This window comes from Puma concolor, chromosome D2 (genome assembly GCF_028749965.1).
Source record: "Puma concolor isolate L17-30 chromosome D2, mPumCon1.1.hap2, whole genome shotgun sequence".
Taxonomy (NCBI): domain Eukaryota; kingdom Metazoa; phylum Chordata; class Mammalia; order Carnivora; family Felidae; genus Puma; species Puma concolor.
The window spans coordinates 24,883,896-24,955,984 of NC_141677.1; the positions used below are offsets into that span (position 1 = coordinate 24,883,896).

Genomic DNA, 72,089 nt, shown 5'->3' on the forward strand with positions numbered 1-72,089 from the left:
TCGCATGGAAAGAGTACAGGCTTTTGGAGTCAAAACAATGCAATTCCTTATTATCTCTGATACTTATCAGTGGTGTGACCTTCAACAACTTTCATTTCATCTAGAGTAGCATTTCCCCTTGTGCTACCCATGTCTGTCTTGAATGCTTATTTAGTAGTGGATTGTGTCTCAGACTTTAGTGGACATAAGAGTCACCGGGAGATAGGTGCAGATTCTCAAGACCCACGCCCACAGAGTCCAAGTCAATGGGTCTAAGTCCTAGGCATCTGCGTTTTAGCAAGCTTCCCAGACTTCAAGGGCCCTACTTTGAGAAACCCACTGGATATGCTCATAAACACTTAGTAGCATGAGACATGTTGTAAATATTCCAAAGTTGGATGCCATATGATCATTATTCATTCAGGAGACATTCATAGAACATCTACTGTGTACCAGGCAAGATAACAGGCCCTGTAGATATGTCCCTTTTAATTCCTCTTGCTATGAATTTAACTTGTCCTATATGTATGCCTTGTCCATCCCACTAGATGTAAGTTTCTGAAGGACAGAGTAAAGCAGCATAATGTGGTATAAAAGAACATAAATATTAGAAGACATGAATTCTAATCCTGATTCTATTATTTACTAGCTATATGAGTTCAGGCAAGTCATTTTATATCTCAGAACTTTATTTTCTTCTTCAGAAATTGGAAAGGCTATGAAAATAGTGGCTAAAAATAAAAGTCTGGAGTTTGGAGTCCCGGCTCTAATACCCTCTAGGTGTGTGATCTCAGGAAAGTTACTTAACTTTTTTGAGCCTCAGTTTCCCCTTAAGTAGATAAGGAATTCAACATTCATTCCTTCAACAAATAGTTACTGAGCACTTTGTATATGACCAACACCATGGTAGGTACTGAGAATACACTGGAGAGTAATTCAGACGGGGTCCCTGACTCATGTAGCTTATGAGTCAATAGAGGATACAAATATTAAATAGGTAACTATACAAAAAATTCCACTGTGATAAATTCTGTTGTGATAAATTTTACTAGCAGGAGCTAACCCAGCAGGATCAGGGAGGACCTCCCGGGAGAGGGGACACATAAGCAGAGTCCTGAAGGATAAGTAGACATTAGCCTGAGAAGAAGGACCTGAGATGGAAAAACTGGACTCTCAGAGAAGTAAAGGGATGTCAATGCGCTTAAACTGAGTGTACAAGGTTCCCCCTCCCTCACAGGTGTTGGAAAGATAAAATGAGATTATAAAGTGCTCAGCACAAACATAATGATCAGGGAGATAACAAACCTTTTGGTTTGTAGATAATGTATGAAAAGTACTGTGTAAAGGAGAGGTTCTCAAAACTAGTATTCATCAGAATTACCTGTAGGACTTGTTAAACCACAGATTGCTTGCTCCCACTTGGGAATTTCTGATTCAGAATGTTTGGTGTGAGGCACATGATTTGCATTTTGCATTTCTTATTTATTTATTTATTTAAATGTTGATTTATTTTTGAGAGAGACAGAACATGAACAGGGGAGGGGCAGAGAGAGGGAAACACAGAATCCAAGGCAGGCTCCAGGCTCTGAGCTGTCAGCACAGAGCCTGAAGCGGGGCTCAAACTCACAAACCGTTAGATCATGACCTGACCTGAAGCCAGACACCCAACAGACTGAGCCACCCAGGAGCCCCTACATTTTGCATTTCTAACTAGTTACCTCAGGCAGCTCAGGCTGCCATTGGACATGCAAGGACACCCCCTGAGAACAACTGGTGTAAACTAGAAGGTCCCAAATGCCTTCCATCAAAGTTGAATCTCCCACAATGCTCAGCTCTACATCCTGTATAGTACAACCTCTCCACAATTATCTGATACTATTCTGGGCACTTTTAGGGTGAAAAAAAGGACCTTGAAAATCCCCATCCTTTTATTTTTACAGGGAAGGAACTCAAGGACCAGAAGCCAGGAAGCTGCCTGAGAAATGGGAGGAGCCTGAACCCAAGAGATTTTTTTTTTTCTCAAGAGCTACTTTTGGCACATTTTGTTGTGGGGCGCTCACAAGGCAACCCCTGAGAGAGGCTCACCTGTATTTCCCTCGCATCAGCTAGATGACCAAGATGACTCCGCTTTCGCTTACATGTACATTTATTTCACCCTTACAAATGTTTTACTAAGCGACTCGATTTTGGGGATAAACATATTAAGAGGGTCACCAGATAAATTCAATGCAATATAACCTTTTCCAGAGAGAACGCACCCCAGCACAACCGCCTCTATCACCCTTTAGGTGGAGATGAGTCCACATTCGTTCCCCTTCCCTGTAGGCTCCTCTCTTGTAAGTGAAATAGCAGCACTGATTTTATCTGTGTAGGGTTGTAGGTCTGGGTCAGAGAGTGTGCTCATCACCTCGTTTCAACCTCATCACCATATTCAGAGGTAGGTCCTCATTATCTCCATCTCACAGATGAGAAATCCAAGGCACAGAAAAGTCTAACTTGGTGCAGGTCTTAGAAGTCAGGCTTTGAGTCCTAGAATTAGGACTTGAATCATGTCTGACTCCAGAGCGTGGGTTCTTAAATACACTGATGTGATGATTCGTTTGCCCAAAGTAAATAAAGAAACAAAATCTAAGATACTTACTGAGATGTTTACAATGCAAATAAAATCGGCGTGGAAAGCACTAAGTAAGCGCCCAGAACAGAGACACCCTTAGGAGTCAAGAAGATGCATTGAAATAACTCTACAGATGAACAGAATCTCTTTGCGACAAGAAAACTCAGCAGTAACTCTTATCCTGGTTTCACATTTCAAGAATTTGCCTAGGAATACACCAAAACAGGCTTAAAAAAAAAAAAAAAAAAAGCTGAGTCATCAGGGTCTTTCAGAAGGAAAGAAACCTCTTTACGTTGGGAAATTTTGGCTCCTGCGGGGAGGGGCGAAGACTGAGTGCCTGGGGACTAAGGGAGGGAGGAGGCGTGTCCACCAGAGATTAGGTGCGGGGGCGGGGGGGCTTCTCGCCTTATTTCTTCACAACCTTTATACTTTACTAGATTTAGTTCTGCCGGTTAACTTAGCACCAGGACGCTCGGCTGGTACCGCTAGAGTAGATTATTATTTTGGGACACTCTCGGCCCCGTTTTTTAGGACGAAGAGGTCCTAAAACGAATACCTGGACCTTCCTGCGGGCAGATCCGCGAACATACCCAGCCATGCCTCATCTTCACCCACAGTCTCCCGCTCCCCAGTAACTGTAAAGTGCAAAAAAGCTTGCCAGGGCCTGCAGAAAGCGCAGCGCCTCGGAGCCTGGCACGCTTTTCCCCTTCCCTCCCCCGGGGAGCGATCCCAGCAGCTCCCCGCGTGATGTCAGTGGGATCCTGAGCCCCATCCGCTCCACGGCTGGGGGGCGGGCAGACCGTGCTCCCGCACGCCGGGCAGAGCGCTCCAGGCCTGCCACCCACCCCCCCCCCGCCCCGGGGTCCCCGGCAGCCGCGCGCGCCGCCCCCGCCGGCCCGCGCCACGCTCCGCCCTGGACGCCGCTGGTCCCGGCGCGGGGGTGCGCGGGGGGTGGGAGCGGGCCCCGGCTCAGCCTGATTTACGGCTCTGCTGAAAACCGCTTCGCTCCCGCAGCAGCAGCACCGGCCGCGGCGGCAGCAGCAGCGGCTGCAGCTGCAGCAACAAGTCGGGTAAGTGGCCGCAGCTGGGCTGCGCCTGCGGCCCGGCCCGCGGGGCGCGGCGGAGGGGGCCGGCGGAACCGTCCCGGGCTGGGGAGGGGGCCTGTCGCCTCCACGCGGCCGGGAGTTGGGCGCGCGGCCCCCACTTGCGGAAACTCGTGCGCGCATGTATCCACTCTGGCGCCTGGGGCCGGCCCGCGGCGGAGCGGGGGCGGGGGGAGCCGGGACCCTCCGTGCAGCGCCTTTGCCAGCTGCCCGGCTCAGGCAGAGGAAATTGGGGCTTTTCGGCCAACCCTGTGGACTGGGGTTCCCGCTGGGCCCTTGAAAGCAGGAGTACTCCCAGAGCGCGTGATAACCCGGTTCCCCATTCAGGGATGCCACCCCTTTCCCATTGCCACCTGGAATCCAGACTTCCCTTTCCTGGGCCTTTTGGTCCAGGCTGTGCATCCTGTGTCCACAAAACTGGTCGTTAAACAGCCAGGTGTAGCACAGAAAGAGGTTCCTCTCTCTAGGGGGCCAGAGGCTTATTAACCTGGAGGCTTTGCCTAGCTGGCTGGGGACCATTTGCGCCTCTGCTTTTGAGGAGGTTGAGGGCCCAATAACAACACTTTACAGTGTTGACCCTTAGCTGAGCTTCCTCTCTTGGGGGCCCAATGCTTGTTACATTTAAGCAGAAACCACTCCTGAAGGGAATTATGTGTGCCCTGTTTGCAGAGTAGGGTTGCTACCAGTCATCTGTTGCTAGGGCTAAGATAATAAATTCCTTCAACGAAACAAGAACTCACTAAAGAGTTACGCTGATACCTGCATGGTTCAAACATTGGTCATCTCTAGAGGTTATCCTATGAAAACAGGATCACAGAGAAAAATCCATTGAGCGCATGGTATTTTTATAAAGGCTTGGCCACGGCCATGGCCCCACTTGGATCAAAACATAGCTGATATCTTGAGTTCCCAAATGTCAGTAAATCTGGAATATGGGGGACAATGATAACATTTTGGTTTATGTCATCACAACAATAACTAAAGGCGAAATCTCAGGTTGAAAAATTTCCAGCTCATTGTGTGCTTAATGCCACTACGTCTAGCTTGAGTGATATTTTTCCTATGCTTGAAGAAAGATCGCTGAACTTGTATTCTCAGGACAAATGTTGACAACTCATGTGAGTTTTCCTCACGTTTGGAATTCATGCTTATCAGGATTGTATCCATAAAATAGGGCACAGGTTTGCAGTTAGCGGTACTAAATTCAGGAGGGCAGGAAACTTGAATTCCACTTCTGGATCTGTCATTTACCATCTGGCTTTGAATTAATTACTTTACCTCTTTGCTTCAGTTTTCATATCTGCTAAAAGAGAATGCTACCCACCTTTTTTTTTCCTTTTTTTTTTTTTTTAATCCTGGGTGGAGTTGGCAAACTTTTTTTGTAAAGGTCAAGTAGTAATTTTGGCTTTACCAAAATAGTCTCTGTCTCAATGCCTCACTCACCTTTGTCTTTAGTGCAAAAGCAGCATTAGACAATACAGAAATGAGTGAATGTGGCTGGATTTGGCCCACGGATCACAGGTTTTTATTTTAATATAAGATACTATATGCAAAAGTAATTTGAAGCCAAAAGTTCCTGCCCTCATGGACATGGGTGGCAACAGGCATTTCAGTAGGCATTTTTTTAACAGACATGTAAACTACCTGTTTCATTTGGCCCTGCCCAGGACTTGAAGAGTAATGCAACAGAAGGCTTTTGAGGAAAGCAGATACCCCTGGCAGGAGTCCTTTGAGAATGTTGCTGTGTGCCTGCCATTCCGCTGTCCGAGGTGTGGAGACCATACCAGATTTAGAAGCCTGTCTTCGCTGAGGGCCCATCTGGAATTCAGTCACAGCTACCAGGAAAGAACCCTCTTGACAAAATGCAGCCTCTTTCCATCCCTCAAAGACACAGACCTAGTCACTTCCGCAGAACCCCTGAAACAGGGAAAATTGCAGAGCACTGGCAACGTGGTGAAGCAGAAACCGAGCTATGTTAACTTGTATAGCATTTCACACGAACACTCCAAGGACAGGAAGCCATTCGAGGTGGTGGCAGAGCGGCCAGTGTCCTACGTGCAGACCTACACCACGGTGGACCTGCATGCGGACTCACTGGAGGGGCCACGGGCCAGTCCCGGCCTGCCCACCTCGGACACCAAGGCTGCTTTCGAGGCTCACGTCAGAGAAAAATTCAACCGGATGGTCGAGGCCGTGGACAGGACCATCGAGAAGAGAATCGATAAACTCACCAAAGAGTTGGCCCAGAAAACTGCCGAACTGCTGGAAGTTCGGGCAGCCTTTGTGCAGCTGACGCAGAAAAAGCAGGAGGTGCAGAGGCGGGAGCGGGCCCTGAACCGACAGGTGGATGTGGCCGTGGAGATGATTGCAGCGCTTAGGCAGCGCCTGACCGAGTCTGAGGAGGAGCTGCTCAGGAAGGAAGAGTAAGTGGTGCTGTGCCATCACTCTAGGCACCTCCCCCCAGCTTACAAGCACATCTAAGGCGAGGTTTGGTTTTTATTACTTGCAGGTACCTTGGCTGCATTTCTCACTGATACAGTTGAACTTGGGAGGCACAAGGCCTTTTGATAGTATATACCCTCTCTGTGTGGAGTCTGCAGCCCAGCAGCAGGAAAGTCAAAATACTTTTAGTTCTTTCTTGCCTTAGAAGCTACAGAACATTTTTAGCGAGAGCAGTAGCACTCTATCCATGGTGGGATCCAGCACCAGCTGGGGAGTGGGGGGAGTTGAACGTGAAGGCAGAGAGGGGCCCTAGGGGAGCCAGTCCTCCTTGATAGGCTCCATGCAGTCGAGTCAGGAACAAGAGATGCTGTCTTACTCAAGTGTAAAAATATGCTGTAAATACCAGTGGTTCTGGCTTCTTTGCCATTTTGGATTATCTGCTAGTGTTAATTAACTGAGAATCCATTTAATTATAGTTTTTATTTGGAAGAAGCAGATATTAGGAAACCCAGAGGAAACTTCCTGATACTACTGACTTCCATGACTTAAGTTTGAGAATTTTCTTTTTGTAAAATGGTACGTGATACTAGAGTAGGTCAGGCCTGCTTGCAAAGAGTTGACAAGCTATTACTTTAAAAAACATCATACTTGGGAAAGCATTTCCTTATTAATTATGGCATTCACTCAAACTAGAAAAGCATACATAACAGTGCAGTGTATTTCCCAAATGCGGAGTGTTGGATTTAAATTTAAATGGAGGTTCAGAATTCGTAGAATCAAAGGGCATACAAATTGGCACTCTAAGACAACCTAGAAGGAAGATTTCAAGTAATTTAGATTATATTATAGAGGTGGACTTAATTTCATACTCTCTTTGCCCACTGGCACTCTTCTATCATGCATTGCCTCTTAAAGTGTAGTAATTAAAGCTTCCTTCATTTGGCAAGAGGATAAGAAACCGTGTGTATTAAAGAGATCATCACCCGGTATCACTAAATGCCTACATTTGACCTACAGGGAAAGCCTGCTCTGATCAACTAGAAATTTTTTTAATTACAGAGTGAGGACAGATTTGAGTTAGCCACTGATTTATTTGCTTTTAGGGAAATGATCTGTAACAAAAAGTTTCTCTCTTGGCGTGGGGAGTTTCCTGGTGGGAAGTTAGTGCCAATACCCATTATGGCCACCAGGGTGATTAATACTGCGTCACTGGAAAAATGGCAGATGGGTTCCCCTATGTGCAAAGAAAAGCTTAGAATTACATTTGTGGTATTTCTGTTTGACTGACGAGCAGTGAATTTAAAAGGAAAACAAACTAACTGCACATATTTATTGTCATGTTTTATTTATTAATTACACAAGTCAACATGAATGTGGGATTTGGGCCGATGGATGGCAGGGAGTATCAGATAGTTAGATCTAGGTTGTTGGCAAGGTTCTAACTTTTATTTTGGGTTGTGGGTTCAAGAGTGCTTTCTTATTAAAAATATGTGGTTAACTGACTTGGTGTAAAGTGGGCCATGCATGGATCAGTTGTAGTAATGTTAATCCAGTGTGGTCACCTGAGGACCAATTGAAAAAGTAATCCATACTTGTAAAAAAAGATTTAACAGGGTGGAAATGCTTGTACTAAAAGTCTCCCTCTTCTCCAAGAGTACCCTGCTCCTTCCTCCAGAGACAGCCACTGTTTAGCTCCGTGAATGTCCTTCCAGACCTTTCCTGTGTACATACAGCCCTTTGTACTTTATATGCAGAGAGAATTATTTTCCCAAATGGAATCATGGCACATACTGTTCTACCACTTATGTGTGGAGTTTGCTTTTAACATAGTATGTTGTAGGCATCTTTCATGCACTAAATACAGGATTATGTCATTCCTTTTGGCTATTGCATGGTATTCTGTGGTGTGGCTGCTTCATGGCTGATTTCATCAGTTTGCTATTAATGAATACACGGTTTTGTTCCATTTCCCTGGTATTGAAAATAATGCCTCCCTTAACATCCTTGTACATACATCTCTGTTCACATTTTTGTGAATATATTTGGAGATAAATTATGAATTGGTTTTTAGTAGGTCATTTTGGACTATCAGGAAAAAAAATAACATTAAAAAAAACTTTAAATGAAAATACAGTGCAACTGCCTTACACTCTTAAACATAAAATTAACAAAGTCTTCATTTTTTTTAAGCTTTTATTTGGTCTGTCGTATCAGTTTCTGTATTCAGGCCTCAAATAATCACTCTTTCTGTACATAAAATAGCACTGAAAGGGTCTTGTTTCCAGAAAGGACACTGGAGCTCTTGGTCTGAGAGGGTGACTGTGGCCAGCCCCCTCGGAGTCTATAGTGTTCAGCCTCCCTGATGCCCACCCCTGCCCCCAAAATGGGGATGCAAGCCAGCTGCGCAGCTGCCATACCGCTGAAACTGCGTTAATTTGACTGGATTTGCCTGGCTAGGATGTGTGCCTTCCCTCCTCACCATCCCTCACAGAGCTGTGCCTTCCACCGGAGACGTGACCTTTTAGATATGAGAAGACCCTATTTGGCCATGAACTAACCAGGAACTGCACTGCCCTGCTAACCCCCTCCGAATGAGCTCTCAAGGCTCATTTGTGAGAGGAAGTAGGCGGTTACCGTCCGATTCAAAATCGCCTTAAACTCTGGGGACCCTTCGAGACACAGATGGTGTTTTAAAAAAATGCAAACATCTACATGAGGCTCTCTTGCTAATGGATTTCACATGAGGCTCCTCTGCTTACGGATTTGTTTTCTCAACTTTAAGATCCTCTTTTTTTTTGAACTGAAATAAAAGACTCCAGGGCTGCTTCTGCCCTGCAGCTGTCTGCAGGCTGAACCCCTTGGACTGTGGAAGTCCTGTGTATACTCGATGACAGCGGAGATTGTTTGAATAGGCAGCATCTTACACTCTGGTGCTGGTGAGTCTCATTACACATCTGTAGAGAGGTATCTGTATGTTTCTGGAGTGCACATCCAAAAAGGTGTGCCATGTCTTCACAAAGTCTCTGCCACTTTAAAAAGTCCTATTGAAAACAGGTACTTCCTTATTCAGGAGTATTCAGAGCTATAGGGTAGCACTGCCCGTAATCAGGTAAATCAATCCCAGCCAACCTTGCTGTAAGGTATCCCTTAACAAGAAAGGATAAACTTGGATACTAGCTGATTCGTGGCCGAGTTGGTCACCCAAAGTTTGGAGGACATCAGTGGAATAACAGTAATCCCAAGTTTTCTTGTACCTCCTTCTGCAGATAAGGCTGGAAAGTCCTAATTGAGTACCCGTGATGTGCCCAGCACTGTGCTAGGTATCTATAGGAATATGAAATTCATGCTCTTTTCCCCTGAGGGGCTAACACTCTTCATGGGAAGAGTAAAACGTATCTGTGAACATGTCCGTGTTCAGACCCAAGGTAGTTTGAACAAATGCTTAAATACAAGCCATGGTTTCAAGTTGATAAACCATTAGAGATAAACCATTTTATGTGGCAAGGCCACACTGGGGAATGAGGAGGAAGGCGAGTATTTGCATCGGTGGCCGGGGTGACCAGGGGGGATCGACATTGAAGGGAATATCAGGGAGAAGGGAGACTATTGGAGATGGCCCCTGAGGAGATCATGTGATTTTGGAACTAGAAGGTACTCCTCGTCTCCTTCAAGATAATGCTCTCATTTTATAGAGGCAGAATATAAGGACCAGCACCGTGGAATGACTCAACCAAAAATTTAGTGGTGGAGCTGAAATTGAAACCAATATTCCCTGTGTCTCTGCTGAGTGCTTTTTTCCACTAATTCACTGTCTCAGCCAGACTTTTGAAAATGTGGTATTTGCCCAAAGCGTCAAGACTTATGTAATAATGAAGCTGGCCCATTTTGGAATGAGCTTGCTTCTTTGCTGTTTTGAGAGAGCCGCAATGGTGACATCATGTATTTTTCTGAGGAGATTAAAGGAAATGTCAGCTGGCATCAAAGGTGGTGGGAAATAGGGAAATGCTAGCGTCATAAGTGTGGTTATGATATTAAACTTCTGGAGCACCAGCCCGGGGCTTTTAACTTGCCACAAGGGCTTTTAACTTGACTCTCTGGATGTCCGAGGCCAGTCCAAATGGAACATGTGCCCCTGCCAGCCCTTGATTATGGTGAGGGGCCTCTTTGTAATTCTACCTAATTTCCATCCTACCCCCTTGCAAGTTACGATAGATATAATCTTTCCCTTCTTCCTTCATTATTTGCCCTGTTCCCGGCTGGGAGTTGGCCAGAAGACAGACCTTCCACTAAGTGCCTGCTGAATGCCAGGTGCTGTTCTAGGTCATACGGTAGGAAACCAAATGAGTCCAGTTTCTGCTTTCATGGCAGGAAGAGACCAGGAGGTAAAATTACACATTTTGATATGATCAAAGAGGCATACAGGGGTAGCCTGCGCCAGGTAATGTGCATTTAGGTTTCTATCCAAATAGGTTTCTATCCCAAAGCTGGCTATGGGATGCTGGCCTCTTAAAAGTAAGTTTGGGGGTGCCTGGGTGGCTCAGTCGGTTAAGCGTCCGACTTTGGCTCAGGTCATGATCTCACAGTTCGTGGGTTTGAGCCCGTGTCAGGCTCTGTGCTGACAGCTCAGAGCTTGGAGCCTGCTTTGGATTCTGTGTCTCCCTCTCTCTCTGCTCCTCCCCCACTCACGCTCTGTCTCTCTCTCTCTCAAAAATAAATAAACATTAAAAAAAAATGTAAAGGTAAGTTTGACTTGGTAACTTGCTTTGCACAGCTAAACCCTCTTGCCACTTAATTACAACATTCCTATTTTTGATCAGCTAAAGCAGTGAGTAGACAACTTGGTCTCCAGATGGATCCATTGCTAGGAAACAGGCCAGGAAAAATCATGTTACACGTAGGGTTCAGTGGGACAGGAAGGGGTCTGTTTGCTCCACATTTTAATGTGTTTAGATAAATGAGGTCCTCTCTTTCCAGGCTGTTTCCCATGAAGATTTACAAACTAATATAGGAAAAGCTAGATGTCAAACATGCCCTTTTATGGATGGTAAAATTTGGAGACCAAGGAAAATACTCAGTTTTTCTGTGTGTCTCACGTTAGTGCATCTTTTTTCTCTCTCTGGACTGAGGGGCTTAGAATGTAGTGTTGACCTACTTATTACCAATAAGAGTAATTTGACTTACTTAGATAGATCTTAATGAGAACTATATACCTTTTGGTTTAGTCAAAGAAGCCGAAAGAGAAAGATGAGGCAAAGGGTCACCAAAAGTAGGGATGACGTGACTTCAGACGGGCTGTGGGTGCAGATTCCACCCTGTGGGGGGCTCCATGGGGTACATCGGAGCCAACCCTGAGCTCCCAAGGTTGCAGCCAGGCTCCCAGCATTGGAAAGGGGTTGACTCCAGCTTCAGGATTTGCCTCGTGGCTGACATTACGGTCTGTCTGAAGTGCTCTGTGATCAATAGCTGGACTATTTTTAGCTAGAGGTATTTTTACCATTTCACATACCTCCAAAGAGGTTCATAAATCAGTAATGTAAAATGAAATTTAAATAACTTGGTAGGGCTTTGCCTTTGGGAGGAGAATATGATTTTAAAGTGTTGTTTAAGAATAGAAGAGAGGCATCAATTTTAGATCCCACCCTCAGCCTTGTGGGAGGTGCCTGTATTGTGGATTACTTTTTGGTTTTATGCCCCAGTACTTGTTTGGAAAAAGATAAAAAGAAACCTCAGGATCTTCTTGTCAGTTACAGAGTTTCAACTAGAGATGTAGTTTTACATTTTGTGCATTCAGCAGGAATTTTTTGCACCCGTATTGTGTGCTGGGCTCATGTTCGATACTGGGGTAGCACAGCGGAAGGGCAGGCAAGGTCCCTGACCTTACAGATCTCACAGTGGAATGGGACAAATGGCATGACTAACCCTCTCTGTAGTGTGCAGTGTGATAGGGGGCAGCGTTCTGCAGGAGAACACAGCAGGTTACCTACCCCACACCTAGGCATGTGTGGGAAAGCTTCCTAACAGGAGAGCCCTGAGGTTAGAAGGCTCCTGGAGAGTGGGGACTAGGGAGACGCAGAGGAAGGGACCCCAGTGGAAGAACAGCATGTTCAGAAATAAGAATCTGGTTCACAGGCTGAATGGAGTTCCCTGGTGCTGGAGCAGAGAGGGAGGTGCTGTGCATTTATGAGGCCCAGGGGGAGCGTGAGGCTACAGGGTGGCCATGAAAGCTGGACACATAGGGAAATAACTATAAATTATAATACATGATGTGATCAGTGTGTTGCCTCTTATTAACAACGCATGGTTCAATGCCTATGTAAAATTGCAGTGAACACTGTGGTGCATTAATGCACATTTCCCTCTATCGCTACATCTGCTTCTGATGTTTATTTTTGAGAGAGAGACAGAGCATGAGTGGGGGAGGGGCAGAGAAAGGGAGAGACACAGCATCTGCAGCAGGCTCCAGGCTTTGGGCTGTCAGCACAGAGCCCAATGCAGGGCTCGAACTCACAGACTGCAAGATCATGACCTGAGCCAAGTTGGACGCTTAACCAACTGAACCACCCAGGTGCCCTTCTTTACACCTGCTTCTAGAGTGGGTTTGTCACATGATAGTATATCTTTGATTTTTTTGAATTATTTTGCTTTTAACCCACCTCAGAAGTAACTGAGGGGTTCAATCTGTAAAAAAAAAAATGAAATATTATCTGTGTCTCAGACCTTATGGCCACCCTCTAAATGAATGAGCACATGAGGGAACAAATAGTTTTTCTAAATAAAGCTTTGATAGCACTGAAAGGGCTTTTTCACTCATTGCCTCTTTGTTTCTGAGTCTCAGGATACTGACAGATTGCTTAGCTCTGTGAATCATTCTGCAGTAAGCTTCAGGCCAGTTTCTTATCCCGTGCTGATACTTTTTCCTTTAGTATCAAATAGTGATTTAAATAAGCGTATTTTCTGCTGAAGCCTAAAACCTTGTATCCTATCATATTTAACTTTTTTTGAGAGGGAGAGAGAGAGAGAGAGAGAGAGAGAGAGAGCACACAGACATGCATGTGTGAGCAGGAGAAGAGCAGGGGGAGAGAGAATCCAAACAGGCTCCCTGCTGCTAGCTCAGAGTCCAATGGGGAGCTCAATCCCATAAACCGTGAGATCATGACCTAAGACGAAACCAGAGTGGGACGCTCAACAAACTGAGACACCCAGGTGCCCTATATTTAACTTTTTAAAAAATATGTATATGAGAAGCCAGCAATGGGCCTGTAAGTGGCCTAGAGTCTGCTAGTTTCCCTGAAGCTGGTTTGTATCCACAGCTTGACTGGATTTCACTCAGGTTTGCCTTTATCTTCTCTCCCATCTGGCCTTCCAGCCTTCTCACTGTTCTAAGTCACAGGGTTTAAGAACCTAAAATAAAACCACACAAGTCTCTTCTTCTCCTTCTCTCTGATGGCATCGTATTATTCTTTTTCTTGGTTATTCTGCTCAGCTTTGTAATTACATATTTATTTCAGTATTTGTTTGCTTCTCCCAGGGCGCCTGGGTGGCTCAATCGGTTAAGCTTTGACTTCGGCTCAGGTCATGATCTCATGGTTCATGAGTTCAAGCCCCATGTTGGGCTCTGTGCTAATAGCTGAAGCTAATCTCCTTCAGATTTTGTGTCTCCCTTTCTCTCTGCCCCTCCCTTGCTCGTGCTCCCTCTTTCTCAAAAATAAATACATATAAAAAAAAAATTTATAATGTTTGCTTCTCCCACCATATCAAGGGTTAGTATACCACCAGCCTGACCCAGCCTGCTAGCTGTTTTTGAGGAGCTTGTGAGCTAAGAATTTTTAATTTGAAAAAAATTGAAAAGAAATAGAATAATTCATGACATATGGAAATTATATGAAATTCAAACTTCGGTGTCTAAAAATAAAGTTTTATTGTTATAGAGTCTTTATGTATTTTTTGTGCTAGGTGGAGTTGAGTAATTGTGACAGAGACCATATGGGCTGCAGAACGTAAAATATTTACTCCCTGGTCCTTTGCAGAAAAACGGGCTGACCCCTGGGTTAGGCAGTAAGCTTTGTGAAGACAGTCATGGGTTCATGAGTGCCTCCCCACTAAGCCCGGTACGTGTTAACATTCAATAAATGCTTGTTGAATTACTGAAGAGTGAAATAAATAAGTGTATGGTCTGTGACTACATCTTACTAGTGTTCTAGCCCTCGTTGCCCACCCTCACCCGAGTTCTGAGGCTCAGGATCACATGTACAAAGCCTGACAGCACTTCTCAAACTTTTTGACACAACTTCTCCTTATACTGCTAAAAAAAAATATCTGAGGACCTTCAAAAGTTTTTGTTTGTGTGAGTTTTATCTATCAATATTTCCTTTATTAGAACTTAAAACTTACAAATTTAAAAAGACTTATTATTTAAAAGTAGCAATAAAAAAACCCATTACTGGTTAACATAAATAACATATTTCTATGAAAAACAACGATTTTCCAAAAACAATTTGGCAAAGAGAGCAGCTTGGTTTTATGAGTTTTGCAAATATTTTTAATATCTGGCTTAAATAGAAGGCAGCTGGACCTTGTTCCGTATGCATTTAGTCTGTTGCAAATTTGTTGTTTGGTTGGAGTAGATAAAGGAAATCCATCCTCTTGTGTGTCTGTAGTAAGAAGAGGGAGGGGTACTTTAATAGCTTTTTCAGAGAACAGAGGATATTCTGCTTCGATACTGTGCCATAAGTCAACAATTGGTAATTTCTTCAAGAATACTTGAGATATGGAACCTGTACTCATATTAGTGCAGATTTTGTTCTCCCTTACATTGAAATCCATTGGTCTTCCTTGCACTTAGAATGGATATTTTACTGTTTGGGGTATAATTATTTAAAAAAATTTTTTTAATATTTTTATTTGTTTTTGAGACAGAGACAGAGTATGAGCAGGGAAGGGGCAGAGAGAGAGCGAGGCACAGAATCCGAAGCAGGCGCCAGGCTCTGAGCCTGACGCAGGGCTCGAACTCACAGAGGGCGAGATCATGACCTGAGCCGAAGTCAGACGCTTAACTGACTGAGCCACCCAGGCGCCCCTGGGGTATAATTATTAAAGAGACTACAAACGCAATATAGTTAAGCCTCTTCCTTTTTCATTCAGGAAATTCCCAAGATTCCTTGGGGAAATATGAGGTGTTTCTGGATATTGTTAATCCAGATTGAACAGGATGTGAAAGGGGAATCTGAACTTGTGCACACATGCTATACCATAATTAGCCACTGGGTTTTGTTGCTGTTTCTATCTAAAACAGACACCCAAACATATTCTTGGTATGAGGAACTTTTCCAGCCATTGTCTTGTATAACCTCTGATTTAAAATTAAATCATCAGACTTGTTTTAACTGTCTTTTCTTTTTCTTTTTCTTTTTTTTGTTGATGTGAAACATTCATAAACTGAAATTAAGTTAGTATTGGTGCCAGGTTGGTTGAAAAATACAAAGGGTGTTAACTTCTCAGCTTCAGGGCACAAGGTAATTGGGTGAGGGAGAGGTTAGAAAAAGATGCTTCTCTTTTACAACGTAACATAACACTCCAGGATCAGCTAGGAGCATTAATGTTAGTTTGCAGGAGTTTTAAATAGAACCAGTAGCAAAACATTACATGATTTAAAAAATACAGCTACAGTCAAACTATATTGCACTTAGATTTGTTTTCTTGCTTTTGGGATGTTAATCCTATGGGATTAAGCTGTCAAATATTGCTGTTTTACATTTTAAGCTTTATAGCCTGAGAGCCCCAAAATAGTAAATATGCATAGAAAAAAAAGACTAGAAAAAATATACAAGGATATTGATAGCAGTTACCTCTAGGTGTTGGGATTATGGGTCATTTTTTGTTTCTTCCTTGTCCTTTTAAAATATTCATTACAACAGATATATATTGAACATTATGTTTCATGTATTATATTGAATGATGGGCTTAGAACAGAGAACAAAAAAGCTGATTCGCCCCTTGCTGAGTTAGATCTTCTAATAGGTCAACTTTTATGTTTCCCATAATAAATGTAAAATATTTCTGTAATGAGATAGATATGGTAAATATTATAAACCAAAATGAATTGAAAAAGAATTCACTGGCTCATTCTCTGTGTTTTTCTTTTGGATGGTGGAGAGGGTTGTGGGTTTTGGTTGCTTTCCCTAAAAGTACAGTTTGGAGACTTGTGTCATGATTCAGGTATCCTAAATATCACCTATGAAGTATCTACAGTGGGCTTGACTCTGAACGAATGGGCACCTTAATGTTAGAAAGAGGAAGGAACAGACGTTTCCTGGGCTGTGTTTTCTAGCCATACTTTTGCGCTCCATCTCAGCCATTCCTAGGAGCCGTGATGGATACAGCATGTAGCATGCTGGATGTAGCACCTGAATGGACCTAACGTTATTTTGCTGCTAGTTAGGGTTACTTAAGAGGCAGATCAAAGCTGAATGAGCCATGGTAGAGCTTGAAAATTGGCTTGTGTCTGTGGTCTGAACAGCTTGGAAAGTGCACATCTTCCGTTCAGGCCTCATACAGAAACATCTGGAAATAAACTTGAAACTTGATGATGGAAGAAAACTCCTTTCCAAAAGGACTCATTTCTTTTATGTGAATATTTCTTTTTTTTTTTTTTTCTTTTTTTAATTTTTTTTTTTTCAACGTTTATTTATTTTTGGGACAGAGAGAGACAGAGCATGAACGGGGGAGGGGCAGAGAGAGAGGGAGACACAGAATCGGAAACAGGCTTCAGGCTCTGAGCCATCAGCCCAGAGCCCGATGCGGGGCTCGAACTCCCGGACCGCGAAATCGTGACCTGGCTGAAGTCGGACGCTTAACCGACTGCGCCACCCAGGCGCCCCGATGTGAATATTTCTTAGCTACTGAAAGATAATAGAATTATCGTGGGATTGGGGTTTATATTTGATCCTGGATGGGAAACAAGAAAAAAAGGGGCTACTATAATAAGCAATTCTTTGATGCATCATGTTAGAACCTGTCTCTTTTCTATTTTTATAAGTATATAATTTCCAAGGTTTTACAGAGACGTTTGACTCTGTAGGAAATGTCAGACAAGTTTCAGTATGACCAAATGTGACATATTTGTGAGAAAAAAAATCACAACTAATTGTAAAAGTGAGTCACTGACTAGTTGTACAGAATAAAGGAGCTGGAAACCACTACCAGCTCTTTTGTAAAGATCTTCTACAAAACTTCCTGGGCCAGACCTACCTGAAGTTCTACTCTCAAGAAATTATGGCACTGAAGTGGAAAGTATAGAGAAGACAATGAATTTCATCAACTGTCTAGAGCAGCTGCATGAGGTTAGATTATTTATTTATTTATTTATTTATTTATTTATTTATTTATTTATTTATTTATTTTGAGAGCAGAAAGAGAGGGAGAGAGAGAATCCCAAGCAGGGCTCCAACTAATGAACAGATCATGACCTGAGCAGAAATCAAGACTCAGACCCTGAACGGACTGAGCCACCCAGGCACCCTGAGGTTAGATCCTTTTTAGTGGGATTTCTTAATCTAAAATGAAAGAGGCTGGGAGGATGATGATCAGTCTTTAGAATCTTGGTTCTGCATAAGTTGAACATGGCCAGAAAAATGAGGGGGCACTCCTTGAAGGTCGAGAGAGATTCTGAAGACCTATGAAAGAAATACTATATCCAACAGGTAGTAAAATTATAGAAATTCATTGCCTCTCGTGGGCGTGGCAGGGCATACAAAGGGAAAGGCTGAAAGGATCTTCATAATTTCTCACTAAGTAAGGCAAATTGGATGGAGTTGTGATAATAAGCACCTGTTGGTCGTGTGTGTGTGTGTGTGTGTGTGTGTGTGTGTATTTGTAGAGTTGCTCATGAGAATGGCTACCAAATTGTTACATTGTTTCAGAATAATGGGGTTTCTTTTACATTTCTGATGTGTTTGAGTTTGTATAAAAAACTGATTTATTATAAATCAAAAATATGGTTTTCATACATGCATTGGAAATAAGAAAATACAAAGTAGTAATAAGGTTATTAAAATTTTTCTTTGGATGGAACTAGAGTATATTAAGCTAAGTGAAATTCATCAGAGAAAGACAAGTATCACATGACTTCACTTATTTGTGGAATTTAAGATACAAAACAGATGAACATAAGGGAAGGGAAGCAAAAATAATATAAAAACGGGGAGGGGGACAAAACATAAACTCTTAAATACAGAGAACAAACTGAGGGTTGCTGGAGAGATTGTGGGTGGCAGGAGGGGCTAAATGGGCAAGGGGCATTATTAAGGAGGACACTTGTCGGGATGAGCACTGGGTATTATATGTAGGGGATAAATCACTGGAATCTACTCCTGAAATCATGATTGCACTATATGCTAACTAACTTGAATGTAAATTAAAAAAATTTTTTTTCTGGATTTGTGAATCACAGTTATGTGGATAACGGAATGTTGTTTTAGGTATTTTCCTCAGCTTTTTAGGGAAGGGCACCCTGCACATTGATTGTCCTGTGTCCTCTAAAATAGCTTTCCCAGCGGTCCTTGCATCTGCCTGGGGATGGCATGTCTTGGACTGTTTCACTTTTAGCTGAAACACACAGTTGGACAAGGTGACTCATCTTATACACTGAAGTGCTCAGCCTGGCCTTTTGTTTCCTCTCTGTACTCTTTTCTCCTCCCAACAGCTAGACTTTTAAAATGTAAGTCAGAACATTTCTCAAAAGCGTCCAGTAGCTTCTGATGTCATTTATAAGAAAATCGAGCATCCTCATGGTGGCCCCTACTTTGCCTGTCCTCCCCCTTCCTCCCTGTGCTCCAGCCACACAGGCCTCCTTGCTGTACCTCAGTCCTGTCTGCATGTTTCCACCCAAGGCCTGGCTTGCTGTCCCTGGATATCTGCCTGGCTTATTCCTTGCTTCCTTCAGGTGTCTGTCTAAATGTATCCCCATCCAGATCATCCTGACTCTGCTTTCTAAAATCTCACTCACGCTCTCCCTCCCTCTGTTACTTTCTGTCCCTTTGCGTCCAGTGTCCCTGTTTTCTCCCTAGCACTTACCACCACCTGACATATGTATTGATTTGTATATTTTATAATGACTGTTTCTTTCTACTAAAATGTAATCTCTAAACGTAACCACGGAAATGTAGCATTATCTCTTGTCATGGCCGTGAGCATACTGCCAAGGGCAGTGCCTGACGCATAGTAAGCACTCAATAAATATGTGCTGAGTGAATGAATTCCTGTCTCATTTCTCCGCTCTGTGTTCTGACATTTTTGCCTTGCAGAGAAGTTGTTACATTCAACCATTTCCTGGAAGCAGCAGCTGAGAAGGAGGTTCAAGGGAAAGCTCGGCTCCAGGACTTTATTGAGAATCTGCTGCAACGGGTAGAAGTGGCAGAAAAGCAGTTAGAGTACTACCAAAGCCAGCAGGCCGCTGGCCTCTGCCGGGACATCGGTGAGCACATGGTAAGTCACACAGGTCCAGCCACCAAGCTGTGGTCCTTGGATATGGCGAGACTGGGTCCATAGGACAGAGGAAGAGGGAGCTGGGGAATGACTTACAGGAACCTTCTAGGCGTCATTTGAAAGCCCTGCACCAGCCATGCCTGTGTTACGAAGTGACACCAGGGGATCCAAGATGAGATCCGGGATGCACAGTTGTCTTCAGCCTGCGACTCCACACCGAGATAAACAGGCAGGAATAGTTTTATATTATAGAGTAACAGAGTTGGAAGTGTCCAAGCAGATCATCGGTGTCAACCTGGGCGATCAAGTAGATTGGAAAATATTGTCCCATTTTGGAGCTCTTCAAGAGAATCTTAAGAAAGCTTTGGCCTTTTAAGTAACAGTGGGATCTAGCCACGTACCTCTTTTTTCTTTAACAGGAAGGACAGCACCTTCCGATAGTCTCTATAGTTGAAACATTTTAAGTAGATTTTGAAAAGGTCTTAGAAAATTTCACAAGTGACAGTTCTATAATAGATTTCTGCCTACAAGTTTACGTATCGTTTCAGGGACTTAAGAGACCCCCAGAGCCCAGATGAGAACCGTGCGTACGGCTGAAGGTCCAGATTCTCCTCAGTGGCTTGATCAAGATTCTCTGGTCTCTTTGGGGGTGGGAGGAGATACAACACCCGTGCTCCAGATGAGGGAGATGGTTGGGCAGATTTGCCCTCCAAACAGTTTTTTTTTTCTTATAAGCAACAAAAGCCAAAGAAAGGATTTTTGAAACCCCAGAGTGGTTTACTTATACTATTTTCATGATCTATTCAACCTTATTTATGCTTACCCCCTTCCCAGAAGATTTAAAAATGATTCTTTACTTCCCTACACGTGGACTGTCCATGTCAGGAGAAGAAAAATAGGAAACATTTATGCTAACCAGAATGTTGGAAAAGTTGCTATTGGCTGATTAAAAAGTTTAGTTTGAGCATTCTGGAAGCCAAGAGTAAAAGGAAACATGTTAAATAAAAAAAGAAGGAATGAGATGAAAAGCAGGTGGAAAAAGAAGGCAAGAGGGAGAGACAGACAACAGGAGAAAAAGGGAGAGAGGAAGGAAGAAGTGAAGAAACCTTCTGCCGTCTTACTGTAATGTACACTCACCCTTAGAGCAGTGAAACAATGGGAGCTCTAGAGGTTTCCGGTCAGGAACAAAAATAGACTGGAAAGAAGTAAGTTTGTTACTTCTGTGAGATTTCAGTTACTGTAATCAAAGCAGTTGCAGCCATGTGCGTGTTTATTATTTTCCTGTTGGTGTCTGTGGTCTGAAAGGGAGCCTATACTTCCCTCCTCTGTAGAGTCCAGTCATAACTCATTGTGGCTGGAAGGACACACTGAACCCTTTCCTGCCTTTTTCCCATCCTGCCCTCTATCAGGAGGGAGTGCAGCATGAGGTCACGGAGCTCACATGTGAGGTGAAAAGGCCTGGCTTCCAGATCATTAGCTCCCCTCTCCTGACTGGACGAGACCATTTGTCTTCCTGGACCTGTAATTCTTCTATAAAATGAAGCAGTTGGGGGTGCCTGGGTGGCTCAGTCAGTTAAGTGTCCAACTTTGGCTCAGGTCATGATCTCATAGTTCATGGGTTCGAGCCCCATGTTGGGCTCTGTGCTGACAGCTCAGAGCCTTTTGCCTGCTTCGGATTCTGTGTCTTCCTCTCTCTCTGCCTCTCCTCCGCTCACATCTGTGTCTCTCTGTCTCTGTCTCTCTCAAAAATAAATAAACATTAAAAAAGTTAATAACAAACTAAACTAAAATGAAGCAGTTGGACTAGATGCTCGCTAGGGTCTTGCGCCTCTTAAATTCTCTGATCATCACCTGACTTTGGTGGTTAAGAATTCTAAAATAAAAGTGTAGCATTAACAGCTTGACTATTTAGGCTTATAAGTAACCCAGAGCTAAGAAATGTGTAAAATTTTACTATACTAAGCCAAGAGGATCTTAAAGAAAGAGAGAAAACAATGGAAGGCAAGGAGGAAGAGAGGAAACCGAATAGTTCTCTCTCTTACTTATATTTCTGTGCTCACTTTCCTCTGCTTATTTTTCCACTTTGAAAATTAAACATCTTTTCAAAGACATTGCTAGTCATTATTTTCATCACAGTGGCACCACATAGTCACAAGTTGGACAGCATCTCCGCGGCTCTAGTCAGCTATGTATATATGAAGTTACGTGCATGTGTGCCTGTACACACACAACACACACGAATGACACATAAATACGTAGATCTACAGGCACACATTTGTATGCATACATATATATACAAACACAGCAGGAACTTGATACATAGTTGTGTTTATGCCTTCTGTGTCCTAAACATGGCATGATCTGCCTTCATCAGACTTGATCTACCTAAGGAAGAATTGACTAATGGAAAGAAAGTAAAATGCAGTTAAGATGATAGTGGGGATGATGACTGTGAGTAGGACATGGTCAGGCCACAGTGAGGTGGACTGTGGGACTCCCGTGGGGAGGACACATCACCCTGAGAAGACCAAGAATGAGGTGCTTTGTTTCTGAAAGGATTGAGTACTTTCCCTGTTTTCATGGAAGTCCTCTCAACTCTGCGTTGGACCATAATGCACCGCATCACAGTTCAGTCTTCGGTCCTTCAGACCGTTTCTCCCTTTTTGTTTCATCTGTGTCATCTTAACACTATACATGCACCTGTGAAATTAGGAACAGTGTCTTTGATGTAAGGCACATGCTAAGTCTGGCCTCCCAGGGTTCCTGTGGTTGTTGTACACACAGAGAGGAACTTGGATGCTTTTGGCAGGAAAAGCTCTGAATCCTAGCTTTATTGACTTACTTGGCCCACCTTAGTGAAGGTACAAAGCACTGACCAGCCCAGGCTTCTGGAGCCTCAGCCCCACCCAGGAGAGCTCCTTGCCCCAGTGCACCCTGGGAGGGAGCAGAACATTCTGACCCATTCCCTCCACACCTCAGCTCATGACAGCCTGGCATGCCACCCCAGTTAGTGCCTTTTCTGAAATAATGTTTTCAGCCTCTGTGTTTTCCCCTTAATTCCCTTGAGCATTTGTGTTCCTTTTTCACCTGGCTGATTTCTAAAAATGTAACATGCTTACTCAGATCCTTTGTCTTTATGCTCTGAAAAATGCTGTTGAATTAGACCTAAAGTGACCTAATATCCCATCTGCCAAAAACACACACAGAACTGCCCAAATGGAAGGTCATGAAACAGCTTGGATAATCTTATTTTAAGTGTTGCATTTATTTCCGGTAGGTTGCTAAATTAGGACTAGCCGCCATGCATTTAATACATGTTTATTGGGGACACAGCTCTTTCTGGGTGCTGAGGAAACTGGATGAATGAGGTAGGTGAGGTTCCTGCTCTCGTGAGGAAGGCGACGGCATCGAAACAAGTAAACATGCAACAAAGATGGTTTCCTGCGGTGACAACCCCTTTAAAGGAAAAAGTAAGATGATGTGTCTGAGTGGTCCTTACGGTCAGGAACAGCCCTGCACGGGAGGCCACATTTAGACTGTGACCTGAATAACCAGAGGAAGGCAGCTCTGTGCACACTGGGAAGTGGCTTAGAAGGGAACAAGCTTGGCATGTTTGCGTGAGAAGAGTTGAAGTCAGAGATTCAAGAAGGATCCAGATCATGCCGGGGTTTCTGGGTCACATAAGGAGTTTGGACCCATTCTAGAACAGAGAGAAGCCATTGATTGGACAGTTGTGAGCAGGAGGTGAGCTGTTTTAGCACAATCGCTCTGGCTGTGGGGTGGGGGAACAGATAGGTGCAGGACTGGGAGACAGGTTAGAAGGCTGTTGTGTGGCAGGTGGTAGCTTGGTGAGAGCAGAGATGGAGAGAAATGGCAGGTATGGGGTGTATCGTGGGAATAGAATTGACTAAACCAGTTGGCCTTGCTGAAGGATTACTTTTTTAGCAGGTGAGGGAAAGGGAGGAATCAAGAATGAATCTAACGTTTTGGCCCGAACAGTTCAGTTTGCAGTGCTGCTATTTACACCAAGTGGAGGTTGGAGGAGAGCTGGGTGTCCAGTTTCTCTAACCCAAAACAACGCAAGACACCATGTTTGAGTTTTAGAAGTACATAGATTGGCTCTCAGTACAAATTTATTTATATTTTTCCAAGCTGGAACCTTCCTTAAGGACTCTCTCGATCCCCATCCCCAAATTCGCCTCTTCTTAAACAAAAAGAAGGCAAAATAGTTGGACGGGGAGAAAACAGAGACAGTGAGGTGGGTTAAGGAGGAAGAGCGTTTCTGTCTGCCTGCAGCTGTACGGCCAGAAAGAACAGTGGCCTCTTGTGTTCACAGGGAGGAGAGCATGTGAGGTTCTGTGGGGACTGTGATAACGGCCCTGCCTCCACCCGAGGCCCCATGATCTATAGGATCACTGGAGAAATTCCAGCCCAGCTATGGATTCCACGTAACTTTTGTGTACAAACTGCACACTTTTACACAAACACATACTCTTTGAGAAGGCTGAACCGAGTGAAGTCTTGTTTGGACTTGGAATGTGCTCACGTGGGTTTGAAGCCCAGCTCTAACACTGGTAAAGATTGAGGCTTCAAACCAGCTGCATCACTTTTTGGCTTTGTTTTCTACATCTGTGAAAGGGGGATGCCAATGCTTGTCTCATAAGGTTGTTTTGAGGGTTAATTGTGGTTATGTAGTCCGTATTTTATCCAGTGGGTGATGTACCGACATGCACAAGTTATGGTACCAGTACATATGCGTATATGTGAAGCTTATGGCTCATCGGCACCCACACTTGTGCATTTCCCTTTATGTAATATACAGTAAATTCTTTTAATTTTCTGAGGTCCCAGCAGGGTCCATCAGTGACATTCATAGGCACCAAGGTTTTGGTTCTTAAAACGTTTTGGAAGTCAGGGACCTCTTTGAACATTTGATAACATTGTTCGCCTTTCCTCAGGGAGGGAAGTATGTATGTGTATGTAAACACACACACACACACACACACACAGTTTTACATAAAATCCCAGAGTATTACATATACATATACAACATATCATCAAACTATATGCTTACATACATAGATATAGTAAAGTGAAAAAAATTTGTTATGCCTTAAGAATAATTTTTAAAAGTAGGAGGCACGTTATTTATTTTAAAGTTTATTTTTTGAGAGAGAGAGACAGCGTGAGTAGGGGAGGGGCAGAGAGCGAGAGAGAGAATCCCAAGCAGGCTTTGCACTGCCAGTGCACAGAGCCTGATGCAGAGACTGAACCCACAAATCTGTGAGATCATAACCTGAGCTGAAACTGAGTCAGATGCCTAACCCATTGAGCCACCCAGGTGCCCCAAAGTAGGTGGCAATTTAGAGGAAGAAAAATCCTACACGTTTTTGTTTGTTTTTATGGTTTACGCATATACTAATGTCTATCCAAGGAGCCGGGCTGAGAAGCCCTTACTGGTGGCTGTGGGGCCACGGCTCATACTGCTGCGGTTCCCAGAAGCTGCCAGCCTGGTGTTTGCCTGAGCCGTCTGTCCTGTCTTCTTTGTATATTGCAGAACCTCACGACCCTCATGCAGGCAAGGTGCCTTTTTCTGTACACATTGATTAATCTCGTGTTGAATCCAGCCAGTGTGAGCAGGGTCAACCATAAAGCTTACTTTTGACTGAATCAGAAGGCAGATGCCAAGAATACCATCTTGCCCTGCTGGGCACATGACCCTCAAAGGTTTAAGAAAGCTGCTTTCTGGGGTGCTGGGTGGCTGTTGGTTAAGCATCCAACTTCAGCTCGGGTCATGATCTTGCAGCTCGTGGGTTCGAGCTCTGCATCAGGCTCTGTGCTGACAACTCAGAGCCTGAAACTGCTTCAGATTCTGTGCCTCCCTCTCTCTATGCCCCTCCCCTGCTCATGCTCTCTCTCTCTCTCTCTCAAAAGTAAATAAACATTTTTTTAAAAATTAAAGAAAAAGCTGCTTTCTGATTTGCTTCTGACTAAAGCTCAAGCTGCAAACAGATGACCCAGGGTAGTGACCCTGCTATGCTGAACTTAGTTTCTCTGATTATTTGAATACAGTAGGGACTCGTGTGTTGGCCATACTGGGCCCCAACACCAAGATGGCCCTTACTACATATTTTCTTTGTCCTCCTCTTCTTCTGTTTGTCTGCCTGCTGATATGACACCACTACTTTGAGTGAAGGCTACCCCAGGGAGATCAGGAATTGAAGGTTGGGAATACGCTGGGTTTGCCTCTAAAGTGGATGGTGACATCTGGATCACAAAATGATAGTTATCAATTTGTTTGGCAAATGATATTTGAGCCCAACCACAAAAGTGCATATTTTATGGGCAGTGAAAAATAATCTCAGTGATAGATGGCCTCAGGGACAGTTGTGGAGTTGGTCTTCATATGCTCTCACTTTAGAAATGATGTATTTTAGGCAATAAACATTTTATGCCAATTTTCCCTTTAGTTGATACACTGTGACCAACCACAGCTGTGGTAAATTAGCTGCACATGCAGCCTGAATTAATCAGGAAATAATGGCATATCATTCTAGTTTTATAAAACATGTTTCTTCAGATGTTGCTGTATTAGAGGGCTCTTCAACGTTTTGAAATTTCTTAGATCTACTGATAATGGCTTCTTGGAAATCTCAGAACCGGGAGCACAGAGGCTCCCAGAGTCAGCTGAGGCTGAACACGAGACCAGACGTTCTCGTTCAGTGCTGGGATAGCAGGTGCCATGGGCCGTGTTACCCATAGCAGTTACTGGCTTCCTTAATGGGAACAATTTCTTAAAAATAGAAGCGAGAAAGATTTTTAAAGTCAGTTCCAACGTTCAAGCGAAGTAATGTTTCTTCTTATTTGTTTTCCTTCAGCTTACAGATATCTCCTCAAATAGGAAACCCAAATGCCTGTATGTATATCTTTTTATACTTGGGCCATTTGATAATGTTTGCATAATGTATTTTCCTGTTACGTTTTATATGGTATCTATATTATAAGTGGACTTGGAAGTCTTAAGTGAAAATGTACCTGCCCGTGTACCTAATTTTGTAAATTGTGGATATGATTTTTAACGATGCTGATAGCCTTATAGCAAATGCCATATGGCAGTATGGTAGTATTACTGGAGTACTTTTACAGTATTCTGTAGTGTAACTTTCTCTTATTGAAGTACAGTTATAGTCATAATAGCTCTACAGTGCTATTAATGTGTGTGTGCTACATTAGATATCTATAATATAAACAGATGTGTAAATTTATACTATGATTCATATACTTTGTAATTGCTATGCTACTACTATATACAGTCACTTAAAGAGTCCAGGGCTATGGATTCTGGTCCCAACTTTTCCAGAGACCAGCTGTGTATGTTTTATCCTAGATAGTCACTTAAATTTTCTATGTCTCAGTCTTATTACTGGTGAATAGAGCTAGCAAGATCTCCCTGGGAATTTGACATCATGAGGTCGTTTCGTGAAGGCCACAGGAATTTTTGAAGGAAAAATACCAATTTATATTTGACTTAACTGGTGGCATTACTGCCACTCTAGTATGCAGGAGTGATTGTGCCAGGGATGGGTTTTTTCTTTAAAGGTTCTAAACAAAATCTTTCTTTCTGCTCATTTCCCTCTGTGCAACCATCTGTAGAAGTCGAGGGCACCCACATTCTGTGTGTAACCACGCTGATCTCAAGATCCATTTTCATCCAAAGGGAAGGAGCTACCTGAAAAAAGCCAAGGATGACAGAGCCAGCATGCAGCCCGCTAAGTCCATTCACGAACAGGCTGAGTCCCCACGAGAACTCTGCAGACCATCGAAGAAAGGGGAGCCTCTGGGGTTTTGCCGAAAAGGCAACATCAGGCCCAAGGTGGCCAAAAAAAAGCCCACAGCAATTGTGAACATCATCTGAAAGGGGGGTGGCCCTGGACCACCATTGCTGGACTTTGTGGAATGTTGTTCTAGGGGCCAACAATAATGCCCTTTTGGATACATCCCATAGTAAGACACATTGGGAAAAAAAAGGGCATAACACATTTATTTTGTGTCCATACAAGCACCTGGATTAACCAGAATTTGACAAACGGGAATCTCGGGGAACCAGAGTTTTATTATAGGCCCCTTTTAGAAGCAAGAGGCAGATTACAGAAAGAATTGAAAAAAAAAAAAATGAAAGCAGTTTTATTCCAAAATGTTAGTAAAAGCTCCAACTTGTAAAATAATTAGACCACTCTCCAGTAATTTCTGTACCTGGGGTTCTGTGCAGGGGTGATTAAACCTAGGACCCAAGGCCACACAAACCAAGTATTCTGGTTAATCAAGATTTCAGTGTTTGGGTTGCTTCAGGGACTCGTTCAGTTAGACTTCAGTTCTCATTTCTACTTTGTTCGATTCAGGTTTGTTGTTTCTCTGGAAGCATGTTTATTCAGATTTGGGGGAGCCTCTGCTTTCTTTGGCTGCGTATTCTGCACCCTAAGACCAAGCCACAGCCTCTGTCTTCATAGCCGTTATTATTGCCTGTGGTTGGGGCCGAAAAGCCGATTAAAACTGTAAAACCCTTTGATCAGCATCCGTCACCAGTTCAGGGTCTGAAGGTTGGAATGCCAGCAGATGGCACGTGTAGTGCATTGAGAGCCAGCCTGGGACACTGTTGATGTTACTCAGCCTTTCCCGAGACCTATTTCCCTGGTCGTGTGGGCAGCCTCCGTGAGCTGCAGGCGTGACTTGTCTCCTTGCTGGCCTCACTCTTCACCTCCTGCTGCCTCTGTGCCCTTTGATGACTAAATATACGTCCTTACCTTTCAACCAGGTATTGGAAGTGTTCACTGAACACTGCTTTTTAAAGTAGTTTCTGAAACAGTGCACGTGGGATCCACAGTCTGAGACTGTCCCTCTTCCCTCCCTAAAATAGCCTTTGTTTCCACAAGGAACCATCTGTTAAGAACCTTCTGCTTTATGATTTCCCTCAAGAATGAATTTCCATGTTCCTTTTTTTTTTTTTTTTTTTAACGTTAACAATATCATCAGGTCTTCTGCAGAGTTTACAAGTGCTGACATCCTTCTGGAAGAAAAGAGTAGTTATGTCCACAAATATATACATATATATATATATATATAAAACAAAATATATGTCAAGTATATTAATAATTTATTTTTAAATACTCATGCAAAAGGTGTGTGTTTGTGGTGGGTGGTTTTTAAACTATATACATTAGTTCATGTAAGTTGAATTCTCTTCTTTTAAAAATTAAAATTGTAACCTAATTAACATTAGTAGAATGATTGTTATTACAATAAGCATCAGATTAGCAATGCATTAAAAATAGGTATAAAGCAGTTACTTAAAATTCCAATAAATTGAAAAGTGTAACTTATCATTATACAAACATTTTGAACCTATCATAGTGAAAATGTTGATTTTTGAACCTTCACTTTGACATCTGGCTCACGGGGGTGGGCCATTCGTATGGTATACAGGCAACTATCAAGTGGGGAAAAAACATTGCTGTGAAGTGAATATCACTGTTTAGGCTAACACTGTAAAAATTGTAATGTTATAATTATTGTTTATTTGGAGAATTAATCTCCTCCAAAGTTATTTATTATTGGTGTTTATACCATGATTGCACTCTAGCCTTTTACATACTAAAAAACTGACTTGTTGTATTGCATGCCCTTTGTCCCGTAACACGTGTGTGCAATGACAACAACTTGTTTTTAAAGGTAGTATAGCCAGATTTGGTTTTGTTTATTTAATGTGACCTACATTTTTGATTTTTATTTAATATGCCTAGAGGGCATGGCAGCGCTCTTTGACAGTGGTACTCTGTGATCTCCAGAAAGCACCATAATGTCATATCTACTGTATGTACATTACATAAGACAGATGATTTTAAGATTTATTATATTAAAAAATTCTTTTTAATTCCAACTAAATTCTGACCTTCATATAATGAAATGCATTATAGATGTTGTGCTTCCTTAGAGACATAAATTTGCTGTTGAAACATGGGAGCTGGCTCAATCCAAGGGATATTCCACCTACATACCATGGCCCAAGCCATGTACTGTGTCCAGCTGGGGTCTTATTTTTAAATATATATATTTTTTGTCCACATGGGCAGTCAACCTGCGAGTTGATTTTTGAAGAAATTACCAAAGTTTCTGGGAAAACATGTTCAAGGTTAAACTGAAGAATGGATCTAATTTTTATGATTTGTTTTGTAAGGAGGAAATTTTTCTTTGAACTAGTCTTTCATTCTTTCTTCCCAAAGTTATGGATTCTCAAATGCTAAATTCAGGTTGCTTAGACACTGTTTTCCAGTATTCTGCAGGGTAGATCAGTTGTATGTAAGTTGGAATGTTCTTTTCCCAGAATTGATAAGAAAAAGTTTTTAGATTACGAAATATTATAATAATAAAGCTATATTTATGACTAATGTGTTGGTATGTTTTGTCTAGTTGAAATGTTTCTGGGGACCCAAGTGTACTGGTCCATTAACAGTGAACAAAATAGTTTTTAGTGAATAAACTGTTCACTGCACATATAATCACCATGCTCTTGTACCTATAAGCTTTCTTAAAAACTAAGCTTGATTGTTTTTGTTGATCACAATGCCTATATCAAAAAGTTCTTTTTACATATGTTCACACTGAGAAGGCCTCACTAAAAGCCCATTTGGTACTTTTCTCCCATCTTCCTCCACACTGAGTAATTTTCCTACACTCTATTTTTAAACTTGGCAGCTCTTAGCAAAAACCATGAACAGATTTCACAGTGTATATCCCAGTTTATATAGGCTATACATCTCAGTCATTGCAAGACCCAAGAGCGATTACAATAGATAACAGAGAGAAGTACTGTATATCATTGGGAGATTACTCAGCCATTTGGTCTTTTAAGAACCATGGAATTAGGAAAATCGAGAGGGTGCCATTTGTTTAGGAGTTGTTAGAGCTTTTATGGAGGTGACCTTAGTCTGTTCTTCTACTTATTCGTGTTAAGGTTGATGGATTCACCAGGTCATAATGTTCTTGAAAAATAACGGTGACATTCTCCATGATCTCTGGGCAGGAGAAAACATAAATAAATCCCAGTGTCTCGATTCTGCTTAGGCTGGATCCTTGAAAAGTGAATTCCAGAGATGGCGTACATGGAGGGATAAGCACAAACCTTGGAACCATTTCAAAATTTAAGTAATGGAGAGCTTTAGATTGTAGGATTATTTTTTGTGGATTTAAGGTGGTGAATTTTTTTTTTCATTCTTTTCTGTCCATGTTCTGTATCAATAAAATGGACACATCTGAAAAGTTCATTTAAGAACGGGATCTTTAATCTGTAGCACTATGATGTGTTTACTCTGCATTTGTAGCCATTATTCTAAGATATTTCAAGCCGTTCCAAAAATGAGTTTTTCTCTTAGAGGAACCTCACATAGAGGCGGGCCTGGCTCTCCTACCCACACTGTAAGGGGACACTGGTAAAGTTTGTATATGTAAGGATAGGTGTGTGGGAGGGTGAAGGAGAGCTTTTGGTACCCATGATTGCTATCCCAGAATATCTGAAGTGCTGTCACATGCAAGAATGCTTCTTTTGTGTGGCTTTCAATCAGTGAAAGTTCTACAAAAGCAGACTTTTAAGTCATTGAACGAAAAATGTCTAAGTGCAACACAGAATAGGTCACCTTGTTGAAAAGTGAGCTCCCTGTCTCTGTGCCACTCTTTCCTTTGTGGTTGATGGGACTCTGCTTTGGGTAAGGAATTGTACTGGATTCTTAAAGAACATTGAGCCCTGGGATTCTATCATATGTATTGATACTACATTATTGTAAATGTTGGCTGCATCAAACTGAATGTTGATGTGATAAATTGATTTTGGAAATTTTACTTCATTGACTTGGACTTGGTGAAGTTTGCTGTGACATGTTTCCACAGTTAACCTCAGAAGATGCTTTTGAGGTAGGTAGGGATGAGATATCATTTTCTTCTCTTGGCATGTGCAGAAACAGCATCAGGGGACATGGGAGATGTACACTGGCGTTGTTACCTCAGTCAGGACCATGTGACTCTGGGGAAGCATCTCACTTCACTGAATGTGTTTTCAGGGTTTAAAGAGAAAGTATGCTTTTTTTGTTACAACACGGTTCCTGAATACAAGCCAACTACTTCATCTGATGTTAGTTGCGTCAATAGCAATTCTGTCCAAATTGGGGGGAATTGGCAATATTTGACTTAGTAAGAGATGACGTGTGACTCCAGTATCATACCTTTCTCAAGAATTTTTCAGGTGGTTTTGATGATACTTGACTTTTGCCTTTCTTTTGATAATACTTAAGAATGTGACTTCACCATATTTTACAATGAAGGTGGGGCTTAATAATTGTTGGGGAGAGTTGCCCATGGCCCAAGACCTCCTTCATGACTGAGCGAGAGTGGGATTCAGAATACCATCTTCCTGAATCTCAGCCAGTGCTCTTTTCGCCACATTGTGCCATCTCCTTGACAAGAGTCCCAGAACATGGCCCTAAATGTGTGCATTTGTTGATTGCACGATGGTTACCAGTGTCCTAAAATTCAGTTTAATATTTATTGTTAATGATTGCACCTATTTAATGCAAGTTGTTGTGAGGGGATATAAATATCACCACTTGGCAATCTGTAGATACTCTCCTTATAATAGAGCCACCCTAGGTTGGCAAGGAATTCCTGAGTTTCAGATCTTTCAGAATTTAGGGCACACGTTTTTAGACACTTCGAACTTGCAGTTTGCAAACTGATGAGAGGGACACTGCATTTACCTCACTGGATGTATAGAGAAACAACTGGTTATATATCTCAATCCCTGGTCTTTGTTCAAGGCAAGGTGTTCATTTCCCTCATTGTCAAGAATGCACCCTTTTAATTTCATCCCTATTTAAGTCTACCTGTAACTTGACAGCATAGTTGAAATTTCTTATATAATCCTAAACACAGGGCTGGTGGAGGGAACTAGGATTCTTATTGGGTGAGGGGTAACCTATCATAAACACAGAGGTTTGAGGTGACGGGGTGGGTAAGAGCAAATGAGTAGGGATGCAGTGACCAGGATGCAGAACAAAGCCCAGAGCTTGCCTTCATGCCCTGGCTCTGGCCTCCCTCTCCTATTTCCTCTAGCCCTGCAGTGCTGACTTGCCCCATGCCAGCCACTGACTCCCTTTCAGAGCCTCTTGACAACCTGCTGTCCCCCTACACAGCAGTTATATCCCATTATGCCCTCTGCCTGGAATGCCCTTTTTCTTCTCCACCTGGTTAATTTCTACTTAGCTTTCAGATTGCAGGTCAACTGTCACTGCCCCAAGGCAGCCTCATAACTTTTACAACACCATGTACTTTTGCCCTGTAGGACTAATCCCAGATGCCCCTTTAGACCTAATGGAATGATTCCTTGACTCGCATCTGCTGACTCCACTAGTCTGTCATTCCATGAACAAGAGGCCATGTCTACATCTTTTATCCCCAGTATGTCCCCAGTGCCAGGTGCAGTACCTGGCACAGAGTGAGTCTTCAGTGAGTGAGTATTTGCAGAGTGTGTGAACATTAGTACCCTCAGATATGTTTTTTTTTTTAAAGCAAAGAAGAGTGAGAAGGTACATTTTCTCTTAGCTGGGAAGGATCAAAGAGGAAGTGGCATTTAGAGGATGAGTACCATTGGGGGCAGCAGAAGAGAGAAGAGCATTTTAGAAGTGTGAGACCAGTGAGCCCTGGGAAACAATGTTATTTCACCTTCTGTGGCCATGTTTGCCTGGCAAAATCACTTGAATTTATTTTTTTAAAATTTTTTTTTTCCAACGTTTATTCATTTTTGGGACAGAGAGAGACAGAGCATGAACGGGGGAGGGGCAGAGAGAGAGGGAGACACAGAATCGGAAACAGGCTCCAGGCTCTGAGCCATCAGCCCAGAGCCCGACGCGGGGCTCGAACTCACGGACCGCGAGATCGTGACCTGGATGAAGTCGGACGCTTAACCGACTGCGCCACCCAGGCGCCCCTGAATTTATACACATACAACAATCCATCCATCCATGCATCCAACCAGCCACTCACCACTATTCACGGGGGACTGTGAATAAGCCAATCACTGTAGTAGGTATGAGAGATATAGGTTGCCTCCTGACCACATATATTTGAGGTAGCTGGTGAAGTGTTCTGAACTCAATCAGTCACTGTGGCCTCTGGAATGGTGTCTACATTACCCTGACTGGTCTTAGGGCTTTGTAGTCTTCCAGGACCACAGTACATAAACAGAATCCCAGACCCAGTCAGTCTCTGTCCTGTGACACTGTTTATCTTCTTCATGACATCGATTGCTATCTGAAATTATTTGTTTAATTATTTATTGTCTGTCCCCGACTCCTGCCTCATGGAAGGGCTTTGCCTGTCTGTTTCACTGAATACTGCCAAAATCCTGATTGATGATTTGTTCAATGAACAAATAAATTGATTCTAGAGAGAATCCTTCTCAGGAGATCTGATTTGGAGCAGGGCTAAGTAATATATCTCTCCCTGTTGACTGGGAGGTTACAAAAGAAGAAAAAAGACTTGGGGGAATCCCTCCAGCATGTAGAATAGAGGGAGGAATCTTTGGGGTCCCACATGTGGTCTGAATGTTCTTTCTTAGATGTCAGTAGTTCATCGCTAATGTTGTTCCTCGCTGGATAGCCTAGGCTTCTGCAAGACGGAAACCGGGCTCACAGCTAGGCCTGTGTCCCCAGATGGTAACAAACTCTTCTGAGATTACTCCACAGCAGTGATTCCTAAACATTGGTGGGAATCATAATCAATTGGGGAATTTGGTAAAGACACAAAGTGGTCTAGGACCTATCCTGCTTAAGCAAGCCCTGGCATCTGTGTTCTCTATCAGCTCTCTAACTAATTCTAATACACACCAAAGTTTGAAAACTAGTGCTCTGTATGGCTGCATTTCCCAACGTTTGTTCCAGGAATACTAATTTCTCAGAATGTTAATAGTTAAATAAATAAATAATCAGGTTAAACGTGTTACCCTACTGCAGATGGTTCAGAATCATTAAAATGCAAATGTGCATTGTGAATCTCCTAGAGGGGGAAAAAGTATACAAATGCTTCTCAAACTTATCAGACCATGGAACTGTTTAGTTCTAGGGAACATGCATTAACATCTTTTGCGACTGCAAAAATAATGAGTGCTCAGAATATACTTTATTTATTTTATTTTATTATTATTTTTTAATATGAAATTTATTGTCAAATTGGTTTCCATACAACACAACTTCAACAGGTACTCTCAATGCCCATCACCCACCTTCCTCTCCCTCCCACCCCCCCCATCAACCCTCAGTTTATTCTCAGTTTTTAAGAGTCTCTTATGGTTTGGCTCTCTCCCTCTCTAACTTTTTTTTTCCTTCCCCTCCCCCATGGTCTTTTAAGTTTCTCAGGATCCACATAAGAGTGAAAACATATGGTATCTGTCTTTCTCTGTATGACTTATTTCACTTATCATAACACTCTCCAGTTCTATCCACGTTGCTACAGAAGGCCATATTTTTTCTTTCTCATTGCCACATAGTATTCCATTGTGTATATGAATCACAATTTCTTTATCCATTCATCAGTTGATGGACATTTAGTCTCTTTCCATAATTTGGCTATTGTTGAAAGTGCTGCTATAAACATTGGAGTACAAGTGCCCCCATGCATCAGCACTCCTGTATCCCTTGGGTAAATTCCTAGCAGTGCTATTGCTGGGTCTTAGGGTAGATCTATTTTTAATTTTTTGAGGAACCTCCACACTGTTTTCCAGAGCGGCTGCACCAGTTTGCATTCCCACCAACAGTGCAAGAGGGTTCCCGTTTCTCCACATCCTTGCCAGCATCTATAGTCTCCTGATTTGTTCATTTTAGCCACTCTGACTGGCGTGAGGTTGTATCTGAGTGTGGTTTTGATTTTATTTCCCTGATGAAGAGCGATGTTGAGCATCTTCTCATGTGCCTGTTGGCCATCTGGATGTATTCTTTAGAGAAGTGTTTATTCATGTCTTTTTCCCATTTCTTCACTGGATTATTTGTTTCTTGGGTGTGGAGTTTGGTGAGTTCTTTATAGATTTTGGATACTAGCCCTTTGTCCGATATGTCATTTGCAAATATCTTTTCCCATTCCGTTGATTGCCTTTTAGTCTTGTTGATTGTTTCCTTTGCAGTGCAGAAGTTTTTTATCTTCATGAGGTCCCAATAGTTCATTTTTGCTTTTAATTACCTTGCCTTTGGGGATGTGTCAAGTAAGAAATTTCTGCAGCTGAGGTCAGAGAGGTTTTTTCCTGATTTCTTCTCTAGGGTTTTGATGGTTTCCGCTCTCACATTCAGGTCCTTTATCCATTTTGAGTTTATTTTTGTGAATGGTGTGAGAAAGTGGTCTAGTTTCAACCTTCTGCATGTTGCTGTCCAGTTCTCCCAGCACCATTTGTTAAAGAGACTGTCCTTTTTCCATTGGATATTCTTTCCTGCTTTGTCAGAGATTAGTTGGCCATACTTTTGTGGGTCCAATTCTGGAGTCTCTATTCTATTCCATTGGTCTATGTGTCTGTTTTTATGCCAATACCATGCTGTCTTGATTACAGCTTTTATTAGAGGCTAAAGTCTGGGATTGTGATGCCTCCAACTTTGGTCTTCTTCTTCAATATTACTTTGGCTATTCGGGGTCTTTTGTGGTTCCATATAAATTTCAGGATTGTTTGTTCTAGCTTTGAGAAGAATGTTGGTACAATTTTGATTGGGATTGCATTAAATGTGTAGATTGCTTTGAGTAGTATTGACATTTTAACAATATTTATTCTTCCATTCTGTGAACACGGAATGTTTTTCCATTTCTTTATATCTTCTTCAATTTCCTTCATAAGCTTTCTATAGTTTTCAGCATATAGATCTTTTACATCTTTGGTTAGGTTTATTCCTAGGTATTTTATGCTTCTTGGTTTTATTGTGAATGGGATCAGTTTCTTTATTTGTCTTTCTGTTACTTCATTATTAGTGTATAAGATGTAACTGATTTCTGTACAGTAATTTTGTATCCTGAGACTTTGTTGAATTCATGTATCAGTTCTAGCAGACTTTTGGTGGAGTCTATCGAGTTTTCCATGTATAATATTATGTCATATGCAAAAAGTGAAAGCTTGACTTCATCTTTGCCAATTTTGATGCCCAGAATATACTTTAGTAAACACTTCAAAAGTACAATCACTGGGCAACCCCCCTGTCTCTTTAGGAGAATTTCAAACCCTCTATCTTAAGACAGCTCGCAATTAACAGCTGGGGTGGCCAATTTTTAGGTTATTTTGAATTTATCTAAAACCTTGCTTCTTGAAATCATCTGTGGACCAGCAGTCTCCAGCATCACTTAGGAATTTGTTAGAAATGCAGAATCCCAGGTCCCTCCCCAGAGTTATTGAATTGGAGTCTGAATTTTAACACAATTCCTAGATGATTCATTTGCACGCATATAGAGAAGTGGTTCTTCATCAGGGGTATATAAATACATGGGGATCCATTTAATATCCGATTACTGGCCCTCTTCTCACCATGTCTTATCAGAATTTCTGATTTACTCTTGTATAAAGAGAGAAGGGGGGAAAGTGCCCAGCTAACAGTCATATGCTCTAGATATTCCCTTCTTTGGCTCAGGTTTTCCAAGGCTGGACTCCTGGCTGAAAGAGTCAGGAATAGTAGTCCTAGATGTTTAGGATATCCAGCAAAAAGCAAACACTTCCTGAAACTTACAGTGTTTCTCAGAAAATAAATTACATGACTTACTTTATTGGATATAATAGAGAAAACACTGGTTGTGATTCAGAGTAATTAGTGCAAAAGTTGCTTGGGATTTTATCATTGTTTATAGGCTTCTTGACACAAGTGAAACTCAAGGTTATCCAGTCCTATTCTCCACCTCCATCTCTGAAGTAGCCTGCCAGGTGTACCATTCACTGGGTCATCCAGGTAATCCATCCTCTTTTTTCCAGACTTTCCCCAGTTTCTGGCCTTCACTGTGTACCTGGATTCTCTCCCTTGCCTTGCCTTTTGGTTTACAGCAGTTTTATCATAATGTGCCTCAGTATGGTTTTCTTTATGTTGCTCATGGTTTATTCTTGAATCTGTGCTAGATATTCATGAATTTGTGCGTTGATATCATTTTTCAAATTGGGAATATTCTTGGGTATTATATCTTCAAATATTATTTCTGCGTCATTTTCCTCTGTCATTCTAGGGATCCATATTATACATATTATACCTTTTCACAGTGTCCCACATATCTCTTGTGCTTTTTCTATTACTTTTCATATCTATTTTCTCTGTGATACAGTTTGGATATTTTCTATTGGTCATTCTTCCAGTTCATTAATTTGTCTTCTGTGTCTAATCTCTACTAAATGCATAATATCACATATATTTTAAAATTCTGATATTTTCATTAGATTCTTTTTTTTTGAGATTAAAATTGTCTGAAAAATTCCCCATTTTTAAATGTTATTTTCTCTAAATTCTTGAACATATTAATTACAGTTTTTTGTTTTTTTTTAGAGAAATACAGAGAGAGAGCATGAGTGGGGAGGGGCAGAGAAGGGGAGAGAGAATCTCAAGCAGGCTCCACATTCAGCATAGAGCCTGACATGGGGCTTGATCTCACAGCCCTAAGACCATGACTTACAATCAAGAGTCAGATGCTTAACCGACTGAGCCACCCTGGAGCCCCTAATTATAGTTATTTCAAAGTCCTTGTCTACTAACTGCAATATCTATGTCACCTGTGGTTCTATTTTTATTGAATGCTTTTTCTGGTGGTTTTCATAATATGGCCCTGACTCACAGCATGTCTAGAATTTTTTTTTATTGAATGATGGTCATTGTATATAATAATTATATACACTTCCAAATATCTTTTTCTTCCTTCACAGTGGGTTCATCTTAGGCAAATGAAATTGGGACTGATTATCTTAAGCCAGCCAGAGATTGAACTCAGTTGAGATACACTTTTAGTTTTGGCAAGGTTTAGTATACCTCTGATTTGTTACTGAGCTGTTGTCCGTCAAGGTTTTCAACTGAATGCTTGGTGATGTGTTCACTGGCCTCCCTATTCCTAGCAGGATCTAATCTTTGTCTCTTCAGCATTATGAAACAACAGAAAACTTCCCTCTGATTTTCGGAGATTTTGGTTTACCTTCCAAGTCCTGAAGTCTACTCTTTGTTTTCCCAGCAGAAAAAGTCCATGGGGGAAAAATGTTACTTTGTGTTTCAGAGGTTTTATGTTTAGAGTTTCAATCACCTGCCCTTATAGCCTCAGAAATTAGCAAATGTCTTGAGGGATTGTGTGTTTGAGGTCCCTCAAGCCTTTAATTACATCTCCATAGCCCCCCAAGACCATGAAAATCTCTGCTGGTTTTTCTTTCCCACAGCTATCTGGGAAAATCTCAGACTGCCAATCTCTTAGAATCTGCATATATCCCAAAGGAAAAAGTGACTGAGGGTTGCCAGAGAGCTGAAGTTCTCTCCTCTTGAGAAATTTAGCCATTCTTCCTCTTTAATTCAGCAACCGTCTGATGTTTTTAAACAAGTGAATCTATATGTTACATAGTACTTGTAGCTGTTCTTGAAGGAAGCATGGGTTAGCCGCATTCCACCCAGAATCGAATGTTCTCATCTTGCCTTTTGGATTGACATTTTGATCACGTGGTTTCTCTGGTTTTTCATTTTGGCTTCATTCTGGTTTCTGTTTCTTGGATTACCCTCAGCTCTGGGAAGTGCAAATCTGTCATCCCTCCCCAGCACAGGTCTCCAGCACAGATCAAGTATCTTAGGCTTCCACCTGATTAAATGGAATATTACCAAAAAAAAATAATAAACTATTATGAAACTATAACAGTGTAAGCTGAATGCAGAGTGAGCCAAATGCAAGAAATAACTCTTGGTGAAAGAATGATTATTTGTACTCCAGTACTGTTCTCCTAACAAAAGAAGGGAAAATGTTTTTTCTAGGTATTCATTCTCTGGAGAATTATTTTTATCTGAAATATTCCCATGTTTTCCTAATAGTGAATCTAAAAAACACAAGTCTGATATCTTGAAGAGAGAGCCTGTTACTTCCAATTTCTTGATGATAAAAAATAGAAAATATAATGGATTAAAGATTTTTGAAAAGCTATATATCCTGAAATATTAAGTGACAATTTACAGCTCAAAATAAACTTTTTCTATTCACATATAAATATTATGTGAGAGAGGGAAAGAGAGTGAGAAAAGGAAATTGAGCAGATATGTAATCATTTACCACGAGGTTATTACTGTGATTTGATGTGCTTCTCCAAACAATTATAAAAACCCTCGAAGGCAAGGCCCCTCTGTAGCTCGGTAACCCAGAGAATTTCAGAATTGAGATCTAATGGACCTGTTTTATTTACAAAAGAGTTATTGGAAATAATATTAAAGTATGTATTTCTTTCAAGAGAACCAACCACAAAAAATGTACTTTCTTTGTTTACCAAATGACCACTTACATTGTTCCCCCAAATTTCCAACATTGGTCATCAACTCCTTGAATCTACTTGAGCTAAACACACTTTCTCCTTATTTTGCGTCATTATAATGTTTATTTATACATTATCCAAATGCTGATTATTACTGGGCATCCTGTCTGAAGTGCTTAGAATGGGTGATTTTAGTACTTTGTGCCCTGGTAGTCATTTTTAAACATACCGGTAATGATTCCAGTCGATAAAACATTCAATAGTCTTTCATAAATAGAAACTGCCCTAAACATGAACAAAATGTCCATGCTCTTTTTGTTGTTGCTGTTTTGCTAATGTCATGTTTGAGTCAGCTAAACTTCTTTTCTACAGACTTTACTTTTGAAAGGTTGGCATGGAAAGTGAGAAAAATTGAAAATCAGCTCATAGTAATAAAAACCTTGGGACCTTTGCTAATAGTTGTCACATCTATTGTAGAGGAAGAAACAATATTTGTCCTCCTACTTTTCTAGGTTATTGACTGTGACATCCCTCCTCCCCATAAAAGACAGATTAACAAGGGGCCCGGCTGTCTCCTTTGATAGAGCCGAGAGACCCTTAATCTCAGGGCCATGAGTTTGAGCCCCACATTGGGCATGGAGCCTACTTAAATAAAAAAAAAAAAAAGACACATTAACAAGAGAAAAGCAATTTTAATTACATATGCACATATGTATATAGGGGAGTCTCCCGAAGATAAGAGACTCAAAGAAGTGACCAAAAGCAGGAAGCTTTGATACTTTTTAGACAAAGAAACAATAAGTTTGTGAAGAATTGACAAAACAAAGAAGTTTGGGCTAGGGGGCAATAAAATGGTGACTAAGTAACAAGATTTGTCCCAATAGCTTTATTGGCCCTAAATTCTCTCTCTGGTGGTAAGGATGCCTTCCACCCTCCTGGTGCAGAGCGGGTAACTTTCACATGGGACATTGACAGAGGAGGGTCAGAGTATCATCCTTCTTGCACTGGCTGTTTCTCAGGTACCTTTAATTCAAACTGATCAATATACCAAAGGAGCATATTTTGGGGTGACATCCTTAATCCCTGTGCTATCTAACTCAACCTTGATTAGCTTCATCACCCACAACTCAGACATTGTGGCCTTTTTTCTTGAAGATGGATAGGACTCTAGAGATCATTAGTCTCCTTTCTTTTTTATACTTGGGGATTGATAGTGTGATTTTTTTCCAAGAACCACGTGAGTTAGTAGCAGAGAAAGAACTGTAGCCTGAGTCTCTTCGTTTTCTTAAACTTAGGACTCCTTGAAAACAAGTAACAAATATACTTTTGTTTAGAAACTTACTTTCTTTTACAGTGCACCTCTATAAAAAAAAAAAGAAAAAACAGCAAACTTAAATCAGAATCCGTATGTACGTTGTGTGTTGTGTGCTACCCTTGCAGAAAAAGGGAAAGGGAAAAAATAGGAAATGTGTATTTGTAAAATGAAACAATGGAAAAATAAACTGGAAACTAATAAAAATCAGTTCTCCTTTTAAAGGGAGGGAGAGAATTGGAAGGAGGTGACAGGGATACAGCTAAGATTTCTTTGAATTACTTGTTTTATGATATTGATTTTGGAATCAAGTAAATGTTTTACATAATAAAAACTTTGAAAACAATGACAAAATGCACAAATAACTAATGGGAAAAAAAAGTAGAATCCAACAGGGTTACAGTCAAGAATGACTTTAAGCCGTCTATCTTCTAGTGGTGATATTTGAATATAACACCAAAAGACTCACCTCTGGTCAGTATTTCTTATGAAAGGAAAGCCAACAGCAAATGTATGCATCCTGTTTAGATACAGATTATTCCCAAAGATTGCATAATATATGTTTCGTGACCAATCTCAGGACTGTGTCGTTTTTAAAGATGGTATATACCGGGTCTGATTTAGGCTGTGCAGTCAGATTAATATCAGATCCACTATTTACTACTTTTGTCACCTTGGGCAAATTACTTCTCTAAGCTTACATTTGCATGTATATAAAGTGCACATAGTAATAGTTCTTACCTCAAGGATTTGCTGTGAGGATTAATACAGATAATCCACATAAAGAGTTTAGCACAACCTCAGGTAAATAGTGAGAGCTTAGTAAATTTTAGTAATTATTTAAAGAAACACTACTTCAACAACCAAAAACAAGGGAAAAACAAATAGTCCCATTTTTACATTAAAAGCATGAAGTACATTATATATACAAAAGAGTATGTACGATATATGAACCAATTTAAAAAAAAACTAATAAAATGAACACTCAGGTATCCCTACCTAGCTTAAGATACAGAACATTTGTAAGGAGTTTTCAAGTCTCTGCAAATGATATTCTCTTTAGTTTTGTTAATTTCAGAAATTTTTAAAAATGCTATTTTACTGTATCATTTGTGATTGTTCTTTTCTTAATATTTCCTTATTTGAGATTCATATGTATTACCTGCATTTCACTCAGTTTCATTGTTGTGAGATCTTCTATGAATGCACTATAATTATTTTTTAAAAATCCATTTTACTGTTGGTGGGTATTTGGCTTGATACCAGTTTTTGCTATAACTACATCAAATGACAAAATAATCCAATTTAGTAACAAGTTTGATGCCCTTTATTCAAGAGAAAACAATCCATAAATTGGGGACATCTGGTGTCTCACAGGGAGTGGAACATTATTTCCCCAGGGGATTTTGGGCAAAAGTGAGTTTTATAGAGCATTTGAAACAGTGATGCAGAAGGAAGGCACAATTGGTTAGGAAGTTGGGGACTCCTTTATGCGGCTAGCTGAAGCTGAGTTGGAGGATGATGATGTGTGTATGTTAGGTTTCCTTGACAGTGAGGTGTTTCTAGTAAATGCAGACTTAGGTTTAGATTTGTGAGGTGGACGGGGGCACTGGGTTGGTCTCTATTTTGTGGGTTCTGTTACATGTATTAACTTTATCACTTACAATGTTGATATGAGCATCCTTATACATTTTCCAGGTGCAAATGCAGAAGAGTTTCTTTAGCACACATCCCTGTGCATAGAATTGCTCCGTTATGAAATGCACATTTAACTTTGCTGGGTAATTATAAACTGATTTCTGAAGCAGTTTACTAATTTTTTTAAAGTTTATTTATTTTGAGAGAGAGAGAGCACAAGCAGGGTAGGGGCAGAGAGAGAGAGCAAGCATCCCAAGCAGGTTCCAAGCTGTCAGCATGGAGTTGATGCTGGGGCGCTCCATCCCACAAACTGTGAGATCATGACCTGAGGGGAAATCAAGAGTCTGACACTTGACTGACTGAACCACCTAGGCGCCCCATCTCTTTCTCTTTTCAAAATTAACCTGCAGAAGATCTTTATCTTGTCTGCCTTTCTCACAGTTTTTTCTTTGTTTGTTTGTTTGTTGTTTTTATTATTTGTGCTTAGATGAGCAGAAGGTCAAAAATGTTAATGTAGTCATTTTTCCATAGTCTTTTCCTTTTACACTTACTATGTTTTTGTTTCTTTTCCTACTCAAGGTCATGGAGATAGCCTAATATATTAATGTTTTACTATTATGATAATTGCTATAGGCTTTAGGAATGTACCTTTTCCAGGCTATTATAGTTCCTTTCAAGTCTTAGTTTGTTAAGGGGTTTTCTTTTTAATTGTGTATACCACAAATACACATAAATTTGAAGGGATGTTCTCTTTTATACTTAGTGAGATTTATTTTATTCTGTATTTCTGACTTCTTAATGTAGGAAAGTATAGTAGCTTATATTACATTGTTGTAATATTAACTAAACCTGAATTTCTGGATAAGCCATATGTGGTCATTACCTATTATCTTCATAGACTTTATTGCATTTAGGCAGAGATGGATTGGCCTGCACTTTTCCTTTCTAATGCTGACATTGTTGTATTTGGGTATCAAAGTTAGATTAGGATTTACTATTTTCTGGAGCAGTTTGTGCAAGTTTGAAATCAACTCATAATACATATTTTTTTAGAATGTGTCTGTAAAATCACCTGGTTTTACATTTCTTATTTTTTATTTTTTTATTTTTTTGTTTTGGTGTATTGTGTGTGTGTGTGAGAAGATTTTAAAGTACTGATTCAATGTTGTATTGGTGATAGGATTATTCGGGTCCTTTATTTATTTCTTAACTTTTGTCAACTTTGGTATGCCTCATTTTCCCCTACTAATTTATCCATCTAATTAAGTTTTCTAGTTTCTTAACTTGCTTGTTTTTTCTTCTCTCTTTCGTCCTTGGTTAGTCTTGCCAGAAGTTGTTTCATTAACCTTTTCAAGGAATCAAGTCTTGTCTTTATTGTTTCTTCCTATTGCTCTTTTTCCTTTTTATATTTCATTAATTTTACTTTTGTTGTGTTTTATCTTCTACTTTATTTGAGTTTTTTCTGTTATTGCTTTTCTAACTTCTTGAATGGTAAATTTAGCTCACTGTTTTAGGCTTTCTCCTTTTCTAATACAAGCATTGAAGGCTACAATCTTCCCTTTTAGTACTTCTTTAGCTTTATCCCACAAACTTCCAGTGTGAAATGTTTTTATCATGTTCAATTCTAAGTACTTTCTAATTTGGTTAAGTTTTCTTTTTTGACCCATAAATACTTGAAAGCATATTTTCAAAACTTCAATTGAAAGGATTTTTCCCCTATTTATCTTTTGCCATCAATTATAAATTTGTTACATACTAATTAGAGCACGAGGTGCTTTGATGCCAGTCCTTTGGATTTGTCGGTGCTAGCGTTATGGCCTATTATATGATCAGTATTCATATGTACTCAAAAATATATACAGTAGAACCCTACAAGTAACTTGTTCTGTGAGTGTTCCACAAGACATTTCTAATAAATTTTAACTTGATAAACTAGCAATATCTTGCAATACAAGTAGTCTGTGACACCGAATGTCACATGATCACAACTGAGCCAATGGTTCTTCTCTCTCTCTCTCTCTCTCTCTCCCCCCCCCCCCCACTGTGGGATTGTGGGTGATCATCTCCCATGCTCCATGCTTGGATGCTCAGTCTCAGGCTGCAGTGTTTGGCAGAAATCAGTGATTTTTCAGCACTTTGGAAGGTGCCCGCAACTGGTACTAGTGTATTTGTCACTTCAGAGCACCTGTGGATAGCCCCCTGCTTTTCCATATGAGAGGAAGCTCAGGAATGCTTTGCTTCATTCTAGGTCAGGGTGCCTGCAGATATAGACCCTTTTCTCTGCTGCCTTATTGCCAGTTACATTAAATACAGTATATGACAAGGGCTTATTAATACTGTACTGTAGTCAACATCCATGCAAGTGTATGCAACGGCCCCCATGCAGAAAAAGATTCCATTGAGCCAATAGATGGCAATGATTCCCTTAGTGATAGTGAAAATCATACTTCACAATAACCCTCTTTTCTCTTGACTCCCTCACACCAACCACGAAGGTTTTGAAAGGTAAATGCAGATTATTTTTCTCTATATTTTGTATTTTCTTTATTTTGTATCATATTATAGTATTGTAATCATTTTTATATGAATATTTTGGGGTTGTGGAATGAATCATTTGAGTTTCCATTATTTCTTATGGGGAAATTTGCTTTGATATACAAGTGCTTTGGATTACAAGCATGTTTCTGGAATGAATTATCCTCGCAAACCAAAGTTTACTGTATATTCTCCTAATGTTGGCTGCAATGATATACCTATATATATCATGTACATATAAAGTAAGCTAACTTAATTGACTATTCATTATATCATCTATTTCCCTACTGAATTTATTTTGCCTTTGTGATCTATTGATTATTGAAAGAAACTGTGCTAAAACCTCTTACTGTAATGTTGTGTGTATCAACTTCACCTATTAGTTCTGTCCATGTCTACCTTATATTTATTTTAGGCTATATTATTAGGTACAAAAAATTTGGCACTTTATGTCTTCCAGAAGAATTGATTCTTTTATTGTTACATAATGGTTCTTCTTATCTCTGTTAAAGTTTTTTTGCATTAACATCAATTTTATCTGATGTTTATAGGACTACAACAGCTAATTTTGGTGGATATTTGCTTAGTTCTCTTTTTATGGTATAACTTTTAGTCTTCCTTGTCCTCCAGTTTTGGATATGTCTTTTGTAAATAACACATAACTGAATTTTTTTCTGGTCTGATTACTTGCTTTTTTATTTTAGAGTTTAATTATGTATAACGATTATGATGATGTATACATCTATATTAATCTCCCTGTCTTCTAATGTAATTTCTATTTGTCTTGCTTTAAAATTTTTCCCCTTTTTTGCCTTTTATTTTGATTTTTATCTTATTCTTATTTCCTCTTACTTGTTTGGAGGTTGTCCACTCTGTTCCCAATCTGTATTAAATTCAGTTTTCATTTATCTAAACCACTTTATTCTCTCTCATTCATGAAAGAGTTTCATTGCACATTGAATACTAAATTGACAATTCTTTTCTCTCTGCACATTGGAGATATCACTCATTCCATTCTTTTCTTATTTACATTGTTGCTATTCAGAAGTCAATTGTCACTCTGATTTTCCTTCCTTGTGGGTGATCTTTCAATTCTTTCTGGCCATTTTTAAGTTTTGGGGATAGGGTTCTGAAATTTTACAATAAGGGGACTGCTTATGGATTTTCTTATATTGTATACATTTCCAGATTAATTGGGCTTCTTGAATTTGAGACTGGATTCTTCCAACAATTCTGGGAAAATTGCAACAAATGTATTTTCAGGATTGATTTTCTCTTCTAACTTATCTACTTATGGAAACTTGAGAGATCATGTATTAGTCCTCCTCATTCTCTCCTCTTTCCTTCTTAACTTCTTGACATATTCAATTTCTTTATCTCTCTCAGTTGAATTTTGGATACAGTTTTGGCACTCTCTTCCCATTCAATAACGATTGCTTTAGCTATATCTAATCTGCCATTCCATCCAGCCATGAATTTTCCATCTCAATTCTTATGTTTTTAAATTTTTCCACATTTTGTTTTTCTTTTTTTCCAATCATTGCAATTTTTTTATAATTTTTTGTTTTGCATTTATATCTTTAAGTTACTGTTTTTGTGTTTATATATTGGTTTGTCTGTTGGTACTCAGCATCATCTTGCCTGTTTTCTTTGTATCCCCATATAGCAGGGACTAGAAGCCTTGAAACTATTTCCCAGAATTTCCTGCCAATTGAGTCCCAATTTATTTCTGCCAGTGAGAGATACTCATACACAGTTTGGAAGGCAGAGGGAAGCAGAGGCTGTTATTCTTTTTGCAACAGCAGGCACATACGTTAGTTTGGGCAGGTCTGAAATTTTGCAGCAAGTTCCAGATTACCTGCAACCTGTTACTTCAGTGCTGTAGGCAGCTGTGACCACTAGCATCTATATTAGTCAGCATACCCAGGTTATTCTTCAGCAGCAAATTAACCCTGAAATGTAAGTGCTTATCATAAAAAGGATTTTTTTTTTCATTTGAATACCTGATGTTCACCGTGAGTTGACAGGGTACTTTGCTCCACAGTTATTTAGGCATCCAGGCTGATGGAGCCTCCACCATCTTTGTGACTGCACACACCACAGCTTGTATTCTTCTGGATAATCGTGTCACAGAAGTAAGGAGACTAGAGAATTGCATGTGGGATTTTCTCTTTTCTAACGAAGAAATGATGTGCCTAATTTCTTACATTTCAATGACCCCACATAACTGCAAGGAAGCAAGAAATAAAGGAAAGCAAATAGAATACTTGGCAATCTTTTCTGTCTCTGGCAGCTTTTTGAGTTCTTGGCCTGGATTGTAGAAGTAATATCCTGATTCCCTGAAATTTGGCAGTGAACTTGAAAACAAGCCTTCCCTGACTTTCTTCTGTCCCTTCCAGTGGTTTTATAAGAACCTAATTCCCTAATTAGGTTTTATAAAGCGCTTAATCCCTTCTAGAGTGATTTCTGTTTTTCTTACTGAACCCTTATTGAGAAAGCATTTTGTACCAGAAGCGGTTCCAGGAAACAAACTCCCAAAGATGGGAATGTGGCCTACTTAGGTTTAAGGGGAAGTGGCAGTTCATGACATTCAGTGGCAAAATATGTATTTATCTATTTCATTTATTTTTTACTTGGAATGAAATGTTTATTTGAAAGGAAGTCTTTGAGAAGCCAAGTGGCTGTTACAATTGTTGTGGTAGGAATAATAAAAAGGGCTACTGTAAATTTCAACTGAACTTACAAGCTCATAATTTTAAATTCTTGGCTTTAAATGTAGTTGAAAAATCATAATTATGACTGTCCTAAAAGAGTACATTATCTCTTATAATTATGGTATTAGCATATTTTAAAACTACATTAAAGTTTGGTCCTTCACATTGCTGAATTATAGTGCAAGTGTAGATGTCTTTTACAAAAATTAAAGCATTGCTAGAGACCCTGAGAATTGGAATAGGGAAATTTACATGAGTAAATCCCTCAAATCCCACTAAGCCTTCCTGCTTTTCTGATTTCCCCTTGCTTGACGATTCTATTATGACTTTCCCTTAGGCAATTATTTTGAAAGGGATGCTGATCTTTCTTAAGACCCATCCACCCCCACACTGTCTCTAGACTGGTAACCACAGTGAAATCCCCAACATTTTACAGGGGAACAATGACAAAGTCTAACCCATAGGGGATAGCTTAAATGCCATAAGAATTGCATGATGTAGCTGACTTATATTGGCAGAAACTTGGAGAATGTGTGTGGGAATGGATTACAAGTATACTAGACCAGTTAGGAATAGGCCAACATTTTCTGCTGAGGTACTTGCCAGAAATTCTGGACTCATTGTGTTAACTTAAGCAACTTAGAGTAGCTTTATTTAGTTTAGTTTGTTGGTTTAAACTGAAATCAGTGATGACCTACACTAAATGAAGTTGAGTCGCCAGAACATTTTTGATATAATACAGAGGTATGAATGTAAAGGCTTAGGAACATAGAATCTCAGAGTGGATATATCATGTGTGTCCTGCTCCCCACTCATTCACTATATTCTCTCAGAAAGGCCATTGGACGCTTTCATAACCAAGGCAGTGAGAAAAAGAATAAGTATCCTTGGAAAGCTTTACACTAGCTGTCTTCTGCAATTCAGAGATAATGGTGGCAAATGCTATCACTTAAAAAGGCTCTACTCTTTTTTTTAATTATTTTTTTACATTTGTTTATTTTTGAGAGACAGAGAGATAGAGCATTAACGGGGAAGGGGCAGAGAGAGAAGGAGACACAGGCTCTGAAGCAGACTCCAGGCTCTGAGCAAGCTGTCAGCACAGAGCCCAACATGGAGCTCGAACCCACGAACTGTGAGATCATGACCTGAGCCGAAGTCAGACGCTCAACCGACTGAGCCACGCAGGCACTCCAAGGGATCTACTCTTTAATTGTAGTGAGGATGAGGGGATCCTGAAGTGGGAGACACAGAGTGGCAGCACTTAATTTCCAGAAACAAAGTAGATGTGGTTACTGTAGTGAGTGGTAGAACCGGTGCAGTATTCAGAATAATTTTACCCATAGACATCTTGGAGGAGCACCTGATTTATTATGATGTTCCTTGGACTGAAATAGATAGGCAGTCATTTAGTTTGATAACAAGAGGCCTTAGTCATTGACAATTATATTCCTATCCCCTATTTCCGATCTGAGCCACTTCATAGGGCTCTGTGAATGTAGGGAAGTCTAGTTAACTTGATGAAGGAGCCTACAACATTGGCACAATTATGTACTGTAAATCTGTTACCTAGCCTTTGTCAAAGGCTAGGTATGGTCATTTACCAGGATGAATTGGGGTACATAAAGTAAAATACACCAAATTTTCAGAAATTGCTTCTCATTGGTTCTGAGCCAATGCAAATCTGTAAGGACCCCAAATGCTCATATAGTCCATTAGTTAGAGTGGGGACTTTGGAGTTTAGGTAGAAAATGGAATATTAACCAAGGTTCATATCACAGCAAAACCATATTGTGTTCATCTCTAGAAGTGTAGTTAAAGTAGATTTAATTCGCTACTGGCCAGACCCCCACATTAACATCCTCACCACTGGAGTAAAGACTTTTTTGATAGGAAAGACCAAGAGGAAGGCTGTGTCTATTATTTGCTTCCCCCAAATAGTAAACAGTAACTAATACTGCCTCCCTGAAGTAACTGCAAGAATCAGTGCCATTATCAAAATCCTGAAAGCTGCAGGGCTATTGATTCATTTCACATCAACATTAACTCATCTGTGTGGTCCATGCAGGACATAGATGAATCTGGAATACTGACAGCAGACTATTGCAATTCCAACTGCAGATATTACAAGTATGGACTCCTTGCTGGAACAACAGCTGGCACTCAGCTATTGATCTAGATAATGTTTCCCCCCCTCTATTCTTAATAGCAAAAAACATCAAAGGCAGTTTGCTTTTATCTGCGAGGGACAGCAGTATACCTTCATCATTTTCATTCAGAGCTGTATCCACATTCTGGTTTGGGGCAATAATCTAGTCCACAGAGACTAAGATTGTCTGACCATTCTACAGGATGGTGTGTTAGTCCATTTTATGATGACTCACACTGATTGCACCAGGTGAGTAGAAAGTAACAAATACTTTAGATGCCTTGGTAAAATGCTTGTATACTGGAAGTGGGAGAAACACCACTTGAAAATTCAAGGCATGTCTTCTTGGTGGAATTTCTAGGGGTTGAGTGGCCTGGGAAATATGATATATCCTAAAATAATGGAAGACAAATTGCTATACTTTTTACCCTTATTACTAGGAAGGTACAACGTTGAATGCATTTCTTTAGATTTTAAAGGCAATATACACCGTGTTTGAATGTACTGCTCTGACCCATTTACCGGGTAATGCCTGTCAGTTGGCCAGTTTTGAATGGACCTAGAGTAAAACAGTCCCTGTAGCTGGTCCAGACTGCTATGCGTGCTGCTCTGCTATTTGAGGCTTATGACCAGGCAGACTGGCAGCCACAGATACTGTATGGAGCTTTGAGAAACCCCGATAAGATAATCACAGTGCAGATCCATAGGATTTTAGGGCAAAGTCACGCCCTCATCTGAAAGTTTATTAAATAATTCTTAGTATTCCACTCAGTCCTACGGAATGTTGAATGCTGAAACAGGTTACTGTATGACCATGCAACCTAAGTAGTCCATCATGAGTTAAACCATCCACCAAACCATAAAATTGAGTGTTCACAGAGCACTCCATAATCACAAGAAAAAAGAAAGAGCTATCTATGAGATTGAAACCCAGCACATCTCCTGGCTTCTTAAAGATTTCCCTACTAGTAGTTGTCTGAAGAAGTGAATATTTGGACCCAGTTAATGGATGATTTCATATAGTATGCTGGCACCAGCAAAGAAGGGATTTATTATAATGTTAAATTAATTTGTTGTGAGAACCAGCACATATAATAGATGATGCACAGATGTCAGTCCAGCTCTGCAATTTCCAAACTGTGTTCTGTAGGATGTCACTAAATAAGACACTCCAAACGAATTTCTGGTGTAATGAGTTTGAAAACATGTGAATACAAACTTAACCTGCAGGAGCCTTAAAGAAGATAAGATACTAAGATATTTTGTGAATTTCAACATTATCTAAACTTTTTTGACCCTAAAACCTCTCCTTCACAAAGCACTTCACAGGAGTAGTGCTTTTCAGAACCTGCTTTGGTAACTGTTGTTTTCAGTGAATCAGTTTTTGACTGAATATTAGTTTTGATGGCCAGGAATGAAAGTGTTAAATTTTATACTGGCTAGGATATAAGATGTGCTCATCTTGATTATTCTAAATGACTAACATTCTTAGTTCAGAAAGAGATTTTAATAGAAAATCCTTGCTATGAGGGTAATGTAGGTGACACTACCCAAAAAGGAGTGTGTAAATCAAATTTAATGATGATTTTTCCATTCTGTAATAGGGATTAGGGTTACAAGGAGATCATAGCTCTGTGAATCCAATTAGGATATAATGAATTGCACTCTTTGAGCTTACAAACCAATTGATTTAGAAAGAGAAATAATTATAATAGTAAGCATGATATATTTGGCACTATGATTACACATTAGTTTATTCAGATTATTGAAATCATTCTTATTTTAAAAATTGAATGTATCTAGTTTTGTACAATGCATTGAAGTTCATGGTGGAGGAAATCATTGTAAACAAGACAAAGGCATGAGATTAGAAAAAATAGATCTTATTACAAATGACTGTGTTATTAATGAGCTTTAATAACAGACCATCTCAAACATTATTATGTGTAGAGAGAACAAAAGATAATTGATCAGGCCCAGTCTCTGAGAACTGTATTGAGCAGCCATGACTGAGTGTGCCGTCCCAATGAAGTTTAGTATAATTTTGGCCCTATTACCCATCTTTGCTACCAGATTCAACATTTAGTGTTGTTTGTAACGGAGATGAGGTGGTAAGATATATGGGAGTAGATTTTTTTTCCCCCTGCAGGAACCATATATAGCTGTATTGCATCTAAGACATGATATTGTAGACCAGCTCTTTTCAAACTGGGTTTGGGGAAAGAATTAAATCACAATGCCCTCAGGAATTTATTATATGCAGTGAATTAACTTCTCTCCTATGCATCAAGAACAATGCTAGCTACGTCCCATCCTTGAGACAATTGAGAAAATAGTCCTTCAAATAATTTTCTGTAAGGCTAATTCTCTAGCAGAACCCTGTGTGATAGAAGCCACCCTAGATACTGATTTCCAAACACCAGCCAGCGAGAGCTTAAAATATTTCTGCATGTTGTTCTTACTGATTCTGAGTCAGTGGAACAGGCATGAGGTTCAACAGTCTGTGTTATAAAAATCTCTCTAGGTATTTCTGATGTAACCAAGCCTGGAACCACTGCTCCAGGTAGAGAACACTGGTTGCCAAGATGCCTCACAAAACAAGGGTTTCATAGCCCAAAGTGATCCTTTTGGAAACTCCCAATGATATTAATGTGTTAAAGCATCTCGATCTCCCTAAAGTTAAAAAATAATGATTCAAAATTTTCCAAACTTATTTTTTATGTATGTAGGTAGGTAGGTAGGTATTTGAGAGAGGAGAGAGAAAGAGAGCACATGCAAGCTAGGGAGGGGCAGAGAGAGGGAGAGACAGAATCCCAAGCTTGCTCCATGCTCAGCACAGAGCCAGTTGTGGGACTCAACCCCGTGACTCTGGGATCATGATTTGAAGCTGGTATCAAGAGTCAGATGCTCAACTGACTGAGACACCGGGCGCTCCCCAAACTTATTTTAACATGGGAATTTTTTTTGGCTGAATACCTTTAGTCATCTTGTAGAACTTGAGTGCCATAGGAGCACTTTAGGAAATGAGACTCAAGAGAATGGCTGGTGGCACTGGAGAATGTAGAATTTAGTAGGATCTCTCCCAATTAATTTCAACACAACCCTGCCTGCTATATCACATTTAGAAATCCAGTTTTTTGGAGCGTGGAAGTTTTTTAAATTTCAAGAGTCCTTTGTTTTGTAAACAGTGAACCCTATTGTATTTATTACAGTATAAGTTCCAGAAGATCTGAGTTCTAAATGTTTTTTTTAATTTAACCATAAAATTAAAAGAAAAAAAAAGTAAATTTTTCTTTATGCTCAGAGTGGGGATGAACTTTTTAAATCAAACACAAAACCTAGAAGCCATAAAGAGAAGATTGATAAATTTTATTACATAAAATTTAATACTTCTGCATAGCAATCATGTCTAAATATGATACACACATATATGGTAAATATATGGCAATACACCTACAAACATAAATGAGGAAAATATTTGTAACATATATTCCAGGCAAGGGCCAATTTCTTTTTTCTTTTCTCTTAATTCCATTGATGGATGAATGAATGGATAAAGAAGATGTTATATATAGAGAGATACATAGATATATAGATATATATAGGTATATATACTCCACAACCACCATTCAGTCTTCCCTCCTAAACATGCACAGCCCAACATACCAGAATTCTCTTACTTTATAGTTGTTGTATGTTCTTTTATGAGATGGTCAGTCAGAGATGGCCATAAGATAGGACACAGGATAAGTTCAGGAAAACAAACTGTGTTATAGTCACACGTCCTGGAGGCAGAAGGCACACCATGCCAGGCAGGGCCACATGAGAAACACCAGATTGTCAGGTGACACAAGACAGGGGCCAGGGGAAAGCCTAGATGGAGCCTTTCTTGGAGTTGCTGCAAGAGAAAAAAGGCAGGGCAGGGTAAACCGTTTAGGATTGGCTGCTGGGAATCATTTCCAAAGGCTGTAAGCCTTGGGGTGGTCTCTAGCTGCCTGGCCCCTGGCGCCTAGGGTGCACTGGCCAGATAGAGGAGAAAGGGCTCTGGATTGGTTACTTTGCATATCAAAGGCATGGTCCCAGTTGGCCGGTGCTAGCTCTAAGAATTGATTTGTCCCAGGACAGTCAGTCTCTCTCCAGCCAGAAAGGTTTTTAAGATGTCAAAACATCATCATACACAGCAAATAAATAGGATTAGCAATAAAGTACTTCTGCCTAGGCTGTCTTCACGACCTAGAATACTTTCTGCCAAACACTCCCTCCCCTTTCTCCACATCTATTATTGAAAGGCTACTTAGCCTGTAAGTCCCAGTTCAAATATCAGTTTCCCCCTGGGAAGTTTTCTGATTTCTCCCAGCAGAAAACACTATTTCCCAGTGTGCTCCCATAATACTTTGTAATTTTCCTTGGTAATTCATGTACTGGCGTTACTTGATGGCATGGTATTAACCCAGAGGAATGCTGACCCCTGCTAATTGCCCTGCGTTTGCTCATGTCCAGTCTGTGAAATGGCACCTGTCCCTCCTTGTTGACACTCTTCTAGATGCTAGAAGGCAGCTCCTGTGTTTGGGATCTTCTTGGTTCTGTTGCTGTAGTAGGTGCCAGTGCCTCTTGTAAAACAGCCTTCAGGGTTGCTGAGAAATAGCCACGGGAGGCTTAAATATATGGGAAAATTCCGTATTCGCTGTATTTGAATATTACAGAGGCGAGTAAGATGGAAAAGTGAGAGGGGTACAGGACTCTGTAGCTTCAACCACAGGTTCCATCTGAGACCATTCCTCACCTGGCTTGCTCCGTAATTGATCCTATATGATTAATTTCCTGCTTCATCTTTCTGGAGACAGGACCTAGTGGGAAACATGTCAGGACAATGGATATTACAATACTCACTTTTATGTGGCCTCTCCTACCACAGCTCTTCAGCAAGAGTTCTGATAGTACGACTGGTGAGGTTGGAAATATTAGCTTTTTAAAGACTAAGATGGAGATCTCACATCCTGTCTTTCCAGCCCAACAGTAAAGGGGCCATAGAAGGCCCTCGCAGGATTGATGGGGCGAAACTCATCTGACTAACAGCTGCACACCGTGTTGCTGATTATGGCTGTCACTCCAGACACCTCATTCTGCAAACGTGTTCTCTTTCAGGGACTCTCCCAGTGGCGTGCTGGTAAACATTAACAGCTCACTTAAGGTGTAGGTGTGGGGAAGGCCCTGATTTAGAGCATTTGTTGCCTTCCATAGTGTAAATGCTCACAGCATGGTCAGTTTCAGGCTATCCATGTGCAGTCACTGAACAGGAAGTTGAGAAGAGAGGCTCACTGCGGCCTCTCTAGCAGGTAGGAGCTGGCTGTAACACACCTCTGCGATTCTGTCTCCAACTGGAAATGCCTGTGGTGTCATCTCTAGTTATGGACATTGAGTTCTTTCTGGAAGCATCTCAGTCCCCAGGGAAACCAGTGGATGCACAGAGTGAGAAGGAGTATGGTTGTCACTGTTGTCTAGGGTATGATCCAATCTCAGCCTTGACCCATTTGAGAAACCCTGTTTCACAATTTGACATTTGACATTTCACCCATTTGACAAAATGGGTACTGATTCCTGTTTAGCACCTCACTTCAAGGAACTCAAATTTTTGTTACATAAAAAAGTGAATTGTTATAAGCATATTTGCCATTTAAAGAGATTGTAAGCGGGGCGCCTGGGTGGCGCAGTCGGTTAGGCGTCTGACTTCAGCCAGGTCACGATCTCGCGGTCCGTGAGTTCGAGCCCCGCGTCGGGCTCTGGGCTGATGGCTCAGAGCCTGGAGCCTGTTTCCGATTCTGTGTCTCCCTCTCTCTCTGCCCCTCCCCCGTTCATGCTCTGTCTCTCTCTGTCCCAAAAATAAATAAACGTTGAAAAAAAAAAATTAAAAAAAAAAAAAAAGAGATTGTAAGCAATAAACTTCCTTTAGGATTACTGAGTCCTTTTGGTGTTCCCTTCATACATGCTTATTGATGAACTACTCCAAGAAGACTAGATTTTGACCTTTCAAATAAATCAGATGAATAATTTTATCTAATTGTTGGTAACAAGTTGGGGTCAGTTTATTACTCTGGAAATGTGTGTGTGTGTGTGTGTGTGTGTGTGTGTGTGTGTGTGTGTGTTGTGGGGTAGAACTCTCTGGATGCTCATATCTTTGTTTCCCACAGTTCAACTTAATGGGAACATAGTAATATCAGATGTGTCTTAGATCATTCTTCTAACTTATCAGGAAGTTTCAATAATTGGGTTATAATGTCAGGGAAGGAATGCGCTTCTTTCTTATTGATGGTCTTGGGGTTACTGTCTGTCTTTTGCTGATCAGAAACTAAGACAGACTGAATGTACATGTTTGCCTACCACTAGGAGGCATAATTGGAATTGAGGGGAAAAGTTCTGGCTTTCTTGTACTAGCATTGCTTACCGTAGAAGCTACTCAGGTTCACTCTCAGTTTTGGTAGCATGCTTACAATGATGGTGCTGATGCTGACATCAGGGTGAGTGCAGGCCATCCCCTAGGTGAGGGCTGACTGGAGCCAACCACCAACTCCCAATGGGCAGGTGGTGGTTACTGAGCAAACTCTCATGAAAATCAGTGACATTTTTCCATTGATGGTTTTCTAGTAACAAGAAATAGTCTTTGTAGGAAACTTAGAAAGTACAGAAAAGCATAAAATCATCAGATTTTCATCAAATCTCAGAAAGAGTGACAGTGAACATTAAAAATAATAACAATGGGATGATATTATATGTGCGTGACTTATATGAATCTTGTCACTGATATTCTTAATGACACTGTATTATTCTGTCATATGAATTTTACTGATTTTACTACAGCTGATTTTACTCTTACTAGTCTACATCAGCATTACTCTAATGCAACAATAAAGAACATCCTTGTATCTAAATACTGTCTACCTCTTTGATTATATGGTTAAGATGGAATTATAGATGTAAAACCATTAGATCAAAAAGTAAAGACATTAACCAAAATTTTTTTGAGTATAGCTGACACACAATGTTTGTTAGCTTCAGGTGTAATTCACTGTAAATACTGTAACACAGTAATTCAACTTATTTATACGTTATGCTGTGTTCACCACAAGTGCAGCTACCCTCTGTCACCACACAATGCCATTATAATATCATTGACTATATTCCCTACGCTCTGCCTTTTATTCTTGTGACTTATTTATTCCATAACTAGAAGCCTGTCTCTCCCACTCTCCTTCACCCATTTTGCCCAGTCCCCACCCTTCTAACCACTGGCAACTACCAGTTTCTTCTTTTTATTTATAGGTCTGATTCTGCACTTTGTTTATTCATTTGTTTTGTTTTTCAGACTCCACATATGAATGAAATCATATGGTATTTGTCTTTCTCAGTCTGACTTATTTCACTTAGCATAATATCCTCTATTATGCCTCTAAAATGGCACAATCTCATCCTTTTTATGGCTGTATAATATCCCATTGTGTGTGTGTGTGTGTGTGTGTGTGTGTGTGTGTACGTGCATGTATGTCACATTTTCCTTATTCACCCGTCTATCCGTGGACATTTACACTGCTTCCATATCTTGGCTATTGTAAATAATGCTGCAATAAACATAGGGGTGCATATATTTTTTCAAATTAGTGCTCTCATTTTCTGTGGGTAAATACCCAGTAGTGGAATTATTGGATCATATGGTATTTCTGTGTTTTAATTTTTTAAGAAACCTCCATGCTATTTTCCACAGCAGCTGTACAAATTTACATTCCCACCAACACTGCATGAGAGTAAAAAGTCAAAACATTTTTAAGGTTCTTGTTTAGTAGACCTGACACCACTTTTGAGAAAGGTTTTAAAAGATAGTATTTCCATGAGATTCCCATTTTCCTTAAAAGGGAAGAGTGAGAGCCCTCCTCATTTTAAAATTAACAATACAAATCAAATGGAATGGACTCTTGTGAGGTTTTTACCTTAAGCTTTATCTGCCCTAAACCTAAAATTCTGGAGAAAGGAAACATTAGTTTGGTGACATTTACAAACAATCACCCATCACTCATCACCAAAGTGCAAGCTGCCAGAATAGGAAGGAGAAGGACACTGGCCAAGTTTCTAGGCCTGTGCAAATGCTCACTAACCTGGATAGCTTGTTGGGTGGAATTTCTTTGGTTATTTTTCTTTCTGTTGTAACACTAAGCATAAGGTATCTAACAAACAAGATGTAATATGACAAACAAGGTGTGGCCTCAGGTGTATTCCTGAATGAGTGGCTGTCACACCCATTGTCTAAGGAGGTGGTAATAAGAATTAAGAGTCTAATCCTATCATTTTGCTGCTGTTTTTATTTATCATGGAGGGTGTAATTATAGTGTTTCCCTTTTAAATGGCTCTTAAATGTGTTTGGCCAAAGGGGAAAACCAAAGCAGTTGGTAAAAGTCAAGTGTTTTGCCATCTGTCTCTATCATGTTTCCTTGGTTGCAGGTCCAGGAGCCCTGCCGGGGAGAACTAACTTCTTTTTACAAATAGGCCAAATGTATTGATTTTGGCCAACAGCCTCAGATTTAGAAAAACACAATGGCTTTTCCCTCACCTGCTCTTTCTTACTACTTATGAAATTATTATCAAGTAATAGTGCCAATAGTAAAAACAGTACTGCTCTTGGGTATCCTTCCAGAATTTTCTATGTAGAAACAAAGGTGTATATGTATATGAACACTGAAAAACAAACCCACATGGCGTCATCCTATACACATGCATACTGTCGTTGGTTGACTTACAACATATCCTGAACATCTCTTTATATCAATAAGTAGAGATCTTTTTTTTTTAACAGCAACATAGACTACATATGTCTCTAATGCAATTTTTTTTAAACCAGTTCCCTACTGATGGATATTTCCTATTTTTGATGGTTTCAATCATTGTCACAATGTAGACTCCAGTAATACTTTTGGGAGTATATCTCTGTGATGAGTTTGTAGGTCAAAGGGTATGTGTAACAAAATAATCTTTCAGCGATAAGGACAAAACAAAACAGATCATGAACTTCAGGATATAAGAATGAAGTAAGAATGGGTAATATTTTAAGGAGGATGTCATAAAAAGAACCATCTGATAAATTTTCCATTCTGCCACTGTAAGCAGAGAGGCTAAAGTAGCATTTGTACTTTTTTTGTTATCACTTGCTTTTTTTTTTAATGCCCAGTGCAAGCATAGACTATACTAATAATATTGAGATCCAAAAACAATACTAAAAAAAAAAAAAAAAAGATTTGATATGGAAGAAAGAATGGGAGACCTGAGGTCATGCTATGGTTGGTCACAACACCCTGTGATCTTTGACAAATCACCTCTTGGGATTTCAGCTTTCTCATATGTGGAAAGAAAGTGTTGGAAGATCTCTAAACTATCCTTAAAACTACCCTTAAAAATGGTTTTCTGTGTTGTGTCTGCCACATAGGGCTCCTGGGAGTATTGTTCATGAGTGGATGTGCTCCAACCTGGAAGCTACAGTCCTCTGAACAGGGGGTCTGTTGGTGAGTTCAGCCTGTGTCCATGTTAGCACTGCAAGTATAAGATGTTTTAGGAAAATATTTTTCATGTTTCCTGTATTGTCTTTGTCATTTGTCCCCAGACATGTGCTCATCAGCTCCAGGAGGAATTTGAGCCAGTACTCTACCTGACCCAACCCTCAGAATCTTCCAGAGTAAAGAGCAACCTTACGGACAATAGAATGTTAGTGTCACTGCTCAATAGTTTGAGAACTTTGGTCTTGTCCATCTTGGAGTCTGTTTTCCAGAAAGTATTTCACTGAAATGGGCACTTGGGCATTCACAAATCTAGCACAGAAAGATTGACCATTGATATTTTCTGGGTTCTCTTTCTAAATCTCTCAGTTAAACAAATAATTAATATTTTAAAATTCCTTAAAAAGGCACCATCTTTTTAGGCCACTCTTAAGTAAATTAATACCTCCATATTTTAAATTTAGTCCAATACTGGGTAAAAAGTAAATGCTCACTAAACAATAGCAACTATTAATACTATTACAATGACAGAAGGTGAACAATTTTGCAATAGCCAATTAAAATAAGGTTAAGGATCTGGAAGACTTTCAAATATATCAATAGAACCGAAGAGAATCTAGGTAGAAAAAATATTAGGGTATGACCCAAATAGTATAAAAAATTTCAGTTCCTAGCATATTTTATTATAAGTTTTAAAATTTACAGTGAGCTCTCTCTTAGTAAACACAAAGTAGGCATTTATTTCTATTCACTTGTTTTTTCTTTTCTTTTTTTTTCCCCCACTCACTTTTCATTCATTACAAGGTTTAGCAAATCTATGGATTTGTCCCTGGCAAAACCACTCCATGCTTTGGGTTTCCCCTGAAAGCCCAGATTACCTGGGACATCAAGCCAAAAGGAAGTACAAGTTCACCCCAGATGTGATATGTTCCAATAGGACCTACTGCTTGGTATCTCTTAAGTTCAGCTTGGGTGTCTTTGATGAATGATAAAAATTGAGCATTAAGGAAAAGTCAAGGATAACTCAAATAGAACCAATAAGTTACTTAAGAGTTTAATGATGTTTTGGAGGTCCCTGGAATTTGAGTTCCTGAAATGAATTCCCTCAGACACTAGACAGATGACTCACCAACTTTGGCCATCAAGGCAGGCTGAGTCATCTGGAGTCAGCTGAATCACCTGCTTTCAGCTGTGTTTTATAAGAATTGATGCTGGCTGGATATTTATGTCTCTCTGATTGCAAGTATTAAGCATTGAAATATATGGAGAATATGATGTCCTTCTTCGGAAAAACCACACACATTGCTCATGCACAGATGGACTGCATTAGTGAAAGCAGATTAGTAATTGTTTTTATTTCCTGATGATGAAAACACTTCCCTGAACACCTACCTCACTGGATTCTTCACACACCAGATAAACCAAGTGATACTTGATGAGGTTCCAGATTAGGATGTAAGAGACTGATGGCCAACTCCACAGAGCCATAAGACTAGTCCAGAGAACATGTGCGTTGTCATTTGCAGAGCTTGTTTTTAAAGTCTGGATGCTAATTTGGACTGCACACACACTATGAGTAGAGAGTTTTTAAAATAAAGATGTTTCACAATCAGAGAATATTGAAAGAAGTCAGCTAACATTTTCATTGGAAATACTGAGGAAGCATTTGTATGTGCTCAGTTCTCATGTTGCATATATTTTTTTTTAAGGGGGATGAGGATTTAGTGGAGGTCAGGTGGCATAAGAACAAGAATCAGGTCAAGGAACATGAAGATTCTTGAGTCATGTGACCCAGATGAACATCCAAAACACATCCAGGTTGTGTTAGATTGGTGTTTCCCAAGCTTGCTTGAGTATGAGGATCACCTGGGGCACTTGTTAAAGAAATCACTTGCCTCACCCAAGCCTACTGAGTCCGAATCAACAGAGTGAGGCCTGAGAATTGACCTTTTAACCAGCATCTTGAGTGATCCTTTCGTAGGGGTGCCTGGGTGGCTCAGTTGGCTGAGCGCCCGACCTCAGCTCAGGTCATGAACTCACTGATTGTGAGTTCAAGTCCTGTGCTGGGCTCTGTGCTGACAGCTCAGAGCCCGGATCCTGCGTCTCCTCTCTCTGTTGCTCCCCTGCTTTCTCTCTCTCAAAAACAAATAAAGATTCAGAACAAAAAAAAGTACAGAAATCACTTGCCTCACCCAAGCCTACTGAGTCCAAATCAACAGGGTGAGGCCTGAGAATTGACTTTCTTACCAGCATCCTGAGTGATTCTTTTGTTCAGACAAGTTTGGGAAACATTGTATTAGATGATCAGTAAGATATCTTTCAACTCTAAGATTGCTCAAATGATCCTTCAAAATACCAACCGTTTTTCCCCCCTCCCTCCAAATTGGGGAGGTAAGAATTAAATGATAACAAATCAAGTTAGCTTGTGGGTGGAAAAATATTGGTGGGGCTGGTCTGCCACCAGATTATAATATATATGAAGATTGTCTTGGGGACACTCAACCTTAGCTACTCAAGGGTTCTGTGTTGTTCCTGCTCTAAATTAATACCTCTTCTCAGGAAGGACTTGAACAATTTATTCACTCTGGAATTTAAAAAGCTTAAGAGCCTTCTTGAATTTTCTCTCTGGCATATTAACAAGATCTGAAATCAACAGAATGAAAGCATCAAGAATGTCAATAAGTGGGGCAACCACCAAAATCAGGCAGGGACCTCACTCAGAAAACTGTGCTGAGCTGGTTCAACACGAAGCAGGAGAGTCTGCACCAGTTCAAGGATGGTATAATAGGACATTAGTCATCCAAGCAAAGAAATGTACCAGAAATCAGAACAAAGTCAGTGTCACCATTACAGAGCACAAACTCTGGATATCTTCTTTGAGCAACTTTAATCTCTTCTCACAAACCCATCTGCTGACAAGAGACATTGGAGCAAACTTGTTTTGAAGAGCAAAAATTCAAAAATCATAAATTCATTCTTTCATGTGTTCACTACTATTCCTTGAGGAAATTCATCTATTGATGTATTCAACGTTATTTATTGAGTCCTCCCATGCACCAGGCACTTTCTAGGTCCTTTGAATACAGTAGTGAATAAGGTGCGTTCCTGAGTGCATTCTAGAAGATGTTCTGGAGGTTATATTCTAGAAGGTGAAGGGGATCAGAATATGCTACCCTAAAATATGCGACTTTGGCATAAATATTATTTTGAGCTGAATTAAGAAACAGCAGATGCTGGTAAAAGCTCTTTGTCCCCCGCCCATCTGTCTAAAGGCAGGGCACACAATTCCCTTCGTGAAGATGTCCCCTCTCTGCTCTCCTGTATCAGGAGGATAAAAACAGCCTGGGCACTGGCCCAGAGGACCTACAAAAACACACCTTCCTAAAATAATCCTTATTTTCCATTCATTTCCCTCATATATCTACCTTCTCACCATTTATGGACCATCAGAGCCTTAAACCCCTTTTTCCTTTGTTTGGTCGGTATTCCACAAATGTATTGCTCTTTGTTAAAATGGTATCTAAGCCCCTGGTCTAACCATTTCTTTGGGATTTTCACTTCATTTATTCAGGCCTTTCATATGCATGTGAAATAACCCTTTTTCTCCTGTTAATCTGTCTTTTGTCAATTTAATTTTCACGACTCCTTGCACGGAGGTAAGAACAAAGAGGAAGGACCATTAGATGGGACTTGCCCTACCCCCAGGTAAGTTTGTGTCTCCGTGTCTGGTGGGTGGAATAATGGAGGTCCAGGGAAGACAGAGGATCTACCCAGAAAATGGTGAGGGCAGGGGCCAGGTTTCCTAGTGTTCAGAGGTAACTTTTTTCTGATGAACTTAACCTTCTGAATGTTGGTTCCCAATGAAGAGGTTTTATTATTGCCTCATAGGTGCCCTTATGTATTTCTGAGTCCTTTTGTATGGATTACTTGTGGGGTTTAAGTGCAGGAGCAGTGTAAGGCTCTCCAACCTCAGGGCTGTGAAATCTTCGTAACCCATTTTCAAAAGATTAAAGGATAACAATGAGTAAGAAATACCGAGGTTCTATAGAACCAAAGACTTATAATAACCTCACCTGACAAAGACAATGGTAAAACACTTTGTTCCCAATTAAGGGGGATCTGGAATGGTTTGATTGCCAGAAATCAACTGGTCCCAGTTGGGATCCATTCTGTTGACTAGCTTGGAAATTATTTTTACCATGGATCTTTACAGCCACATTTCCCTTTAGACTCCTGGTAATGCTTGAATCCTTCCACTGCAAGAAAACAATGAAATCTTTTCTTCTAAAACATATTGACTCTGTCTAATTGGGTTTGTTTCCCATATGTCAAGAGGATGAATGGCATGTTCAAATATGATGCGATCTGAAGTATTTGACAAAAGATTGGTTGTATGAAAATGACTTTTTGGCATTAGTACAAGATAAGTCACCCATTCTAATGGGCCTGTGGCATTTTGTGCTCTTTCTTTGATGATAGGATTTTACACCTGAAGCTGATGGAAATTATCACCTCTTTGGTGTTTGGTTTTCTATACTGTAATACTTTAAGACTGTAATTTTCCTTTCTTTATCAACCTAACTGATGCACTAGTCTGAACATCTTTGTAAGGTTCACTTATATACATATATAGGGACCACCGCCATCTGGTGTATTAGAGAAGATACTACAATTAGCATGTTACTTGCAAACCTACCAGGCAAGCAGCCAATTTCCAGACCATGGGAATTTTCTTCTAGACACATGGGAAAGTTCCAATGGCCACACAAATTTAATAGAATAAAATATTGTTTAACTGGTACTAAAGTAACTAAAATCCTTAATTAAATTATTTTCTTGATGATTGAAAAGAAGGCATAAAGCACCATACTTTGCATTTAGGAAAAATGAAAGCAACTGTCAAGAAAATAAGTAATAACTGAGATTTGGTTAAATTTAAAAATTCTCAAATATGTCTAGATTATCAATAATAGCACATGAAAAATGTAACATTAAGAATAATAATTTTGATGCCCTATAAGACTTTAGTTGTCAATTAGGTTCACTTCTTCTTTTTTTCTTTTTCTTTTTTTTTTTTTTTAATTTTGAGAGAGAGCTAGGGGAGAGAAGCAGAGGGAGAAAGAGAGAGAGAATCCCAAGTGAGCTCTGCAGTGAGTGTGGAGTTCAAAACCACGACCCTGGGATCATGACCTGAGCCAAAATCAAGTCAGACACTCAACCAACTGAGCCACCCAGGGGCCCCAGATTCACTGCTTCTTAAGGTAAAATGATTTTCATCAGTTTTTTAGTCAGTGGAGATAAATATTCCCTGAAGTTGTTTGAATCCTGCCTAGCACCCTTGATTCCCAATGTCTTGCACTAACTAGGTTCTTACTTGTTGAATGGTACCAATTAACTGAAAAATTGCTAAAAGGATAGCTGTTTGGAAACCAGTAAGATCTAGTCCTCCAATTGGCAGCCTTGGGTCAGGAATTCAATATATCTGAGCAGACTGGTCTGTCAAATGGTGAAAATAATAGTGTCTATTTCATAGGTTGGTTAGGAAGGTTATATGCTAAGTTCAATGCATGGTACAAAATTGATGCTTGAAAAAATGTTCCTAGTACACACACACACACACACACACACACACACACACACACACCAAGCATTTCAAACAAGTCCTACAAAGAGGATGACATTCTCTCTTTAAATTCTCTTATAAACTCACTCTAACCTCTCTCTAGCTAAGAGGGAGAGTCAATAACAAATTGAAATGTATATTTGAAAAAAAATGTTCTTTGTTCTGATAATACTTTCAGAATTAGTGATCATTTGGGATGGTTTATTTTTAAAAGCCTTCCTCAATCTATACCCATAGATACAAATATAGGTTTCTGTGGGTGTTTTGGGGGCTAGTATTGGGTGGAATCAGAGAAATGCTGAATTCAGTTAAGTAACTGGCTGTTTTGGAAATAATGGTTTGTAAGTAGCAGTTTGTCTAAATTTTCTTCTAACACATAGTTTTCTAAAATTCATCTAAAAAAGGTGATCTGTATCAGGCTAAACCTGTAACTTCAATATGATTTTCTTGCTTTCAGGAAGATCTGTTCATGTAATAGAGTAAATGTCAAATTTTAAGTAGGAAATCACTATTCTTCTCTGAGCGGCTTTGAGAATAAATACCTATTTTAAATCTTTCTTAGGAAAGGGTTCCATAAGCACGTGAAATGACAGGAGCAGATACATTCAAAAGGGATTTTAAGCAAGCTGTTTTTAACTGTAGCTCTGTTTTCCAGTAAGTTAATAAACAGCCAGATCATTAAGGTAGAGTGTAGCTCATATACTTTTTTCCTTGTAAATTTATGTGTGTATGTGTGCGTGTGTGTGTGCATGTATATTATATGTAATTCAAAGGCTGTGATGTGAGATTGGTAGCAAATGCACTTTTCTGGAAAAGCCCCTGGCTTCTATTCTCCTCTCTTTTAAAAAGAACCAGAAATGTGAAGCCCTGGAAGGTATATTCTTTACCACTAGGGGGTGACAGCTGATAATGAATCAGCTCTCCTTAACCTGCCGCAAACCACTTGCTTGGTTTAGTAGGTATTCCCGTGATGTTTCTTGCTTTATTGATTGCCTGGTTTAGTTCGATACATTTTGTTTGCTGAACATGTTACACACCCGGTACTGCTCCTTTATGATGCACAACATGGGCCTGATGAAAGGACAGCTAGTGCTGGACAGCTTTGTAGTAGCTGTCTGGAAAATTAGTTAACAGATAGGAACGTTTATTCATTCATGTATTTATGCAATAAATATTGGGAGTCCACAGGTCTGTGACAGGCACTGGGCATACAGTGGTGAACAATATTATAATATCTGTCCTCACAGAGGTTTTATTGTGGGGGGGGGGTGGGTGGAAATAACAAAAGCCAGGTAAACAAATGCATCACTAAAATAATCATGAGCTTTAACAAGACAGACAAAAGAAAGAAGTATTAGGGTGAGACAGAGGATACCTGCAGTTAGAAAAGAGATACTACATTAGGTCAAGCATTACTTTATCTAAGGCTTTGCTATTCTCCATCTAACTAGCAGATTTCAGAGATACATTTATGCCCTACTTTGGTTGTTTTCCTCTTATGTAGATTCTGGCAGGTTCTCATAATTCAGCATTTTGGTGCCTTCCAAGCTTGAAATATGACTGGTAACTGATAGCTAGTGCTAGCATCCCCCTCCCTCAGTACATCTCTCACAGACACTTGGAAAGCTTCATTAAGAGAGGCATTAGCTGTGGGGTGCTGACTGGCTCAGTCAGTTAAGCATCTGACTTCAGCTCAAGTCATGATCTCATGGTTCATGAGTTCAAGCCCCTCGTCGGGCTCTGTGCTGACAGCCCAGAGCCTGGAGACTGTTTCGGATTCTGTGTTTCCCTCTCTCTCTGCTCCTCCCCTGCTCGCACTGTCTGTCTGTCTGTCTCTCTCTCTCTCTCTCTCAAAACATAAATAAACAGGGGCGCCTGGGTGGCGCAGTCGGTTAAGCCTCCGACTTCAGCCAGGTCACGATCTCGCTGTCCGTGAGTTCGAGCCCCGCGTCGGGCTCTGGGCTGATGGCTCAGAGCCTGGAGCCTGTTTCCGATTCTGTGTCTCCCTCTCTCTCTGCCCCTCCCCCGTTCATGCTCTGTCTCTCTCTGTCCCAAAAATAAATAAACGTTGAAAAAAAAAAATTAAAAAAAAAACAAAAAAACCATAAATAAACATTAAAAAGAGAGAGAGAGAGAGACATCAGCTGGAAAGAATATGCCTGTCTCTTTCCATTCTGCACTTCAGAATGGAAACTTCTGTGACATAACTGGCTAACTGGCATCCATTTTGTCTGAATAGTTGGAGCACTTCTTGGGAAATATCACACACACACACACACACACACACACATCAAATAAAAAATATCATTCATTTGAAGTTAAAGTTACCTAGCATGGAAAATAAGAAAATGATCCTGATTCTGATATAAATATTGGTACGACTGTACTGTGAGCTTGGTGCTGTTGAGATTGCACATGTGTTCTAGTCATGACAGGTCACTTAATGCCATCGCCGATATTCTTGATTTCTTTTCTTACCTGAAAGACCCTCCACCTTGAATCCACCTCATCTTTCATTTAGTGGATCTGTGTCTCTTTTAAAATTTTCCTGCATGCCAGGCACATTCTTTTGTTTTTTTTTTCTTTATTCCAGAAACACTCATGTAATTGAGCAGTTTGGTTAAATACTGCATTCTTAGTATTTTATAATCATTTCATCAGAAGATATTGACTGGCTACCCAACATCCGTTCCTTTTCCAGCTTCCCTTGCAGCTAAGGATGAGAAAAATGATGCAGTTCTAGCCAAAGAGATGTAAGAGGAGATATACTGGTATCATATATATATATATATTATATATATATATATATATATATATATATATATATATTAGATATATTATATAATTATATAACTATATATATTCTCCATGGCAAAGGAAAAGGGGGTATGTGGAGCCTCTCTCATGGCCTTGGCTTTTCCTTTGTCCTTCTTTTGGATGAGATTATGAGGGATGTAATGCCTGGATCTGCAGAACCATCTTGTGAACAAAATGGGAAACCCAAGAGACTCTTGGGGATGCCAACCCAGTGCTCTTGAGTGTAGAGCTAGTGCACCAGCTCTGGAATGAGCATCCTTCTTATCATTTAATTTAATGTCTTTATGATTTACACCACTATTAAATTTGTTCTACTGTTCCTGGGGGTCAAACAGACCCTAGTCAACACAATCTGAACATTGAAATCCCTCAAAAACATCATCTCGCTTTAAATTTTGATACTCCTGAGAACTCGGCCCAGTGCTCAGGACAGAGTAGTGGCTAAATACATATGTGTAGTCTAGATGTTTTACCTCTGTGCCCTATACTTTCTCAAGTTCATCACCAAATGAACTTCTTGAAATTAATCTCATATGCTTATTTATGGGACTGCTAAATTGGGATAAGGAAATTGCCCTACATGGATGTCTGTTATATAAGATGCATATGGGTCAGAGTGCAGCTTATTCATACTTTGCCATGGTAAATTTTAATGATTATGAGCTTCTGACATACATGCTTTTAGAAGGAGATGCCTCTACCAGTGCCAGCTCTGTTCCTTATACAAAATATACAGACAATGGGTGCATTGGTTGGGGGAGAGAGGAGAGAAGAAAGTTGGAAGCAGGAAAACGCATTTGATTACTTGAAAGGTATGAGAGATCATTTTAAATTCCTCGAAGCAGAAATATTCCCTTGTTCATCTTTGTATCTTCTATAATAGTGTTTCTAAGATCTTCGTCTGATCATTCAGAATCAACTAGAGCTTTGCTAAAATTCACAGTCCTGAACCCTACTCCAGAACTAGAGAAAGAGTATCTCTGCAAGCAGGCGTGGGAATCCATTATTTTACTCACTTGTCAATCACTGCCCCACTTCCTAGTAAAGGGCTTCGTATATGTTAGAGACTCAGGAAATAATAGAATGAATACATGAATGATACAAAGATAAAGCAGTCTCTCAAACTCAGATCCAATCTCTGAAGCCATTCCTTTAAAACCATATTTATTTGATGAGGCACATTATTTCATTTAAAGTAGAAAGTACCCTTTTGTATTTTTAATTTTTTAAAACATTTTTAAGTTTATTTTTGAGAGGCAGCAAGAGAGAGAGAGAGAGAGACAGACAGACAGACAGACACAGAGAGAGAATCCCAAGCAGGTTCCACAGCATCAGTGCAGAGCCCTATGCAGGACTCAAACTCCTGAACCATGAGATCATGACCTGAGCTGAAGTTGGATGCTTAACCGACTGAGCCACCCAGGTGCCCCAAAAGCCCCTTTTTTAGATGGGCAAGACATTTTCTTTGACAACCAAGAGGACAAACCATTTAAATGATTCTCTTGGTCTCAAATGTAAATAAGTTGAAACGGAGAATAATATTAATTTTTAAATACTTGGGCACTTAGAAATGAAGACAAAACATTCTAGGACCTCAACCCCCTAAATATCCGTGACAACTTCTCTGTGAATTTGTTTTTCTGATGTATTCCTCCCTGGAACCTGGGCATAACTAGATTTGGCTACACGTTCGCTGAAGAACAAGCTTGCTTTCTAGACAGGGATAGAACATATCTACAGCAAACAAAATGGTGAGCACAGACTCCTCTCTAAAGTAGGAATCTGGCTACACCCCTGCTCTTCTGACCCCAGTGGAAGTCTGAATCATCTCCACACCAGCCACAGCCCACTTCCCTGAAAGCTGTGGTTCCAGAGACTTGTGCTTTCCTGCTTTGCTAACGTTGGATTCTCTTGTATGTGATCCACCCTGGCATCAACTGTTGAAAGAGGCACCATGTGGATTCTTTTGGTGCAGGAGGAGAGAAATCGCTTGCTTGAGTAGCCAATGTTGAGGGATCTGTTTTAGTAGCATGTGGATTCAGGGCACTGAGGAAGTATCTGTTTGGAGGGAGTGAAGAGGTCTTATTTAATCAAGTTTGATTAATCAAGTTTGCACAACAAACTGGGTCATCTAACTCCCCGCCAAACTTCTCTCTCTCCCTCCAATAGAGTCAAGCCAGTTTCTTCCCCTTGTCCCACATGCCTTGCACCTGAAAGAAAATATGCATTTGCCCAATATCTTCTGCTCCAACTGGAATTCCTTATTCTTTTCTCTTCACCGATAATGAGAATAGTGCTCATAATAACCACTGAGCAGTTAGTATGTGCTTTATACATATTGTTTCTTCGAATTCTTATTATGACTCAAGGAGGTAGGTAGTACTATTATCCCCATTTTATACATAAGAAATGGATCACCAAGGGGTTAAATTACTTGGCTAAGGTCATCCAGCCAGTATGTGGCAGAACTAGATTCAAATCCAAGACTGTCTGATTCTAACGTCCATGCTTATAGCCTTCAAGCACTCGTTGGAATTGCCTTTTTCTAGTCTCTCATTGTCCATGAAGCCTTTTTGACTTTTCACATTGATTATTATCTAAATCATACATATTGGTACTTTAAATAACAAAATCGTAGAATGTCAGAGAAAGCAGGAATTCAGAAACTATCTAGATCACCTCACTTCTTTTACAAATAAGGCATTTGGGGACCAGAGAGGCTGTTCTTGTTAGAAGTATTACAGGATTCAGTCATGCACTTAAGGCAGAACCCTGCTGATTCCAAGGCATTCTCCTAGACTCTCTGATATGGTAGATCAGGTGCAAGGGTCTGGGAATGTGCATTTTTAAAATATCTTCATGATTGAGTCCAATCATCAGACAAAGTTGGGAATCACTAATATTCTATATCACTTAGTGTTTCTGTGTTTGGTGTTTCATTTATTTTATCTGCATTTTTTATCTCTCAAATCTTACTTTGTTGAGACCCTATTCTACACTTTTGTATCCCTTACAGTGTCCCACCGGGAGCTAGACATAGCTTAAGTGTCTAGTAAATGCTTGTGAATTGAAAGGAAGAAAGTTTTAGATACTGAGTATTGACGAGGAGGTGGCAGGGAAAATGGATTATGGCAATTAGTTCCAAGGCCACATAGAGCAAATGCTCCACGTGGGAGGCAAAATAGGTGGTGATTATAAGATTTGGCTTGTCTTATTTGCTTCAGCTCATAATGACTCAGAAGCGTGGTTGGCCAAAGATTTCAGATAGTAGAGTTTGGATTTCTGATTTTCTTTTGCCTCCTGACTGGGTAGACATACTTCATAAATGTGATCCCCAGATGTTCAGGACATGTCATGTTCTGCTATGAGCACATGGAATCAGGCCCCAGTGACACTCTTGCCTTGGAGTGGCAGAGCCTTATATGGAAGCAGAGTGTACTTTTCGCTTTACTGGGGGATCTTTAAATAGCAGGGAACAGCAACTCAAAGCTTTTCAAAGAGCTACTTAAAGTTATTTTTCTCCATGACAACAGCCTGCCAATAAGGATAGAATTTAAAGAACTAGGACCCTAAGTAGAAAGAGAAAAGGAAAATTTCCCTGCTAAATTGAATGCTCAGAGATGA

At 40.3% G+C, this 72,089-nt stretch overlaps 1 protein-coding gene across 1 annotated transcript; it reads left to right on the forward strand.

Moving 5' to 3' along the window:
* Positions 1-3,524: 3,524 nt before the first annotated feature.
* On the forward strand, positions 3,525-30,062 carry ZNF365 (zinc finger protein 365). The gene is made up of 5 exons (XM_025918373.2): positions 3,525-3,663; positions 5,364-6,119; positions 19,440-19,620; positions 26,499-26,536; positions 27,274-30,062. The coding sequence occupies exons 2-5, from the start codon at positions 5,377-5,379 to the stop codon at positions 27,533-27,535; spliced, it is 1,224 nt and encodes a 407-aa protein (XP_025774158.1). The 5' UTR covers positions 3,525-3,663; positions 5,364-5,376; the 3' UTR covers positions 27,536-30,062.
* The last annotated feature ends 42,027 nt before the right edge of the window (positions 30,063-72,089 follow it).

Excerpts from the sequence above, each read along its gene's own strand:
- ZNF365 (XM_025918373.2), top strand. The coding sequence starts at position 5,377 with ATGCAACAGAAGGCTTTTGAGGAAAGCAGATACCCCTGGCAGGAGTCC. Across the intron at positions 6,120-19,439 it reads GAGCTGCTCAGGAAGGAAGA|AGAAGTTGTTACATTCAACC; the intron begins GTAAGTGGTGCT and ends TTTGCCTTGCAG. Across the intron at positions 19,621-26,498 it reads GGGACATCGGTGAGCACATG|CTTACAGATATCTCCTCAAA; the intron begins GTAAGTCACACA and ends GTTTTCCTTCAG.